This window comes from Castor canadensis, chromosome 15 (assembly GCF_047511655.1).
Source record: "Castor canadensis chromosome 15, mCasCan1.hap1v2, whole genome shotgun sequence".
Lineage (NCBI taxonomy): Eukaryota > Metazoa > Chordata > Mammalia > Rodentia > Castoridae > Castor > Castor canadensis.
The window spans coordinates 101978823-102031286 of NC_133400.1; the positions used below are offsets into that span (position 1 = coordinate 101978823).

The window sequence follows — 52464 nt, forward strand, 5'->3', positions numbered from 1 at the left end:
AAGGGTATTGCCCACTTGGGTCATGACAACCAAGCTATCCACAAGCATTTACCCACTGCTGTACTCAAGGGCCCTGCTGGTCATATATGCAATGAATTGTGTGAAACAGTAAAATGGATTTGTAGTTTTTGTTGTGGTGGTGGTGGTAGTACTGGGGTTTGAACTCAAGACCTCTCACACTTGCTAGGCAGGAGGTGCCCTACCACTCGAGCCACACCCCAGCCCTCCCAAGAGCTTGTTGGTTTTCACCCACAGCTGTTGCTGCCTTTCCCAGCTGTCCGATGCCTCTCACCACAGCCATTGCCCTGTCCTGGGCTGGTGTCCACTCTGATAGGCAGGGAACACATAAATAGCCCTGGCCTGGCTCACTTCCAAAGTGTGTGGGACATTGTGCAAAGCTATCAAGTGTCTGGCACAGAATATATGCTCAGAAAGAGACATCTGAATGGGCCTGTGATTGGGAGGCAGAAAGTGACATAAATGCGGTCATGTCACACGAGAACGAGGGCGACAGCCATGGGCGAGAACACATGGAAATCACGATGGGAATGTCATAGGTAGGTGGGAGAAGCCTCTATGAGGGGAACAGCCTTGGAAGAGTTTGCCAGGTGGGTGTGGGAGGCGTTGCGGACAGGGGTGGTGCAGGTGTGAACTAGGAGGTCATGAGTGTGGTTGAGCCTGGATATGGTGGTGGAGGTGAGTTGAGCCTGAAATCCAGCTCAGGCTTCATGTGCTGAGTCACAAGTGCTTCCAGAAGGGAAAAGTGTTGGTCTCAATCCCTGCAGACATCGTGTGCACGGAGCACCCAGCAGGGAGGGGTATGTCCTGGCTGTGTGACACAGGAATGAGTGAGTAGTGAAAGTCCAGCATTGACCAGCAGCCTCTGTGTTCCCCCTGCCCAAACCTCCTTCACTGCCAAGCCTAGACTGGGGGCCAGTGCTGTAAGGAGAGCTGAATTTTCTATGAAGATAGTGACACCCGGACTTCAGGCCTCTCATGGACTATGGGAGAGGCCCCAGAAATGTTATCATGTGTTTTCGTAATTTTTTTTTTGTAGTAGTAGGGATTGAACTCAGGGCCTTGCACATGCTAAGCAAGTGCTCTGCTTCTTGAGCCACACCCCCAGCCCTATTGCTTGTATTTCCTTTTTTATATAGGGTCTCATCATCTTTTTTGCCTGGGCTAGCATCAAATTCAAGATTCTTCTGCCTTCACCTCCCAAGTAGATAGGATTAGAGGCAAGCACCACCATGCCTGGCTTGTATTCTTTTTCTTGAAGTGGACTCACAAAATTCCCTTGGGTTCAGGTCCCCCAAACACCTGGATGTGCCTGTGGCTGTGAACAGGGGTGTTGGATCTCTATCGACCTTGGGAACCCAAGCTGTCTGGTTCTCCTAATACTCCTGGCCCCTCAGCTTTGGGACTGAGCTCCTGCTGCTCCTTCTTTGAGCCTGAGGGTGCTGACAATCACTGTTCCAGGTCTACACAAACCAGACACAGAGCTGCTCGCCTCCTCCGTGTCTGAGGAGAATGGGGTCAGGAAGAACCGGTGAGTGAGTTTACAAGAGGAGCGAGGCAGGAGGAGGGGAACGCCAGGGCTCTGGGGTTGGCAACAGCTCCCTCGGCTGGGCCGAGGGGCTACGTGAGATGGACCTCGGCCAAGCATTAGTTCTTCACATCGCAGGCTAGAAACAGGAGCCGAGCACACAGAGGGCAATGAACTCTGAATTCACAGGACAAGCAGGGCTCACCATGCAACTCACACTGAACCGTGGTGGCGATTTGTCTGCAGCTGCTCAAGTGGCAGAAATTCTGCCCTCTGGGGCTGACCGCGGAACGGGCTTGCCCTGCAGGGGAGGTCTTGGTGGTGGCGGCTCTGGCCTGCTGTGTCAAAGCCCGCATCAGCACAGCCTTTTGGATGGAGTGGGGGTGGGGGGGCTCAGGTTATCATGAAGACAGCGAGAGAGCAGACCGGGCTGGGGAGAGGTGTTGTAAAGACAGCTGGAAGGAGGCGATAGCTTGTCTAGCTTTGGAGCTGGCTTTGTGGCTTGGTATGATTAGTGCCGCAACTGATCATTCTTCTGCCTAGAAAATACACTTGTTTTTCCTCCTGTTAACCTCTTGCCCTCATTGTAAACAGAGGGAGCAACTGGTTTGCCCTTGGGGAGCCCTTCACCCAGGGCTCTCTGGCAGCCAGTCATTCCTGGGTGTTCACACTGCAGGGCCCAAGCCTCAACTTGTCCCCATCTGGTGTCTGTGCGTCTACTGCCCCCAGAACAAATGTCCTAAGCATGGCACCCAGAGTCTCTGTCCTCTAACAACTCCTACCACACAGGCCCAGTTGAACCGAGCTACTGACCATCCCTGTCCTGCCCCATGCATCCTGTTCCTCAACGATGCTCAAGTTTTCCTTGCTTGGCACTCACTATTCCCGTCATTGATACACGAATCACACAGCCCTGCAGAAGCGACTCCATTCACACATTATCCAGAACCTTCAAGAATGTTCTCCCGATTCCCCGAAGTCTTCCCTTGCCAACCAGGGTGGTGAAATGGAGATGTGGGTGCCTGGGGACCAACACATTTCTAATTAGTTTCAGGGTTCATTCTTCCCTCTCTGTTGGAACCCAAGTCACCTTGGTTGACTGGTGGCCCCAGGCTAAAGGCACACAGAGAGTGGTGGATCTCTGCGGGAACACTATGGAGGACTTATAGTCCTGGATAGACCCTCAGAGGAAGGCCAGGGACTTCTTGGGCTTAGAAGGGCCTTATGTTTTAGATGTGGCGACCGTGGCAGGCAGGGCCGCTGAATTTCCTGACCCTCTCCGGATATGGAAATGCTGGTTAAAATAATGGGATTTTGAAAGCATCCATCAGTCCCTCCACACGTGCTCACTGTGTTCCTGTGAGGTGGCATGACACAGTCCAGTCCCTTGTTCCAGGAGGGCTGTACCCAGTGTGGGGAGCCATCAGCAGGTACCTGGGGCTGTGGTTCCTTCATGGTCACCCAGACTGCAGAGGGCCAGCTTGCCCAGGTCACTCCTTCCTCAGGCAGCCCCTGTGTGGGGTACGAGGCCCAATGTAGACATGTCTGAAGGGTCATTTTGACTCCAGACACCCTAGGGGTGGGTTGAGTCCGTCCTCAAGCCTGAGTCACAGTTTGCTTGGAACCCCAAATGCTGGTGTAGGTCCAAAAAGCCCACATAAACTTTAAATGTGAAATTTTAAACATTTTCTGGAAGAAGTAGGCAAAGAGTCAGGACACTTGGATTCTGGTCCTAACTCTGCCTCCAGTCAATTATGTAACCCAGGACACACAAGGCACTCATTCAAGATCAGGCAGCTGCCTCTGCCGAGGTCCTTCCTGCTGGCGAGGGCTCTGCAGAGTGTCATGCAACAAGACAGAGCTTCCTGCTCAGGTCTCTCCTCCCCTTTTAAAGGCACATTCCACTGGATCTGGGCACCGCTGTTTATCACCTACCCAATGTCATAGTTGGACAAGTCTCTACCCTCCTAATACCTCACCAAGGGGATCCAATTTCAACATGAGTTGTGGGGATATTCAAACCATAGCAATGGCTAAAGTCATTCTAGGGTGAGGTCTCTTTTAAGGACATTTGTTTGAAATGGTCAGTCTACCTTCTCTAAATGAATAGACTATTTTTTAACACAGTTTCTAAATTTTGCCTGTATCTATGACTAGTGTCATATGGAATGGTTTCAGTCTCCCAAAAGTCCCCTGGGCTCCCCCCATCCATCCTGCCACCTCCTCTTGGTGACCCTGGTTACTGCTGATCTTTTTCTTATCTTCTCGTTCAGCTTTGCTTTCTCCAGAATATCATATAATTGAAATCAAACAGTATGTAGTTTTTTTTCAGTTAGCTTCTTTCACTTACTGAAATGCATTTAAGCTTCCTCTATGACTTTTGGGGACATGCTAGCTAAATTCTTTTGGTTGCTGAATAATTCTGTTGAATGGGCACACCACAGTTTTGTTGTTCATTCAGCCATTGAAGGACATTCTGTTGCTTCCAAGATTATGAAGCAGTTATAACCATGGCGACTATAAACATCTGTGTGGAGTCACTTGGGTAAACACGGTGATTGATGGATTCTATATTTAGTCTGAAAAGAAGTCAGCAAACTGTTTTCCAAAGTGTCTGCACCATCTTTCATCTGACCAGCAGTGGATGAGCATTCATGGTGCTCACACCCTCACTGACATTGGTCATTGATGTCTCAGACTTTAACCAGGCTAAAGGTCTGTTGTGGTGACTCATCGTTGTTTTAATTTGCAAGTTTACAACAACATATGATGGTGACCATCTTTTCATTTGCTTTTTTACCATCTGGGTATTTTCTTTGATGAGGTATCTGCTCAGATCTCCTGTGCATATTTAATTTGGGTTGTTTGTTTTCTTATTGACAAGGTTTCAAAAATTCTTTGATTAGTAGTCTTTTATTAGCTATGCATTTTCCAAAGGTTTTTCTTCCAGTCTGTGGTCTGTCTTATGAAATGATGTCTTCACAGAGTGGTAGATTTTAATTTCAATAAAATCCAACTTATCAATGCTTTTCTTTCATGGACCAAACTTTTGGTGTGGCACTTAAAATTACCACCAGAACTGAAGACACCCAGGTTCTGGTCTGTGTTGTCTCCTGGTTTGGTAGTTCTGTACTTTACATTCAGGTCTGTGGTCCATGGCGAGTTAATTTTTTGTGAAAGGTGTAAGGTCTGTGTTTAGATTCAGTTTTTTGCATGTGTGTGTCTCGCTATTCCAGTACCATTTGATGACAGAACTATCCATTCTCCGTGCTGTACTTTGTGGGTCAAGATCAGCCTTCTATTTGCTTTTCTTGTCTTACTGCATTACCTTGGATGCCCAATACGATGCTCGTTCAGGTGTCTGTGCAAATGCAGGCTCTGCAAAGGCCCTCTGCAAGGTGCCCTGGTGGCATCTTGTCCCCTTCTTGTCTGAGGACGTATCACGTACATATTGTGGTCAGATCACTCACTGCTCAGCAGAGTAGAAGCCCCAGACCTTGCTTATTCTGCTCATCCCTGCATTCTTTGGGCTCAACGAAGCTTTACTAAATGAACAGAGTGAACCATTTACATAGTGTTCTTTTTGATGCTATTTATTCTCACCAGATGCATGGATTGCTTGATTTACCTAATTTCTTCCCTGTTGTTGAACACTTACGTTGCCACTGATATTTTCCTAGTACGAAAGTACTTTAATGAGCATAGCCAATACTCTTGCAGTTCATGCTAGTTCTTAGGCACTGCACGTAAAAGCTTGGTGAGAAAATCAGCTCAGTGTGGCCCCATGGATACGTTGAAATCTAAAGGAGAAACTGTATCTCCACACATTGCAGCTTCCCTGGGCTTGTCCTTTGGCCTTGTCCAGTGAGCTCCCCTGCCTGTTCCAAGCTGCAAAGCTCTCACCTCTGGCTTTGAAAATGCTCACTCTGGGTGAAGGTGCTAGATGCCATCTGGCCAGCAGGACCGCTAGCTCCTTCACCCCAATGCTTGCTCTCTCTGGCATTCACTGGCCACTCTGGGTGTGGTGTTTCCTTTCTGCCTTCCCCACTAGAAGGCAAGTCAAGAGCTCCATCTTATGCATCCTTGTGCCAACTACTGTGCTTGGCACACCATAGGTGCTTAATAAATGTTTAAAGAAATGCTGACTGAGATCTGTCCTCAAATGGCTAGAAGAAACCTGGTTGGTGACACTAGTTCTAGGCATAGGGCTCCCAAGGGGACCAGGCATGGAGACCAGCAGTGTTGGGTGGGAGAAAAGCTTTCCACGGAGTTCTGTGTACATGATACTTTTGCACATCCATCTGGAATCAGTCATTGATTCTTGGATTTTTTTTTTTTTTTTGATCTTCTGTATTCTGCGAGATGTCTTGTAAGTTTGTTTGCCTCTTTGGGGACACGCTGTTGTAGGATATGAATAATTGAACACTGAAAATTTGGATGATAAATTGTGGCTCACAGATGCTAAGCTATTTGAAACTGTTGCTCTCCGTGCTGCAGCGGGGCCCCAGGATATTAATGAAGTGAGCTCATGTTGCATCTGGAGGAGAGGAGACAGAACACTGAGGGGAGCTGTGTTCTGAACTTGGAATGGTGACCTTCCTGAGTGGCCTCAGGGCACTAGTGGGGTGTGACCTGGTTGCTGCATGTCCCTGGGCCCTTGTGGTGAGACCTGAGGATGGAGGTGTCCTGGGGAGGAATTTGCCACTGTGCAGTCCTCCTGGGGCCTTGGGAGACAGTGTTGATAAACAGGGAGGCACACGCTCTGGGTGCTGCATGGTGCAGAATGGTGCAGAATGGGAGCACGGAGAAACAGCTGTGCCATGGTGAGCCTTCCCTTCCTTGGAGTCAACAGCAAGAAGCAGGTGCCCACCATGGACATGACAAATATACCACATAGAGTGTGGACACCAGGCAACAGTGACTCATCTATTAATTCTAGCTACTTGGGAGGCTGAGATCAGGAGGATCACCATTCAAGGCCAGCCCAGGCGGTGAGTTTTTGAGACCCAGCTGAATCAATACCGGGATGTGTTAGCGTATGCCTGTCATCCCAAGCAGTGAGGAAGGCTAAGATCCAGAGGATCATGGTTCTAGGCCAGCCTAGGCAAGAAAAGTTTTCGAGCCCTCTATCTCAATGGAAAAAACCTAGGCATGGTGGGACCTGCCATCCCAGCCATGGTGAGAAGTGTAGAGTAAGAAAATCAAGGTTCAGGCCACCCTGAGCAAAAAGGGAAACCTTATTTCCAAAGTAACTGCAGCAAAAAGGTCTAGAGATGGCTCAAGTAGTACAGCGTCTGCCTAGCCAGCTCAAAGCCCTGAGTTCAAACCCCAGTACCACAAGAAAATTTAACATAAATAAATAAAATGAAAACGAGTGTGGGCTCTGCTTTCCCACAGTGAGGGGGTGGCCACCTCAGAGGCCCAGCTGGGCCAATGTCCCAGGAGGGGCCCTGCAGGCGGTTTCTGTCATCCTCACTGGAGGGTCAGTGACAATGGTTCAAAATGGGGCCTGGTCCAGGGGAGGCTTGGGAACAGCACTTGTGCTCCTGGCCCCCTCTGCATTTCCAGAGTTAGCCACTTGTGATTTCTCAAGGGAGAGTAGAGCTTGTCACTCACTCACAGGAAAAAAGTCATAATGTCCCACCAGAAGCACGATGGTAATCCAGGGTGTGGGGAGCCACCTGGCTGGCAGGATCTTGGGGTGAGAATTCTGCCCTCACATTCTGAGCAAGTGCACCCAGCACAGCAGTGTGCCTGGGAGAACCCACGCCATGGCCCCTGTCAGGACTGGGCCAGGCCTTGGTTGGCTTCTCTTATGTCTACGTTGCTTGGGTTTCTAGCCCCTCATGGATCTGTGGGTTTACAGCTTTTATTGGACTTCGGGGAAAGTCCCATCTCTGAATGGGACTCCAGTTACCTGTATATTTTACCAATTTTCCAATGGGTCCCTGATGCCTCTTGTTTTTAGTCTTTTCTCTCCTGTGTTTTATTGGGTGGTCTTTGTTATGACTTTAAGTTCATCAATGGGTTTTTGAGACAGGGTCTTGTTATATAGCCCAGGCTGGTCTTGAACTCCTGATCATCCTGCCTGATTTGTAGGTCACACTTTTACCCCATGCAATGGAGTTTGGAGGTGATTAGCTTTAGATGAGGGATGAGGGTGGCACCTCATCTTGGGCAAGTGTACTTTTCAGAAGAGAGCAGAGTGCTTTCTTCCCTCATCTCTTCCTACCTCACCCCATCCATGGGATGTCATAGCAAGAAGCGGCCATCTATAGACCAGGAAGGGGCCCTCACCATACATGGAATCTGCTGGTACCTTGATCTTGGACTTCCAAACTCCAGAACTGTGATTATGTATATTGTATAAGCTGTCCAGTCCTTGGCCTTTGATATGGCCTCCTAGCTGATGGAGACAATCTTGTTAGGGACCCTAAACTAACACCAGGCTCTAAGCACAAGTCAGTGAGCCAGCCTCCCTTTTGATTTTAATCTTACCCCATTTATATTTAAACTGTGTCAGTATGATGAAGATATTATCCAAATTCTATCGTAGAACTGCACTGTCTAACACAGTAGCCACTAGCTACCATATAAAGAACTGGAAATATACCCAGTCCAAGTAGAGATGAGTCGTGAGTATAAAATACACACTAGATTTCAAGGACACCATGAGTAAATTAATGTAAAATATCTCAGTGATTCTTACATTGGTTATAGGTTGAAATGATAATATTTTGGATACACTGAGTTAAAATATAGATTAAAATAGATTTAGTTGGTTTCCTTTTTCTTTTACAGCTTGAATTCGTGCTGCATTATTTGTCTGTAGACAGTGCTGTTCTAGGAGATTTATACTTTAGTCTTTTGCATCTCCACTTAAACCTGCCTGGAGCTGATTTTTGTATCTCAGGGTCAACTTCATCTGTTTCCAAATGAGTAGCCAGTTGATCTAGTGCCGTTTATTGGAAAAAACATTCTTTCTCTGCTGCTTGGTAGTGTTGTCACCTTTGGCACAGATCAGATGTCCATATGTATGTGAGTTTCTTCCTGGACTCTTATGTTCCATTGATTCATTGATCTGTTTGTTCACTGTTGTCTTTATTACTATAGTTTTATAAAAAGTCTTCATTTCTGGTGGCTAAGTTCTCTTGCCTTCCATTAGCCGCTTGCATCTTTCTACATACATTTTATCATCAACTTACCAAATCTGTCAAAAATGTCCACTAGGATTTGAACTGGATTGTGTCAAGTGTATAGACCTATTTGTGAGAAATTGATCCTGACCTTCTAACCATTGTATATGTTCTGTAGATGGATGTCTTCATTAAATTCTTTCAATAATATTTTGTAATTCACTATCTATAGAGTGTCTAGGGAGGTCTTACATATCTTTTGTTTGATTTTTCTTGGGTATTTGGTTTTTAAATGCTACTGTAAATGATGTTAATTTTAATTTTTTGACTTATTTAAGTCACTCTGTATCACTGTGACAAAACGCTGTTTGACATAAACAACTTAGAAGGAAGAAGGATTTATTTTGGCTCATGGTTTCAGTCCATGGTTCGCTGATCCATTGCTTGTAGGCCTGTGGCAAGGCAGAATCAACATGGAAGGGTGTGGAAGAGGAAGACTGAAGTGTCATGGTAGTCAGGAAACAGAGGGACAGCAGAAGGGTCTGGTGACAAGATAGTCTCTTCAAAGACAACACCCACAATCCACTCCCTCCGATCAGACCCTCCCTTCCTTCTCTCCATTATGAATCCATCAGTGGATCAAACCATTGATAAAGTCAGAGCCCTCATGTAAATCACCTTCCAGAGGCCCCACCTCAACATGGCACGGGAGCCCAAGCCTTCAGAGGACATTTCATATCAAAACCACAAAAACATTTTATCCAGAAAACTTGCTAAATACTCATTCTAGTAGCTATTTGTAGATTCCTTTGGATTTTCTACGAGCATAGTCACGTCATCTGAAAATAGTCCAGTCCTCGTTCTTTCATTTCCTTTTCTTCGCAGGGTACACAGATACATTGCAGGAATAACAGCAATGTCTCGTTTCTGATGTCAGAGGGACGTGTTTTAACATTTTACCAGTAACTGTGACTTTTAGGGTTTTTTCATTGTTGTTGTGAGTGGTCTTTCATAGAGAAGGACATTGTCTTCTTCCCCCAGTGGACTGAGAGGTTTCCTTAAATTATAAGTGTGTGCTCACTATTATCACACACCTTTTCTGCCTCTAACAAGATAATTGTGTGATTTTAGTTATTTATTGCTGTGTAACAAATGACCCCCGACACTTAGCACCTCAAAACAACTAGCATGGATTATCTCTAAGGGCCAAGATCTGAGCCTGGCCTTGCTGAGCAATGTTGGTTCAGTTTTTTGAGGGGATCACAGTAGAGCTGTGAGCTGCAGTAATTCAGCACTCACCTGGGTGGAGGGTCTGTGTCCCACCTCACCCACATTGCTCGCTGAGGCCTCCGTTCCTCGGCATGTGGACCTCACCAACAGGTAGCTCTCCGGCTTCCCCAGACAGAACTAAGAGTGGGGTTGGGGAGCCAAGATGGCAGCCACAGATAAGACCCCATGTCAGAAGTGAACATTGGTCACATGACCCAGGAATTGTTTATCTTTATAATGCAAACCAAAAGAATAATAACAAGTAGAGAATGAAGAGGAACTGTGTAGGAGATGACTGCTGCCCTACCCTTCTCTCTCTGTTTCTTGACCGACCCATACCAGTGTTCTGGTTTGTTTGATGGTGAGTCCAGGCCCTTCTGGAGGAGCAGAGAGAGTTGTATCCCAGACCCTTCAGGTTGTTATTAAAACATCCACAGCTCTCTGTGCATGTGCACATTTAATTCTGATTTGAAAAAATATATGGCAAAGCACCCTCTAAAATGCAGTGCGAATCTGAATTTTGCATTCTAAATAACCAGAGAACCCCATTGGAGCCTCCTGTGAGCGCTTACTTACATTCAGAAGTGACATGTGAGCCGTCACCAGCACCTTTCCATCTCGTTCCCTTTGATCATCTCTGTTAGAGGCTGTAATGCCACAGGGTTCTTGCCAGTGAAATACATGAAGGACTGTGCCGGGGAAATTCTGGGAAAGCCACTGAATTCCTTCAGAAAGCAGCATTCATAGCTCCTTTCATCCATCCTTTCTTCCCTAGCACAGAGTCAATGCCTGCAGCTTCTTATCTCTCCAGGCTCTCACCAGCTAGGGGACAGGGTTAAGACAACCCCGAGGAGTCTGGATCTGGCCCCACTGAATGAGAGAACATGGTGTGAGCACCAGAAACTGGATCTGGGATATCCATCTCAGCATCAAAGGTGCCCCAATACTCATAGCCTGGTGTTGGGGAAGGGGACACTCAGTCTTTCAAGAAAGCAAAAAGCTGAGTGCTCCTGCTCACACCTGTAATCCCAGCTACTTGGGAGACTGAGATCAGGAGGATTATGCTTCCAGGCCAACCTAAGCAAAAAAGATTGTGAGACCTCATCTCAATAAAAAAAAAAGCTGGATGCAGTGGCATGCATCTGTCATCCTAGTGAGGGCAGGAAGTATAAAATAGAAGGATTGTGGTCTGAGTGGGCCTGGGCAAAAAGTGGGTCCTAGCTCCAAAATAACCAGAGCAAAAAGGGCTGCAGGTGTAGCTCAAGCAGTAGAGTGCCTGCCTAGGTAAGTGCAAAACCCTGAGTTCAAGTCTCAGTACTTCCAAAAAGAAAGAGAGAGAGAGGGAGAGAGAGAGAAGGAGGAGGAGGAGAGGGAGGGAGGCTGAAAAAAAGAAAGAAAGAAGGAAGGAAGGAAGGAAGGAAGGAAGGAAAGAAAAAATCTGAGGAGTTACAGTTGTCTCTGGAAATCATGACCCCTTGGAGGAGGAGCAGCAAGCTGGCCACAGAGCAGTCAGACTAGGAACTGGCCACATACGCAATGCAGAGTTTAAAGCCGGAGCTTGGTGCAATGTGGCTCAATGGTCTGCTCTTTGAGGGCAGCCTTTGGGGCAGCCAGGAAGGAACAAGACTAGCCTCATGCAGCCCAATGAGGCCTCTTGTGGGACAGAAGCCTGAGAACCCAGGCAGGTCCTTTGTGGCCACGACAGTTGGGTGGGATGGTGCTTGGGCCCACCACGGACACCATGAGCAGAGCCTGGCCTTTGGCATTAATTGGCCACTCACTGGGGTGCACATTTGGCAGGGAGCACAGGCATTCAGGAGGTGCCCCTGCATCCATCCTCTGGGGAAGCCAAGAGCAGGTCACAGAGAGCAACATGGAACCCTGAAACCAGAGAGTGGGTGTGTGGCACTGATCCACTCGCCCACCTTCCATGTCCACTACCCCACATCCTGGACACCACTGTCCTGATCCATGCACCCTGCCCCGCCGGGCCCCAGCTCCTCTTTTCCAAATTGTGTACCTCTCCCCCCAGGAAGTCCACCCAGGAGCCCCTGCAGGCGCTCAGCCTCCGCAGTGCATCCGTGTGCAGATTGGTTTGCCGAGGCTCTGGGAACACAGTTTCACCACACCACACAGTCATTTCTCTCTTATCCAGGCATCCTAGACCCTCCGCCACCTAACCCACTGGTGTCCATGCAGGAACGCAGGGCCTGGTTCTGCCCCTCTCCCTCAGGTCCCCTCTTACTCTTGCAGCGACCAGCAAACCACAGTGTCTAGTGGGCCTTTCCTGGACACTGAGGGTAACCGTGGGTTACTAACACCTGGGAACAGGAAGCGCCAGGAAGCCAGCCTCTAGGCTTGGACACAGTACTCCTGAGTCCCCCACCTGTGCTGTGTCCACAGTCTTACTATGGCCATCAATCTGACTGGCAACCATGCCTCCTGATCTGCTCCAGCCCAGGTAGGAGTCTGCCATGTAGGCTTTGGTACCCCCACATCTCCTGACCCAGTAGCTCTTCCACAGGACGGGGCCCCCACCACCGCCATGATCGCTACCCCCATTCCTTTACACAAACAAATGTGCACTTAATGGACGTTCCAAATATGTATTCCAGAGCTGCACTGACACCGCTGGGACTGCCTGCAGCTTAGGGTGAGCACTCGCCTGTCCTTTTGTTTTCCTTTTCCCTTTCATTCAACATGAAGCCCTTAACAAGGCTGTCTGGGGCACCTAAGTGCACAGTAACCCCCACTCATTGAATCCATGTCCTCAAGACCAGCGAGTCTGTGGGTCCAATTCAAGGCATCCAAACAGATGGGAATCGGGAGTTGGGGTGCCGTCCTATAGACGGGTTTTGGGACACTTTTCATACCTGTCATATCCTTAGAGTTAGAAACTAAACCCATAGGCAAAGGTTTTTTTCTCTGATCAGTCCCCAGCCCAGCAGAGGTGGATCCAGAGACATGGTGGAGGTGAGCAATGGAGCGAGAGCAGTTAATCCCGGATTTGTGGACTGAGTGCACCTGTGAGCCCTGCAGCAACAGCCGGGGTCACTTGAACTATCCGTTTTGCAGTGCCCCTCACTGGTGCTCATTTGTTAAGAGAACCCTGGAATGAAACATATTTTAGTGAGCCGGGAAAGCCAGATGACTTTTGCTGTGGGAGGGAAAGTTATTTAAAGTTGCCCCAAATGAACGTGCCGAGTAGATACTGGAGGCCTGGAAGGTGGGTGTTTGTGTCACGGGGCTGTCCAGGCCTTGTTCCAGCCTCACACGGTGCCTTCCACGAGGGGCTGGTGATGGGGAGGGGCTGTGGAAGTGAGGGTTTACTTTGATGTTTTTTCCCCTTGATGTGATAAACAGACTAGACATCATTGGAATGAAACCAAGAATCCTGCTCCCTTCGTCACTCCATCACCGCTGCAAGACATTATTTGGAGTGAGGAAGATGTTCAGGGGCCTGAAAAAGAAAGCCCTAATATGTTTAGAGCAATTTCCAGCATGACTGGAATAGGCTTGGGCTGTTCTGGGGAAGTGACTCAGAGCTCTGTGCAGCCTGGTTGGAAGAAAATGCTCTCGGAAAAGCAATATTCAGCCCTAAAAATGTGTGCTGCTTCTATGAAAATACAGAGCTTCTAGCATTCCTGCTTCACACAACTGTGCTCCTCATGTACATACAAATGTGCCATAAGACACCCCCACACACCTGTGTACACACAATCCATGCATGCACACTACACTTTGCCTACGTGGATGAGAAGACAGAGGTCAAAAGAAGGGACGAGTGTATAAGAAGAGACTTTCATGAAAACCATGTCTTCAGCAGATTTCCTGGATGGCAGATCCAAGTTCTACGTGTCTCAAAGCAAGAGTACAGAGCTAAAGGAGCGAGACTGCATGCGGAGTTGTGAAGAGGTCCTGAGCTGTCCTGCTTGAGCCCGAACAGGAACTGATTTCCAGCCTTGCAATGGTGAGTTCCTCTGCAGTTCTGACTTCCCTACCAGCTCAGGTCACAACACTCCCCCAAGATCACCTATTTGTGTTCCAGAGACGCAAGGGCTCAGCTCCTCCCTCTCTCTGAGTCTCCCTCTCAGTTCTTAACTCTCTGCTGCCACAGTGTCTCAAAGCTGAGGAGCTGGGATTTCATTTGTTAGTTGAAAAAGAACAACTTGGGGCTGGGGGCTTGGCTCGAGTGGTAAAGCACCTGGCTAGCAAGCCTGAAGGCCAGAGTTCAAAAACCCCAGTACCCTCACCAAAAAAGAATTTACCAAGAATGGCTTGTGTAAAAAGAGGAAGGCTGGTTTTTTAAAAGCATATCAATTCTGAAATGGGAAATCTGGGACACCCCAAACAAGCACTTGGGGCAAAAGTCTGTCCTGAATTCCTCAGAGCCCAGTAACGAGCTTCCCTGCATTGCCACGGGTGAGGTGATCAGGCTCCTGTGTCTTTAGGTGGAAAACCTGGAGAGTAACATGGGAAAGGTTTCCACCATCAGAGGAACCTCAGCAGTTCCCAGACACACGGGCTCCACAGAAGCCTGAAAACGAGTCTCAGAGAGGCTGGGGTGAAACAGGGCTTGTGACCGTGGGACTTCTCAGAATCCCAATGCACTCGTGTGGGGTGTGCACCTCCAGGTGGGGGCATAGGCCTCAGTCTCCCCAAACTTACTAGGCCTTGAAGTCCTTCATTTTTCAGGGCTCCTAATGCTTTTAAAGTCTATTGAGCTGAGCCTGTGGCTTTTCATGTTTGTTGGTATGGTGAACCGTATCAACAGTGTGTCAAATGCTAAACCAGCCTTGCATGCCTGAGGCAGCCCCCACTTGGTAATGATGGGTGATCCTAAGTCTTTTAGATTCAATTAACTATCGTTTCATTTAAAATTGCTTCTATAACCAGGAGAGATATTGTCTGTAGTGTTCTTTCTTCCTCTCCTCTCCCCTCCCCTCCCTTTCCCTCCCTCCTTCCCTTTTCTACCTCCCTCCCTCTCTCTCTCTCTCTTTCCTTTTCCCCCTGGGTTTGGCATTAGAGCTTAGCATCAGGACTGGCTTCACAGAATGAGTGCAGTGGCTACTTGGCCCCTTCACTTTGCAAGATTTGCACGATTGGTATTATGGAAGCGTTTGTAAGTAAAAGTGTTGTTATTTCTTCCTTCACAGGAATTCACCCGTAAAGCCATTTGTTTGCAAGTGCTTTGTTTTGTTTTGTTTTTCCTTGTAGGAAAGTTTTTTTTTAATGCACCTTTAATTTCTTTTTGGTAGTACTGGGGTTTGAATCCAGGGTTTTGTATTTTTTAGGCAGGTACTCTATTGCTTGAGCTATACCTCCAGGGCAACTTTAATTTATTTAATAGATAAAGGGTTTTTTGGATTACCTGTTCCTTGTTGAGCGAGATTTAGTAGTTTGTAACTCTTAAGGAGCTTGATCATTTCATGTAAACTGTTGATTTTATTAGCATAAACTTGTTCGTAATTGTAGTAGATGGAATAGTGTCTCCCCAAAATTCATGCCTACAAGGACCTCAGAATGTGACCTTATTTAGAAATAGGATCTTTGTGTTACCAGAGTCTGAGGCCAGAGGGGAATAACTGACCTCAGGGAGTCCCAATACACCAAGCCCAGCCATTTACCACCAAAGTCAAACAGGAAAAGCAATGGGAACAGCAGGAAAGGAACTTCTTCAGTGTAGCCACACTGGGAAGACAAGGGTCGAGGCACCTCAGCCCTGTCGTTGGGGTCCAGATAAGAGCTCCACGTTAAACGGGAAGGAACAGAAGTAAGGGGAAGCAATATGTAGAGGTAAGCAGTCTGTTGATCAACACCTCAGATCTGGTTCTTTGAGGTCCTGCTGGCCCCGGGGAAGTCATTACTGCTGGAGGGGACAATTCTGTTCCCAACATAAGGTAATTACCCCTGTCCAAGGGGGTGGGCAGCCTGAGTTCCCATGATGGAGCAATTGCTGCACTTAAAGAGCAGGCCCATTACGGGGTGATCTGCCTGCAAGGCTCACTGTTCTTGGAATCTTGAAAATACCATAGTTACTCTATGGTTGGTGCCTTTGGCCTTGAAAGGGGAGGATTTCCAGATTTAGACAAACACTCCTTAAATGACTGGCATGCCTACGTGCAGAGTTGCACAAAAATCTGACCAACGCTTAAGGTAGGAAGGAGACAGTTGAAGGCAGAGACAGTTGAAGGCAGAGATGTCAAGACTTTACCCTGTGTTAAGTTACCCACCTGATGTCTTCAGGCCCACGTGGGGAGTCAGTGTCGTTTAGCAAAAGCACCCCCGAGTCCCTATTATGTTCACAGATACAATTAGCTATGATGTGACAGTACTGGAGTAGGGTGGGCCCTAGATCTGTGCAAGAGAGAAATGTGGACACTCAGAATGAGACCTTTGTGTTACCAGAGTCCTGGACCAGAAGGGGAGATGACTTCAGGGAGTCTTGAAGGCACAGAGGGATACCCCATTTTGGGACAGAGGCAGAGGGTGGAGTGATAAAACTGTAAACCAAGAAACACCAAGGACTGCAGCCCACCACCAGAGGTGGGGGAAGACACACAGGATGCTACTCAGAGTCTCAGAAGGATGATGGCTGACACCTTGGTCTTGGCCCTCCAGCCTCCAGAACCATAAGAGTACATTTTTGTTGTCTAAAGCCATTCAGTGGAGGCTGGGTACAGTGGCTCACCCCTTTAATCCTAGCAACTTGTGAGGCAGAGATTGGGAGGCCGGCCCAGGCAGAATGTTCACAAGACAGCATCTCAAACACTGGCTGGGAGTGGTGGCACACACCTTTCATCCCACTATGCAGGGGAGCACAAATAGGAGGATTGTGATCCAGGGTATAAAGGGAGATCCTATCTCAATAATAACCAACGCAAAAATGGCTGGTGGAGTGACCCAAGTGATAGAGTGCCTGCTTGGCAAGTGTGAGGTCCTGAGTTCAAACCCCAATACTGCCAAGAAAATAAAAATAGAATAAAAAAGCTTTAAATTGTATTTTTTTTTTTGGTAGCCCTAGAAAACTAATACAATCATATCCTCTGATCATCTCAATATCCTTGGAGTCTGTTGGCATGCCACCTCTCTCGTCTCTGATATCAGGAGTTTGTGTCTTCTGTTTATTTCTTCCTGGTCAGTCTTGCTTGAGGTTGATCAAATTTATTGATCTTCTCCAAGAACTAGTTTTTGGCTTCATTGATTTTCCTCTATTTTTGGTTTCATTGACTTCAACTCTAATGTGTACATCTCTTCTGTTTCTGTGTTTAATTTGATTTTTCATTTCTTGAAAACAAAGGTCATTTGGTTTGACTTTTTTCTCACGTTTTAGTTTAGGGCATTAAGATTGCCTCTAAGTACTGTTTAACGTGTCCCACACACTTTAGTATGTTTTCACTTTTAATCAGTTTAAATTATTTTATAATCTCACTTGTGATTCCTTTTTTTATCCTTTTATCCTGCTGTGTATTAAAGTGCGTTTCCTGCAGGCAGCATATCGTGGGCCTGCCTGCCGTCTGTCCGTTAACTGGGTGTTTAGACCGTGGCAGGGTGTGCAGTGTAACTAGTTTAGGATTAGCTTTAGAGCTTGCTGTTTTCTGTGTGTCCTGTTCCTTTTCCTCCTTTTCTCTTGTCTTGTCTTCCTTTGAATTAATTGAATCATTTCATTATTTCAGTTTAGTTCCTTTTTGCTTAATAACAATTACTCTTGGTTTTGTTATTTTGGTGGTGAATTTGTTTCTCTTTACTTATTTTTGTTTGTTTTCAGATGGGGCTCACTTGCTGTGTTGCCCAGGTTGGTCTCAAAAATCTTGGCTCAAGCAATACTCAGCCTCCAGAGTGGCTGGGACTATAGGTGTACACTGCCATGCTTGGGTTTGGCAGTGCTTTTAGAGTTCGTGGCATACATCTCTAGCTTACTGTAACCTGTCTTAAGTGATGCTGGTCACCTTGCCTACAGTAAAGAATCCTATGTCCACACACTTCCACTCACCCCTCCAAACTTTATGCCCTCATTGTCTTACTTGGTCATATGCTTTAAAGCACAGGCTACATTGTCATTGTTTAAATGATCATCTTTTGAAAAATATTTTTAAAAATTTAAGAATCCTTGCCTAACTACGTACTTACCACTTCCACAGCTCTCCCTCTATGCAGAGCCATGTTTCAGGCTGGCATTACTTCTTTCTGCCTGACTCTTAATATTTTTTTTGCAGTGCCTTTCTGCTGACGATGAATTCTTTCAGCTTTTATATTTCAGAAAACATCTTCATTTTTGAAAGAAACTCTCAGTGGGTTTAGAATTCTAGTTTGACTGTTTTTCTCTCAACACTTGGCAACTGTCACCTTGTGTCTTCTTGTTTGCATTTTCTGATGAAAAGAGCAGAAGTCAGGGCTGGATGTGTGGCTCAAGTGGTAGAGCACCTGTCTTGCAAGTGTGAGGCCCTGAGTTCAAATCCCAGTGCTGCCAATTAAAAAAAACAGAAGTTGATCAGGAGAGGGGCAAGAAGTGAGAGTGTGTGTGCATATGTGAGTAGGTGTATACGTCTGTGCACGTGTGTGTCTGTGTGTGTGTGCATGTGTGCATATGTATGCGTGTACACGTGCCTGTGGGTGTGTATGTTTGTGTGTGCACATGTATATAAACCCATGTGTACCAAAAGGGCTGGCAAAGGAGCACAGGGAAAACTTCGGTGAAAAGGAAACATGAAAGACCCATGGTGGGAGCAGTGGCAAAATAGATTTGTCCTCGTGGATGTTCTGGGTGTCCAGGGGCCCACAGGTGGTGAGAGCAGCAGCAGGCCCTCGGGCTCCCTGGAGAGTTAATGAAGCCACCACCTCTGCTTCATCTTCAGGGCTGAGGATGGACAGCGACACCAGCGTTTGCAGACAGTCAGGGGGCATCACAGCTGTGAGCTCACTGGTTCTTAAGTCCAATCCTGAAGGGACTCGGAAGTTGTGTGGGGTTGGAAACCACTCCCAGAGCAAAGGAAACGGTTTAGCTCGGTTGCATCTCTTTCTCATAAACACCAAAATGGAATCTTCTTTTTCCTCCAGGCTTTTCCCTTCCCTTTCCTCCACCCCATATTCTGCTACAACTGGCCCTCTCAGCTCTTTCCTGAACACTTCCAGAACTGACTCCAGGCCTGTGTCTCGATGGGGTGGGCTGTGGTTTGGATGTGGCTGGTCCCCAAGGGCTTGTGTGATGGAGGCTTGGTCCTCAGTTGCAGTTTGAGGTGGAGGACCCTTCAGATGTGAGCATAGTGGGAAGGGTGGCATATCCGGCAGAAAGAGAATGACACGCCATTAATGAGTTGTGACAGAATTACTGTATCATCCCTACAAAACCACACGCAAAAGTTATTTTTTCTGTAATGGAAGTGGATTTACTGGGCTTTACCAGAGACAGCCTCATCAGCACCTGGACATATCCATGCTTAAACACACGTGGGAATGGACTGATGGCGTCTGCACACTGTGGCAGCTTTCGACTCCAACGATGAGGCTGCGTGTTTGACACTGCATCTCAAGGCACTGCAATTATTCAATCCTTTAGTGCACCTCTGGATTATTTGTGATGCCTTGCTGTTATCCCACATGCTACAGGGACATCCTTGGGCTGTTTCCTGATTGTGACAGAGCTTTCCCATTTGTCCTGCCGATTCAGAAACAGACACAGGGGCTGAGAAAAGTGCGGTGGCATATGTGGAATTCTACCAACACAGACAATTGCCGAGTTCATTGCAGGCTGCGTCAGTAACACATGATTGGATTGTCTGCGCCTGTAATCAACTTCATTGTGCAGCCGAAAGGCCAATTCAGTTCTGCCTGATAATCAGGAATGGCCATATGAATCCACGGCCCAGCCAGCTTTTTCCATAATGTCACGAGGATTCCACTATGAATCTGAATTTAAGGGGGTGAAGTGCAAGCTGAGAGTCCCATGCAGGCATCAGACTGGCTCCCTGATGTCACAGTGGAACTGGGGAGTCCTGTCCGTGACATTAGAGCACCCCAGTGGGTCCCCAGGTCCTGGTTCCAGGCTTTGTGTTCTCAGCCCTGGGCTCCAGTTTCCACTCACCTGCACCCTGTCCTGGTAACAAGATCCCCATGCTCCCCTCCCTTCCCAGAAAATCCAAGGTCCTGCTCTCACGCTGCGCAGATCAGAATTAAGGCCGTATGCCTCGGTCTCCTTGGTCTGGAGCCTCAGCAGCCCTCGCAGGTCCGGCAAGCCAGTCCGGCACCTGTGCACTGACTTGGAAAGGCTTGATCTCAGAGCCAAATGATCTTACCCCTTGGGGCACAGATGACAGGTAATTTTGTGGTGGGAGATGTGGCTCCTAACAGCCCAGATTCACATTTCTATAATGTGTGACCCCAAGAGCAGGAGACGCCCCTCCCCTGAAATCTCAGAAAGGACAGATGGGCACTGCCCAGAGCCCACTGCTTTCCCTCGTGAGAGGGACAGGGACAGACACAGCACGCAGGCACAATGAGGCAAACACTCATATTGCTCAGTGTTCCCAGACCTCCAACAGGGCCTGGCACATACTTGGGCCCAGTGTGGTGCTTTGCTATGTACTAAACTGAAGAATTAATGAGCTCCGGTGCGCTTGCTTCCCGAGCACTACTGTAACCCACCTCTCAGTCAAGCGTTCCTCCAGGGAAGCTGCAGCTCTTCTCACAGGCTCTTCTTTTTCCTGGATTTCTGGGTTGTGATGACATCAGTGGTGAGAGGTTGGGTGACGGTGGTGATGACCATTCTGTGATGATGGAAGAGAGGCTGCTGTGACCTCTGTGTTGCTGCACAGGGTACTTGCTTTCCAAGTCCAGCATGACAAACACTTTGGGCTTGCTCCCAGGGTCACTCTTGAAGGCTAAGCCCACCCCAAGAGTCATGGCCATCGTCTGAGGGAGGCTGGTGTCCCCACCTCTGGTTTCGCCCGTGCTTTTCTTTGACTCTTCTCCTAGGGGATTGTGAGGGAGCAGCAGTGACCTCCTAACCAAGGAATAGGATGTCAGGATTTCCCCACCAATCCAAGAGGCCGACCATTCCACCCACCTGCCCAGGGCACCTGGGATTCAAGGGTCAGAGTTATCTGTTGCCTATTCTAAGAATTTGCTTTTTCTTCCAGACAAAGGAAAATAAATAAATTACTGGTTTCTAAGAACTACAAAGGGTGTGGGAGGCATTTAGATAAACCTGCTTTTCTGTGCACTCAACATCAATTTAATTAATCTGTCATACAAGATCATTAATTTATCAAAAGCTGTGAATTCCACTGAGACAAGTTATTGAGCACCATGGATGTTATTCTTTATGGTCAAACGTGTGAGCCTCACCAGGCTCCAGTAATAAATCACATTTTGTTTTCTTGCCAAAAGTAAAGTCTATTTTTTTATATTGTTTAGAGCAGAAAACCACATATTGATTTAAATATATATATATATATGAATACACTAAGTCCCCAAACTCAGCTATAACATGACAAAAGGAATAAATGGAAGTTGGCAGGTACCAAGAAAGAAAGACTCCAGGAAAAAACCTGCCAACACGAAGCGTGGGGCTTCAGGAGGAGGCATGGCGACAGCAGTGCAAATGCCTCATCTGGCCTTGTGACATGATCCAGAACCTCCTTGAATGAGTGATTATTACTTTAATTTCCTTCGGGAAGAAATGAATGGTTCATGTGCTATGGTGACTCCAAACTTTGGGATGGATCATGGCCACAAGAGATGCATGGTGGGAGCAGTGGCAAAATAGATTTGTCCTTGTGGATGTTCTGGGTGTTCAGGGGCCCACAGGTGGTGAGAGCAGCAGCAGGCCCCCATGCTCTCTGGAGAGTTAATGAAGCCACCACCTCTGCTTCATCTTCAGGGCGGAGGACGGACAGCAACACCAGCGTTTGCAGACAGTCAGAGGGGCAGGGCTGGAAACCACTTCCAGAGCAAAGGAAACGGTTAAGCTTGGTTGCATCTCTTTCTCATAAACACCAAAATGGAATCTTCACACAACTGTCTCCAGGCCCATGTCTTGATGGGGTGGGCTGTGGTTTGGATGTGGCTGGTCCCCCGAGGGCTCGTGTAATGTAGGTTTGGTCCTCAGTGGCAGTGTTGAGGTGGAGGACCTTTCAGATGTGGGCATACTGGGGAGCCCGTAGGTCATGGGGCTGAACACAGTCCTCTTGGGGTCTCAGTTAGTAGCTCTTTGCTTCCTTCTTGAATGAGATCTTTTGCTCCAGCACTCGCTTCTGCCATTGTGGGCCCAACAGTCTTGGGGTCTCTCCAGTCTGAACTGATGCCTGCCCTGCCCTGGAACCTCCAGAACCATGAGCTAATAAGACTCTTTTTCTGCATGAGGTCATAGGAGCAGAAAATGAAACAGCAGAGGGACCTTTTGTTCTCCTCTCTTGGGAAATCGTCTTTTGCCCTGCCATGTTCTCTACTCCTAGTCATTTCTGCCAGCTTGTGCCAAAGCTTTTCTATCTTGGTGCCCAAGAACCCGTGGGCTTCTGGGTCTTCTGAACACCCCACTTGCAGGCACATGAGTGCTATCAACCTTTACAGAGCATCCTGTGATACAATGCACCACAGGCTCTAATCTGCTCACTTATTACAATATCTTGGCAATCTTTTAGTCCATTAACCCCTTATCCAGGGGTATCTGCTTCTTTACACACAGCAGCAGACATGGAGTTTAGAAGCATAGGCTGGAAAGTCCTGACTCCATAATGTGCTAGGTGCGTGAACTTGGGCAAATCACTTACCTCCCTGGGCCTCATTGTCCTCTAAAAGTGAGGGCAAAAAATACAGGCTACTTACTGGAACTACCATGAAGATGGATTTAATGTGTGATGTGTGGCTGTTACAAAAGGGCCAGGCATAGATTCAATGATATTTAGGGAAACTATAAATAAAATCAAAAGATGGTTCTCCTTTTTAAATAACTTTAAAAAAAATCACAGCTAAACTCTGCATTGTACATAAGTCAGAAAGCAAGTACAAGCATAATAAAAGGAGTAAAATCAAGATGCAGTTCCCGGGGCTCTGTGGAGCCCTCGGCTGACTTAAACTTGCACCCTTGTAAGGTTGTCTGTGAATTGCATCAGAATGGTGGCTCCTGCCTTGGGCTGAAGCTTTTCAGGTTCCCTGGGAGTTACACAAAGGAGCCTGAGCGGGTCCTGTGCACACTGAGTTGTATCTGGGGATGGTAACATGTGACTCAAACCTGTTCTCATCCCTGGCTTCTTTTGTGAAGGCAGAGACTGTCAGAGAGGCCACGGAACCCCACCCAGGGAAACGACCCCATTCCTGCCAGCCTTGCCCTTACTGCATCCCTTTGTGTGGGGTTTTCTGTCAGTGTTAGGTCTCTTTGGCTTTTATTCTGAACCCACCTGCTTCCTTTTTCTCTTCTTTTAAAATTCCTAACACAGATTTTATGAATTTCATTTGCATCTTTTAGAAGCTAGTACTGTGGGGGTTTTGCATACTTTCCTGTGTGAAGTTGACTAGCGTTAAACAGGGCAAAACCTAGCCTTTAAAGAGGGGACAACGTGAGTTCGTGAAACAACACAGACCTTTGGCAAAAGGAAGAGAATGAGGGTTCAGCTTCCATCCCAGGAAGGAATCGGAAGAGTGCAGAGAGCTCCAGCCTCCAGGCTGGCTGGGTCAGGGACAAAGCTGTCTGCTTACGTAAGGAAGGGTGGTGGGGTGTCTACCATGTTGCTGTACCACCCTGGGCCATTTGTGGGACATAAGGGGCCAGGGTAAATGTGGACAGAATGACCTAGTGACCATCACCAGCTTCTCAGCATCCACAGATGACACCATGCTCTCTCCTGCAAGTGGAGCCCAGAGTTGAGGCAGTGAGGAAAGAACCTTGCTGGCTGCAGCCCCAGCTCAGGGAGGAGGCAGCAGCTGGCAGGAGCAAGGTTCGTAGAGAAGGAAGGTGCCATCCACAAGCCCACCTTGCCTGTGGGCGCTGGGATGGGGGAGTTGCTAATTCCACTTGGAGCCCATAGTATAGGTGAGGGCTGCCTGTTGTTGCTTCTTTCTTTGGCCTCTCAGAGGTGAGTGATCTGGTGGGTGACAGACTCACAGAGCTTGCCTCCTCTTACAGCTGCAGGGCTAACTCACCAGTAGACAGAGACGTGTGCAGGTGACAGCCCACTGCATGAGTTTCCCAGGAATGGCGCCAGGTTTCGCTTTCAGCAGGGCCCTCAGCTCTTGAACGTGGGAAAGTGAATGATGAATGAATGAATGAGGAAGGTGCTGAATTCCCACGCTCAGAAAGCTAAAAAGAAGAAAAGTCATAAAGCTGTTTGTCCTATCCTACAAGACTGAACGAGTTTGCCTTGGTCTATCTCTATGCACAAAGGGAAAGCAGCTCAGGGGATGGTGCAGGCAAGGATGGCGATGCCGAAGAGGGCAGAGTTCACATGTTCACATGTAACCACACAACTCATCTGCCAAACCAATGTGATTGCAAGAATAAATTGTAATTTTAAAATTACTGACTACTGACTGAAAACTGGTTTCTTATATTGATGGATCACAACAGTTCTTTTTTTAAAATTTCTACAAGAAAAGTTCTTCCTAAAAACAGCATATATTCAGGCACATTGAAGTGAGGTTTTGAAACGGCTCCTTTATACTGATTTGAAATTAAATATAATATATTCGAATCAGTTCATTACCATATCTGTCTGTGATATGGTGTCACTGTTACTTTTCTGAACAATGTTTTCTTCTTTGTGGTCTTCCTATTTTTAGTGTTTTCACAGAATCTTGATCTTCAAACTCGCAGTTGGAATGAATTAATTTGAAATCATTTGGTGCAGGGAATCAAACCCAGGGTTCACATGCTAAGAACACTTTTACTACAACACCCAGCCCCCAAAATGTTTAGTTAAGAAAATATCAGCCAGAGTGGTGATACACATCTGTAATCCCAGCACTCAGGATGCTGAGATAGGAGGGGAGAGAGAGAAGAAGAAGGAGGAAGAGGAGGAGGAAGCAAGGAAGGAAGGAAGGGAGGAAGAAAGGAGGGAGGGAGGAAGGGAGGGAGGAAGAGGAGCTCTCTGAGCAGGTGCTAAGGTGCCTAGTAAGCTCAGGTCATTTCCTGCGACAGGGGAAACTCAAAAGTGCATCATTTTTGCATTGAACATGTAAATGTTTCAGCTCAAATTTCCACACAGGAGCTGGCTCTATTTGGCACACCTTTCTTCAACAAAACTTTTAAAGACAAACTTAGTCAAGTAGGTTACCTCTGCTATGTTTTTAAATGCTTCGCCAGAGTTAGATGCTACAAAAATCATAGTCTTTTTCACTTCATTCCATTGCAGTGAAATAAAATTTATCTGTTAAAAAACGGGAGCTCAAGGTTTTTCAAAGATGGCAGCTAGAGTGAGGAAGCAGAAAGTGTGCCTACGAAACTGAAATCTTGGAGAGATGCTGGAGACACACCTTGCAGGCAAGGCTACCGAGAAGAGGCAAAACTTTGACCCCTCCACACCTCCAGCCAGTGCAGAGCATCTCCACTTCATGTTAAATGGAGAAACCAGGAGGGCCCCCGGGCCGCCAGACACCCACACCCAGACAGCTTGGGAAGACACGGAGAAGGTGAGCTTAGTGGTACGTGGTACTTCCACAGACAAGCCTGGGCCAGAACAGCATAGCCCCCTGGACAGACCGACCCCACCTGGGGAAAAAAGAGAAACTGAGTAATAAGCAATAAGAACAATAAAGACACATTGCAAAGAGGGTGGGGCGCACTGAGCACGGAAGAGGGGGGGAGAGGAATCCTTTCTGGAACTGTAAATAAACAAGCTGGGCCTGGCCAGAGAGGCTCCAGCGGGAGCGGCGACTTGCGCCCAGCAACCAGGAGTGGGAAAGCTGGTGAGAGTGGTGGTGGGAGAAAAACTGCACAGGAGGGGGGGAAGACCCACCTCCCATGTGAACTGTAAATAAACACGCAGGCCTGACAACGCGGGTGCAGTGTCACCTCCCCCAGTGCTTGGAAAGGGGAAAGCCTGTAGCAGAGGCTCCCGCACAGGAGAACTCTGAGTAAGCAAAGCCTGCAGGGCCAGGTGAGTGCTAAGCTCACCCCTGAGATCTGCATAAATAACGCCGCCAGCTACAGCAGGCTGACAGCAGCGGGCAGGTGAGCCACAGCTGCAGATACCATTCTCAGAACTGTCACCAGACTCTTTTTATTCTCTCTCCCTACCTTTGATGAGAAAACAACCGAACTACACCTGAATGCTGAAAAACTTACTGAAATGGTATTGCATTTGAACTTGGGATACTTTGTGTTTTTTTTTTCTTGTTTTGTGTGGTTTTACTCTATTTTATGTTACCCTTTTGATAAGACAACTACAGAACAACAGCTGAGGCACCATCTCCAGAATTGGAGGCTGAGGGATGAACACCAAAATTATTAAGACTGAAACTTCATTGAATTTGAACTTGGAGGTTTTTTTTTTAATTTATTTATTTTTATTTTTTATTTTATTTTATTTTTAGATAAACATTTTTTCATTTACTTATTTTTTATTTTTATTCTTATCTTTCTTCTTTTTATTTTTCATTTTCAATCCTCTCTCTGTCTCTCTAATGCCTTTTCAGCTTACGGTTGATTAGTACACTGTCTCTCCCTGTTTATATCTTTGAAACTTTTTTTGTTTCTTTGTTTTGTTTTTTTTCTACTTGATTATTTGTTTTTCCCTTTTCCTCTAACTTCTTTGCTTTCCATCCCCTCTCACCCTTCCATTCTAAATATCACTAGTGCTATTATTACAGCAAGAAAATACTTAAGTGCACACAATACACGGAAAATAACAACACCAAGGGCAATGACAGGAAGACAGAAAAAACAGGGAAACCAGTTTTCCCACAGCAAAAAATTAGTACAGGAACCAGAGGGAAATGAAGAAAACAGATACTCAGATCCAGACTCCAACAAAATGAAGAAAAACTATGCCAAAGAACCCAATGAAGCCCACAAGAACAATCTAAAAGAAGACATACTACAGGTAATCAATGAGAATTTTATAGAGATGATACTGGATAGGGTCAACCAAAACGTACAGGAGACACTCAAGAAATTCCAAGACAACAAAAATAGAGAATTTGAAAAAGCAAAAGAAGAAATAAAGGAAACCATAGAAGCACTGTATAAACACCAAAGTGAAAGAGAGAACACGATTAATAAAGAGATAAATGAACTCAGGACAAAAATAGACAACATTAAAGAGGAAACCACCCAGGATATGGAAAACCTCAGAAAAAAGAACGAAACAGAACTGCAAAACAAAACGGAAGGCCAATCCAGCAGAATAGAACAAACAGAAGACAGAATCTCAGAACTTGAAGATGAAATGGTAATTAAAGGAAAAACCAAAGAACTATTAATTAAACAACTCAAGACCTGTGAAAAGAAAATGCAAGAACTCACTGACTCCATCAAAAGACCAAACTTGAGAATCATGGGCATCGAAGAAGGAGAAGAGGTGCAAGTGAAGGGAATGCGTAATATATTGAACAAAATAATAACAGAAAATTTCCCAAATCTAGACAAAGATATTCCCATGCAGATGCAAGAGGCCTCCAGAACACCAAACAGACCAGATCAAAATAGAACTACCCCACGGCATATGATCATTAAAACAACAAGTTCAGAAACTAAGGAAAGAATATTGAAGGCTGCAAGAGAGAAAAAACAAGTAACATACAAAGGTAAACCCATCAAAATCACAGCAGACTTCTCAACAGAAACATTAAAAGCAAGAAGAGGGCTGGGATGTAGCTCGGTGGTACAGCGCTTGCCTAGCATGCGTGAGGCCCTGGGTTCGATTCCAGCACCAAAAAAGAAAAGACAAAAAAAAAACCTCTCCCCTAAAAGCAAGAAGAACGTGGGGTGAGATCTTCTGGGCACTGAATGAAAATAACTTCAACCCCAGGATACTCTACCCAGCAAAACTATCATTCAAAATAGATGGAGCAATAAAAGTCATCCATGATAAGCAGAAACTAAAACAATATGTGACCACAAAGCCACCACTACAAAAGATTCTTCAAGGGATTCTGCACACAAAAAGTGAAACCCAACTTAACGATGAAAGGACAGGCAGCACCAAACCACAGGAAAAGAAAAAGCAAGACAGTAGAGAGTAACATCAAGTTAGGTACACACAATCAAACCTTCAAACAACTAAGACAACTAAATGACAGGAATCCCCACATACCTGTCAGTACTAACACTTAATGTTAATGGACTTAATTCACCCATCAAAAGGCACCGCTTGACGAAATGGATTAAAAAGGAAGATTCAACAATTTGTTGCTTACAGGAGACCCATCTCACCGACAGAAATAAGCATATGCTTAGGATGAAAGGCTGGAAGAAGATTTACCAAGCCGATGGCCCCCGAAAACAGGCAGGAGTAGCAATACTTATCTCTGACAAAGTAGACTTCAAACCTACATTGATCAAACGAGATAAAGAAGGACATTCCACACTAATAAAAGGGGAAATAGACCAAAAGGAAATAATAATCATCAATCTGTACGCACCCAATGTCAACACACCCAATTTCATCAAACATACCCTGAAAGACCTAAAAGCATATATAAATGCCAACACAGTGGCTGTGGGAGACTTTAACACTCCATTATCATCAATAGCTAGGTCATTCAAACAAAAAATCAATAAGGAAATCTAAGATCTAAAATATGCAATAGATCAGATGGACCTACTTGATGTCTACAGAACATTTCATCCAACTTCTACACAATATACATTCTTCTCAGCAGCCCATGGAACCTTCTCCAAAATAGATCATATCCTAGGGCACAAAGCAAGCCTCAGCAAATATAAGAAAATAGAAATAATACCATGCATACTATCTGATCACAATGCAGTAAAACTAGAACTCAACAACAAAAGTAAAGACAAAAAACATGCAAACAGCTGGAAACTGAATAACTCATTACTTAATGAACAATGGGTCATTGATGAAATAAAAGAAGAAGTTAAAAAGTTCCTGGAAGTCAATGAAAATGAAAACACAACCTACCAGAACCTATGGGACACAGCAAAGGCAGTCCTGAGAGGAAAGTTTATAGCCATGAGTGCATATATTAAAAAGACTGAAAGATCCCAAATCAATGACCTAATGATACATCTCAAACTCCTAGAAAAACAAGAACAAGCAAATCCCAAAACAAATAGAAGGAGAGAAATAATAAAAATAAGAGCTGAAATCAATGAAATAGAAACCAAAAAAACCATACAAAGAATTAATGAAAAAAAAAGTTGGTTCTTTGAAAAAATAAACAAGATCGACAGACTCCTGGCAAACCTGACTAAAATGAGGAGAGAAAAAACCCAAATTAGTAAAATCAGGAATGCAAAAGGGGAGATAACAACAAACATCATGGAAGTCCAGGAAATCATCAGAGACTACTTTGAGAACCTATATTCAAATAAATTTGAAAATCTAAAAGAAATGGACAGATTTCTAGATACATATGATCATCCAAAACTGAACCAAGAGGAAATTAATCACCTGAATAGACCTATAACACAAAATGAAATTGAAGCAGCAATCAAGATCTCCCCAAAAAGAAAAGTCCAGGACCTGATGGATTCTCTGCTGAATTCTATCAGAACCTTTAAAGAAGAACTGATACCAACCCTCCTTAAACTGTTCCACGAAATAGAAAGGGAAGGAAAACTGCCTAACACATTTTATGAAGCCAGTATTACACTTATCCCAAAACCAGGCAAAGACACCTCCAAAAAGGAGAACTATAGGCCAATCTCCTTAATGAACATTGATGCAAAAATCCTCAACAAAATAATGGCAAACCAAATTCAGCAACACATCAAAGAGATTATCCACCACGACCAGGTAGGCTTCATCCCAGGGATGCAGGGGTGGTTCAACATACGAAAATCAATAAACGTAATAAACCACATTAACAGAAGCAAAGACAAAAACCACTTGATCATCTCAATAGATGCAGAAAAAGCCTTTGATAAGATCCAACATCATTTCATGATAAAAGCTCTAAGGAAACTAGGAATAGAAGGAAAGTTCCTCAACATTATAAAAGCTATATATGACAAACCTACAGCCAGCATTATACTTAACGGAGAAAAACTGAAACCATTCCCTCTAAAATCAGGAACCAGACAAGGATGCCCACTATCTCCACTCCTATTCAACATAGTAGTGGAATTCCTAGCCAGAGCAATTAGGCAAGAAGAAGGAATAAAAGGAATACAAATAGGTAAAGAAACTGTCAAAATATCCCTATTTGCAGACAAAATGATCCTATACCTTAAAGACCCAAAAAACTCTACTCAGAAGCTTCTAGACATCATCAATAGCTATAGCAAGGTAGCAGGATATAAAATCAACATAGAAAAATCATTAGCATTTCTATACACTAACAATGAGCAAACGGAAAAAGAATGTATGAAAACAATTCCATTTACAATAGCCTCAAAAAAAATCAAATACCTAGGTGTAAACCTAACAAAAGATGTGAAAGACCTCTACAAGGAAAACCATAAACTTCTGAAGAAAGAGACTGAGGAAGACTATAGAAAGTGGAGAGATTTCCCATGCTCATGGATTGGTAGAATCAACATAGTAAAAATGTCGATACTCCCCAAAGTAATCTACATGTTTAATGCAATTCCCACCAAAATTCCAATGACATTCATTAAAGAGATTGAAAAATCTACTGTTAATTTATATGGAAACACAAGAGGCCACGAATAGCCAAGGCAATACTCAGTCAAAAGAACAATGCAGGAGGTATCACAATACCTGACTTCAAACTATATTACAAAGCAATAACAATAAAAACAGCATGGTACTGGCACAAAAACAGACATGAAGACCAGTGGAACAGAATAGAGGATCCAGATATGAAGCCACACAACTATAAGCAACTTATCTTTGACAAAGGAGCTAAAAATATACGATGGAGAAATAGCAGCCTCTTCAACAAAAACTGCTGGGAAAACTGGTTAGCAGTCTGCAAAAAACTGAAACTAGATCCATGTATATCACCCTATACCAAGATTAACTCAAAATGGATCAAGGATCTTAATATCAGACCCCAAACTCTTAAGTTGATACAGGAAAGAGTAGGAAATACTCTGGAGTTAGTAGGTATAGGTAAGAACTTTCTCAACGAAACCCCAGCAGCACAGCAACTAAGAGACAGCATAGATAAATGGGATCTCATAAAACTAAAAAGCTTCTGTTCATCAAAAGAAATGGTCTCTAAACTGAAGAGAACACACACAGAGTGGGAGAAAATATTTGCCAACTACACATCAGACAAAGGACTGATAACCAGAATATACAGGGAACTTAAAAAACTAAATTCTCCCAAAACTAATGAACCAATAAAGAAATGGGCAAGTGAACTAAACAGAACTTTCTCAAAAGAAGAAATTCAAATGGCCAGAAAACACATGAAAAAATGCTCACCATCTCTAGCAATAAAGGAAATGCAAATTAAAACCACGCTAAGATTTCACACCTCACCCCTGTTAGAATAGCCATCATCAGCAACACCACCAACAACAGGTGTTGGCGAGGATGCGGGGGAAAAAGGAACCCTCTTACACTGCTGGTGGGAATGTAAACTAGTACAACCACTCTGGAAAAAAATTTGGAGGCTCCTTAAAAAGCTGGACATCGATCTACCATTTGATCCAGCAATACCACTCTTGGGGATATACCCAAAAGACTGTTACTCCAGAGGCACCTGCACACCCATGTTTATTGCGGCACTTTTCACAATAGCCAAGTTATGGAAACAGCCAAGATGCCCCAGCACTGACGAATGGATTAAGAAAATGTGGTATCTATACACAATGGAATTTTATGCAGCCATGAAGAAGAATGAAATGTTATCATTCGCTGATAAATGGATGGAATTGGAGAACATCATTCTGAGTGAGGTTAGCCTGGCCCAAAAGACCAAAAATCGTATGTTCTCCCTCATATGTGGACATTAGATCAAGGGCAAACACAACAATGGGATTGGACTTTGAGCACATGATAAAAGCTTTAGCACACAAGGGAGGGGTGAGGATAGGTAAGACACCTAAAAAACTAGCTAGCATTTGTTGTCCTTAATGCAGAGAAACTAAAGCAGATACCTTAAAAGCAACTGAGGCCAATAGGAAAAGGGGACCAGGAAGTAGAGAAAAGGTGAGATCAAAAAGAATTAACCTAGAAGGTAACACACACGCACAGGAAATCAATGTGAGTCAATGCCCTGCATAGCTATCCTTATCTCAACCAGCAAAACCCCTTGTTCCTTCCTATTATAGCTTATGCTCTCTCTTCAACAAAATTAGAAATAAGGGCAAAATAGTTTCTGCTGGGTATTGAGGGGGTGGGGGGGAAAGGGAGGGGGCGGAGTGGGTGGTAAGGGAGGGGGTGGGGGCAGGGGGGAGAAATGACCCAAGCATTGTATGCATATATGAATAATAAAAAAATAAAAATTAAAAAAAATAGGAGCTCCATCAAAAGACTCAAAGTTCTCCTGAGCTCACTTGCAGAGTTTCAATCTATAAATCGTGCACTGTCTTAATCCTGTGCACTGTTCTTTTAATTTGCTTAGAACTTCTTTCATTCCCATAGAGATAAATTTGTCATTTCCCTATTTGCAAGTCTTGCTTTAAATGAATTCAATTTCTAGAAAGTGTCAAGAGTTCAAAGAGGAGGTTTTAGGACTCCATGCATTGATTCCTGGGATTAAAGATTTCTAAGTGATTTTGAAAAAAATTATCACCAAATTTACAGAGCTGGTTTACAAAAGGCTTCAATATAATAATTGAACACATCACTTGATTTACAAGTTAATACTTTAAAGGTCTATGTATTTTTAATTTAGGATTGGTGTTGGCCAGTAAAAAAAGAAAGTTCATACTGCCCTGCTGCAGGAAATCTTTTATCTAGATCAACTTGTACCATTAAATTTTATAGTTTAGTTATCCTTATAAATTTTTTTTGTTGCTGATCACTTCTATTTGATTGGTACAGTATCAGGGATTTTTTTCGTATAATTATGAAATGTATATGAGCCACAACCAGGGCTAAACATGGTTTCTGTGTTGCATAGCGTGTAAGACAGCGCCATGCTTCTGTCAGACTTACACCCATTTCACCTCCTTAGAAGCAGAACCCCATGACTGGGGTGTGGCTCAGTGGGAGAGTGCTTGTCTAGCATGTGTAAGGCCCTGAGTTCGAACCCCAGCACCATGAAAAGAACAAAGCAATCTATTTTTAATATTGAGCTTTTAACTGAATTTACACTAATGTCAGGTGTTTCATCATAGGCAGAGTGAACTTTCAAGAGCTTTACTTGAAAATATATGAAGTACATGAAAAATCACACTGCTATGATTTGATTACTTTGTATTTGAAGAATCTGGTGACACTGTTCAGCTCTGGCATCATTTATCTGATTGCTAATTTCTCTCCTGTCAAAACAACACAAACCACTACTATTTGGTTTTTCAGGGAAACTTAGAATTGTAAATAATAAAATTAAGTTAGAGGACCAATCATTTGATCTTCATGAAAGTCTTGCTTCGGCAGGGTTTGTAACACAACACAGCTGCCGCCCATGTTAAATTCAGTCCGCAGAGCATTTCCTGAAGTGGCTGTGAACTTTGGATCTTCTGGGTGGTCAGTGATTACGGCCCTTATGTCCTGGCAAACATTTTGGGTTAGTTACGTGTTGATCATCAGCTTTCTTGAGAAAGGGAAATTTGTTACTTAATTTTTTTAGCAAACATATATCTGTTTGTTGTTTTCCTCATTCCTGGTAAAAGGATTTATTGCAAAATTTAAAAAGCACTATAAATGAATAAAATAAGCAGTTCTGCTCTTACACACACTAATGACAGATCCACAGTGACTGGAGCATTCGGCCTGTGCTCTCCTGCCCTGCTCCAGGCCCACTCAGCCTCTGTCACATGCACCTCACACATGGTTTCCCACCTCCCTTTGACTCTTGTGGCCAGGGCTGGCCACCGTGCACCCTGTACAGGCCACAGCAGGGCAAGAGGCTCAATGGTCAATGCTCCAAAGAATCTGCTAAGACAGTAACATTGCAGACTTCTGCCACCCCTGCCAGAGTCTGGAAGAAGGGTGCTGTCCTGACCCCTCCATCCTGAGCTCACTGCTCTTTCTCATCAAAAGCCCCCTGTGTGGTGTCCTTAAAAGGAAGCAATTTGGAAATGGTCAAAAAAAAATTCATATTTCAGATTTGATCACCTAGTAATGGGAGAATTCTCATTTAATTTACGTTGCTGAATTTCAGTCTTTCTTCTTTTTAACATATGCATTTCCTTCATTTATGCTAAATACTTTTAAAAATAAATAGAGGCACATTTTCAAAAATGTAGTGTATTAAATAAGAAAATCTTAAATTCCATAATTTTTACATTTCAGAACTTGTGGTGGGATGCTGGCAAAGACATGCTCATAGGGAAATTTAATTCTAATATATGAGAGACCAACACTCAAAAATCTGTGTCAGGAATCCAGAAAAGAGCTTCAAGTTAAACCTCAAAAAGGTGGGAAAAGGATGACTGTAGAAATTAATGGAGTTCAAAATAAAAGATATAATAAAGTGCAACAAAGACAGATGCTGACTCTTACAAACGTAAGTGAATCAACTTTGTTAGAAATAAAGTCAGTGGTGGTCCATTTTCAAGGCAAGTCATTTGGCCCTGGCCGCTTGCTGGGGTATCAGCGTGCGGGTGTTGGAGGAGGGCCACCTGGTAAGGGAACTTAAACTGGGAGGGGGAAATCACACAGAGTGAGGAAATGGGTAAAAACTGTGTACTGCCAGAAAGCACCGTCACAGGGAGACCTTCCTGCCACAAGGACAGGTGGACACCGGTTCTAGATTTTGACCAATCCCAAGAGAGGCATAGTTTAAAAACCCAATAGGAATTAGGTGACATCAGGGAAGAATGTACACCCTATAGTGCTCAGCCACTGAGGACCCGGGGCAGGACTTGCACACTAGCAAGAAAATGTTTACTGTAACTGCTCCAAGTGTGCCTGCCTTACTAGACACCAGATCTTGCAAGATCACCATCAAAGTCTTGCTTCTGCTATACTTCACGTGTCTCTGAGTCCATTCTTTGAGTTTGGACAGGTGAGTGTATTTCTCACACTCCTGGAACAGTTATCATTGGAAAAAAAGACGGAAAGCAAGCACAAGTGATCAACATCAGGAAAGAAAAAGAGCCATCACTACAGATACCTGAGAGATTAGCAGTGTTAGAGAACTTGCAGGTAACTTTATAGCCATGAATTCCAAATTTTAACTAAAGGTGCTAGATATAAGCACATAAAATGACACACACAAAAAGAAAAATCTAGTCTTATAAGATAAATCTTTTAAAATATTTTTTGGTGGGACTGAGATTTAATTTTTTAACATTTTTGTTAGCATATATTAGTTGTACAGGGGTTTCAGTGTGTTATTTCCATATGTGCTTACAAGGTACCTTGGTTAGGTTCACCCCCTCCGTCATTCTCCCTCATCCCCTCCTCCTCCTTATTAAAACAATTTCATCAGGTTTCATTGTCCATTTTCATGCAAGTATATAAAGTACATCAACCACATTCACCCTCCTCCACCCTCTTTGTTCACCCACCCTCCCCACAGGTATACGTCCTTGAACAGGACCTATTAACATTCCTGTCCTTCATTTCAAAGTGTATATTAATTGTTCAAAGGGGTTTCACCATAGTTTGATACAAAATCTTTCTTCAAAGAAAATTTCAAGCCCAGACAGACGTCCGAGTCAGTGAATTTTACTCAACTTTAAGGGAGAGCTCATTTTCTCCTACATGAATTTCCCAGTTAACACAAAATAAAAGATTGCTTTCCCACACATTTCAGGATACTGCAGGGTCTCGATGTGAAACCCTTAAGGAAGATAATAGCAAACAGGTCATGTACAGGAAATGGACAGGACATTCGACCATACTTGGTTTATTCCAAGTATTCATGGATCGGCTTGCCCTTTGAAAATCCATCGTTATAATTTGGAAAATGAAAACAACAAAAGGCCTGATCCATATTATCGTCTCAGTAAGGACAAAGGAATTTCGTACAAAATTCAACAGTCATTCACTTGTTCACTCAGCCAACTACTGTTGAAAAAAAAAACAACCTTTCTTTGTTGAATAAAGGGTATAAATAAAACCTGTGTAAAAATCATACTGCAACATGGAAAACTTCCCTCTGACTTGGACAGAAGCCATTCACCCCAGGACCACAAGTGTGGGAAAAAAACCTAAGGAAAGTTGTATAACTCTCCGATGCAGAAACATAAAAGTCTACTCAGAGACCCTAAAGAAGGCACACTAAGAAGATCCCAAAGCTCACGGACTAGAAGGTTCAGTATCATAAAGATATAAGTCCTCCCCCGAAGGAGTCACAGACTCAGTGCGTGGATACTTTGATACCGGAGGCTCTGTCAGTCAAAACCTCAAGGGATTTTCCCCTCAGACGTCTTATCATTAATACAAAGTCAGAGACCCCGAGCAAGGCAGAACATTTAAGAACTTCTGTTTATTAAAAGATGCCCTGAAAAGGCGAAAAGTGCAGGCTGCAGAGTGTGAAAAGTTATTTCAACATTTGTATCACCAAAACCAGCTCATGTCTAAAGGGATGAGGGATTTCCATGCATGAGTTTTAAGAGAATATACAACCCAGTGGCAAACACGGAAAAGATGCTCCAAAAGACAAGGTTCACAGGCTCTCAGAATAGCCCATAGGCGCACCTTCAACCCCTGGAAACCAAGGGAACACAGTGCAACACACGAATGGCCACTAGTGACCACCCTGAGTGACTGCAGCTGAAAAGGACAGCACCAAATGCAGAACACCAGGCGCCCCTACCTACAGCTATGGTGGTGTGAATTGGTACCACTTGGGGAAACAGCTGTCATTATCGATGAAAGTTGAATATATGTACAACCTTTGGCCTGGAATTTGCACTGCCAGTTATGCATCCATGGGAAGGTGTGCACAGGAACAGCTGGAGAAATGTCCACTGTGACACTACTGGCCCCATCACCAGTCGATAGACATGGTGAGCAGACCCTAGCCTGACCGTAGTGTGACATCATCGTTCAGCCGTGAAACTGGCAAAGCACAGTGATGGGCAGAGATGAAGAAACCTCACAAGCATGGTGCAGAACGAAAGCATAAAGCTTTCTACACAACATGCCATTCAATGGTGGGGAACCGTGACAGGCATGCAGTTTACGTCCTGCAGTGAGCAGGGAGGCACATGAGGCTTTCCTGACCCGGCCCCGGTGGTCCTGCTGCTTGCTTTGTCATCACTAATGGAGCTCCATGATTTCTGCCATGTGGACCTTCCAGGCGTTGGGTACAAAGGCTAAGACAGAAAGTCTGTGTGGCACAAGACCAGAGGGGCTTTCCTGGGAACAAGCTGCTGGGGAGCACTACCCCGCTTTGATTTTACTGTTTCGGATTGTAAAACACACACTGCCATTGTAGAAAAGTAGAAGCAGCTAGTAAAATCTGAAAAAGCAGGAAAGAGACCCTCATATCTTATCAACCAGGGAACCCTGGTTGATGACATTTTTGTTCTTTTTAGATTTTCTTGTTTGTTTTTTTTTTTTGCTGTACTTCTCATCCTAGAATAACGAATTATCAAAACACCTTCTGGTTGAGCGCAGATGGCTTACACGTGTAATCCTAGCTTCTTGGGAGACCGAGATAGGGAGGATCTCAGTTCGAGGCCAGACAAGGCAAATAGTTCACAAGACCTCCTCTCCAGAGTAACCAGAGTAAAGTGGACTGGAAGTATGTACAGTGTCTGTTTTGCGAGCATCAAGCTCTGAGTTCAAACCTCAGTACCTCAAAAAAAAAAATCACCCTCTGAAATCAAATTATCTCCTAAGAATTTCACAGTTTTAAAAACACTTTGTAAATACCATTTTGGGGACCTATAGCATTTCATATTGTAGTTAACTATTTCTCTCCTTTACAAAATCAGGTTGCTGGTAGTTTTTCCATTGCAAAAGGGATTTGGGGGTGAGAATCTGTACAGAAATATCAGTTTGTGTTTTGGATTGTTTTCCTAGGTTAGATTACCTGAGAGGGAAATGACTTATATAGCACAAGTATCTTTAAGAATCTTGGTAAATATTCCCGCATTTCTGAAAGTTGAAAGAACAGTTTGTGCTTCTGCTGTTCTACACTCTCCTGTGCACCACAGTGTTGGAAAGATGACAGCTTTATTTATTTATTTCTTTATATTATTCATATGTGCATACAAGGCTTTGGTCATTTCTCCCCCTGCCCCCACCCCCTCCCTTACCACCCACTCCGCCCCCGCCCTCTCCCCCCCTCAATACACAGCAGAAACTATTTTGCCCTTATTTCTAATTTTGTTGTAGAGAGAGTATAAGCAATAACAGGAAGGAACAAGGGTTTTTGCTGGTTGAGATAAGGATAGCTATACAGGGAGTTGACTCACATTGATTTCCTGTGCATGTGTGTTACCTTCTAGGTTAATTCTTTTTGGTCTAACCTTTTCTCTAGTTCCTGGTCCCCTTTTCCTATTGGCCTCAGTTGCTTTGAGGTATCTGCTTTAGTTTCTCTGCGTTAAGGGCAACAAATGCTAGCTAATTTTTTAGGTGTCTTACCTATCCTCACCCCTCCCTTGTGTGCTCTCGCTTTTATCATGTGCTCAAAGTCCAATCCCCTTGTTGTGTTTGCCCTTGATCTAATGTCCACATATGAGGGAGAACATACGATTTCTGGTCTTTTGGGCCAGGCTAACCTCACTCAGAATGATGTTCTCCAATTCCATCCATTTACCAGCGAATGATAACATTTCGTTCTTCTTCATGGCTGCATAGAATTCCATTGTGTATAGATACCACATTTTCTTAATCCATTCATTGGTGGTGGGGCATCTTGGCTGTTTCCATAACTTGGCTATTGTGAATAGTGCTGCAATAAACATGGATGTGCAGGTGCCTCTGGAGTAACAGTCTTTTGGGTATATCCCCAAGAGTGGTATTGCTGGATCAAATGGTAGATCGATGTCCAGCTTTTTAAGGAGCCTCCAAATTTTTTTCCAGAGTGGTTGTACTAGTTTACATTCCCACCAACAGTGTAAGAGGGTTCCTTTTTCCCCCGCATCCTCGCCAACACCTGTTGTTAGTGGTGTTGCTGATGATGGCTATTCTAACAGGGGTGAGGTGGAATCTTAGTGTGGTTTTAATTTGCATTTCCTTTATTGCTAGAGATGGTGAGCATTTTTTCATGTGTTTTTTGGCCATTTGAATTTCTTCTTTTGAGAAAGTTCTGTTTAGTTCACTTGCCCATTTCTTTATTGGTTCATTAGTTTTGGGAGAATTTAGTTTTTTAAGTTCCCTGTATATTCTGGTTATCAGTCCTTTGTCTGATGTGTAGTTGGCAAATATTTTCTCCCACTCTGTGGGTGTTCTCTTCAGTTTAGAGACCATTTCTTTTGATGAACAGAAGCTTTTTAGTTTTATGAGGTCCCATTTATCTATGCCGTCTCTTAGTTACTGTGCTGCTGGGGTTTCATTGAGAAAGTTCTTACCTATACCTACTAACTCCAGAGTATTTCCTACTCTTTCCTGTATTGACTGTAGAGTTTGTGGTCTGATATTAAGATCCTTGATCCACTTTGAGTTAATCTTGGTATAGGGTGATATACATGGATCTAGTTTCAGTTTTTTGCAGACTGCTAACCAGTTTTCCCAGCAGTTTTTGTTGAAGAGGCTGCTATTTCTCCATCGTTTATTTTTAGCTCCTTTGTCAAAGATAAGTTGGTTATAGTTGTGTGGCTTCATATCTGGGTCCTCTATTCTGTTCCACTGGTCTTCATGTCTGTTTTTGTGCCAGTACCATGCTGTTTTTATTGTTATTGCTTTGTAATATAGTTTGAAGTCAGGTATTGTGATACCTCCTGCATTGTTCTTTTGACTGAGTATTGCCTTGGCTATTCGTGGCCTCTTGTGTTTCCATATAAATTTCACAGTAGATTTTTCAATCTCTTTAATGAATGTCATTGGAATTTTGATGGGAATTGCATTAAACATGTAGATTACTTTGGGGAGTATCGACATTTTTACTATGTTGATTCTACCAATCCATGAGCATGGGAAATCTCTCCACTTTCTATAGTCTTCCTCAATCTCTTTCTTCAGAAGTGTATAGTTTTCCTTGTAGAGGTCTTTCACATCTTTTGTTAGGTTTACACCTAGGTATTTGATTTTTTTTGAGGCTATTGTAAATGGAATTGTTTTCATACATTCTTTTTCCGTTTGCTCATTGTTAGTGTATAGAAATGTTAATGATTTTTCTATGTTGATTTTATATCCTGCTACCTTGCTATAGCTATTGATGATGTCTAGAAGCTTCTGAGTAGAGTTTTTTGGGTCTTTAAGGTATAGGATCATGTCGTCTGCAAATAGGGATATTTTGACAGTTTCTTTACCTATTTGTATTCCTTTTATTCCTTCTTCTTGCCTAATTGCTCTGGCTAGGAATTCCAGTACTATGTTGAATAGGAGTGGAGATAGTGGGCATCCTTGTCTGGTTCCTGGTTTTAGAGGGAATGGTTTCAGTTTTTCTCCGTTAAGTATAATGCTGGCTGTAGGTTTAAGATGACAGCTTTGACCAGAGAGGCAGAAGGAGTTGCAGAATGGTCGGGAGGAGAGGAAGAACCTTTCAAATTCCAGTCTCCACCACAGACCATGGGGCCGGACAACATCGGGGTGAGGTGTCTGCTCTGCACGTTCCTGCAGTCCTTGACCACCAGCTTGGGAGACCTGGGACTCTGAGCGCTCCCCAGCCTCTCCCTGATCTCTTCCACTGTGCACAACTCACTGCTCACACACGCACACTGTGTACAGCCCACACGCACATAGGGAAGAACCTGTTTGTTCTAGCATTTGTTCATGTGTATAAATAACCCTGTTCCCTCTGCAGCATCCATCTCTTGCAGTTTTACTAGGGTGGCCTTATTAAGCTGCTATTTTGGAATTCATAGCACTTATTTTATTAGTCTGCAGCCGTCACACATTGGGGGACATGGCTCTATAAATAAAATATTCATTTATCACAGCAGCTGAGAAGGTGCTCCCTCTGCTACTTCTCCCCAAGCTTTTCTTTTTACTAGAAACAAGGCATGCAGGGAGCAAAGTCTGATCTCTGTGAAATTCCCACACACCCCCTTAGCAAAGGAGCCGGGAACCCACTGAATAAAGCATAGAACAAGGGGTCCTCAGAACCTCAGGCTACACCCCTTGCCTTCTTTCCATTTGCCAGGGGAAACGCCTTCCAGTCTCCCCCTTACACCTTTACCTTGAAAGGGCTTCAGGACACTTCTCCTATCTGAGCAGCTCTACCCTTGTCTTACAGTGCTGCAGGGCTTAAGGATGGGATGAGTGCTGGTGATCTCTCTGCTCAGTGACTTTGTCATTGTGTGAACAGCACAGAGTGCGCTTAGTGAGCTGGAAGGTGCAGCTGGGCCACTCAGCATGGCCTCTGCATGCAACCAGGAGACTTGGTAAACATGGTGTGCACCAAGCCGCTGCTGGGTAACTCGGAACACATAGTAACCTTTAAAAATATATGCTGGAGACTGCTAAAATAATGATTAAAACCATAGTGTGGCAAATACATAAACCAGTAATGCAGCTGTTTATTGTCACTGTCAAGTATTAAGTACTGTGCCTAATTGTGTGTGCTACACCTCTGTACACCTGCAGGCACAGTATTTACTTACAACAGCATCACCACAAACTCTAGATCTCACTAGGAGGTAGGGATTTTTTGACTGTTACAATCTTTTGGGACTACAGTGTACATGTGGTCTGCTGTGAGATGTCTTTAGGTACACACGACTGTATTTCAACTCAGCAGTCAATGAATGAACTCTCTGGTGTGCGGAGTACCGAGCAGGCAGGAGGAGCTAGGAAGTATTAAGCATGGCTCCTGCCTTGAGGAGTCTCAGAGCCATGGGGACACAGTGGGACACAGGCAGCCATGACCACAGTGATCCACAGACAGGGTTTGTTGTTGTGCCAGCAGGGAAAAAGGAGAGAAAAATGAACTCCCATGAACCAAGTTGGGCTGGAACTTCACATCCCCTGCCTGTTGCCTGCCCACTTATTGCCCCATAAGTGCTGATGCCGTGGCAGATACCCCAGGAGCTCAGAAAGAAGGACACCTCACCCTAGAGCTGAATTTGGCAAACCAATCTCTGCCACCACTTACGTGATCACAGAACACGGATAAAACATCACTTCTGATATCCTTATGGACTCCTCCTATGTTTTCCTTCAGAGAAGGAGAAATGCACAAGGACAAGAGAATTGCATGGGCCTTTCTCTTCTTAATCTTCATCCTGGACGGATGTGATCCATCCATCTTCAGCACACGAGGAAGGCAGCTCTGGGCTCCACGCAGGGAGATGGTGTGGGAATGAACTGGGCTTGCACGGGTCACCCTTAGGAAGAGACAGACAAATGGAAGGAGTGTGTCTGGAGAGAAAATGTGCTTTGTAGTGGTGGACTTGCCACAAAATACAGAGAGAGAAGGGAAGTTCACATCCAAGAAGACTCAGGACTGGAAGCCATGTACCCAAGGTTGGGGGGAGGTCACATTTTATATTTATGTTTCTCTCAATACCGTGGAGAGTTAATTACTTAACTTGTCCGTCTGCTGGGGAAATGCTCACTACAGTGTAGCTCAGACACCAGCAGGTCCTCCTTCACCGGCCCTATGTTCTGCAGAGAAGAGGGTTGACAGGAGGACATAGGGAAGCTGCTTCGGGCATGACCCTGGGTTCTGGAAAGGCAGAGAGACCCAGGGTTGCACAGTGCAGTTTATTGAGGACTTACTCCCGGAATGGTGGTCCTGGGGCACAGCAAGACCAGGAGATCCCCAGGATTTGGTCAGAAGGAGGGATGTACAATATGATCAGGACAAAAACTGGCTTCACCCAAACTGGAATGCACCTGTTTACCTCGAGCTGACTGCAGAGTCAGACCCTTTCTTGGCCCCAGGTGCAGTGGTAAAGCGGCACCTGCCTCTCTCAAGGTTTCACCTGTTTATAGTTTGCTGGCAGATTCTGCCCTGGGGTCATTCAGGGGGCTTCATGGTGGTCAGCGTTGGTGAGGACTGAAAAGATACCAGGGAAATGGGGTGACTTCAATTCTGTTCTGCTAGTTGTGGGAGTTTGTATGCTACAATAGAGTAGTACTGACGAGATGGCTAAAGAACAAAAAAATGGTATTTGTCACAGTCCAGGTGTCACAGGGCTAGCTGCCCCTGAGGTCTCACTCCATGACTTGTAGATGAATCTTCTCTGTTCTCATATGATCACCCTCTGTGTGTGTCTGTGTCCTAATCCCATCTTCTTGTAAGGACCCCAGGCAGATTAGACTAGGGCCCCATTTTTGTCCCTCTTGAATGCTATAGAAAAAATAGCAACAACAGAAATTTGTTTCTTACAGTTCTAGAGGCTGGAAGTTCAAGACTAGGGTGTCAGCAGATTTGGGATCCAGTCAACACTTGCTCTCAGCTTCATAGACAGTTTCTCTCCCTTTGTCCCCACATGGTAGGAGAGGCAATGAATCCCACTCATGTCCACATTGTTCATGACCTACAAGTCCCTACTCCTAACACTGTCATACTGGGGGTTAGATCTCAATGTTTGAATTTGGAAGGGAAGGAAACACTTAGGCTGTAACAGGCCACTCTAACAAACTCACCTTACCTTAATTACACCTTTGAAGATTTAACTCCAAACAGCCACATTCCAAGGTCCTGGGGTTAGGGCTCCAACACATGAATTTTGGGGAAACAGAATTCAGCCCATCACACTAGTTACAAAAAAGTGAACCCTTAGCTGAGAGCTTGGGCAAGCTGGACACGGTACCTGCCCTACCTCTGAACTCCCACCAGCTGCAGGCTCCCCTCTGGAGAAGAGAGGTGCTCAGGGAGGTGAGTGCCAGAGACAGAAAATTCTAAAAACAGAATTTAAACTCAGCCTTATCTGCACTGAAACTTCCCACTGCTATTGTCTCTGGGAAGCCAATGCTGGAAGCATGGTTTTGAGCAGTGATTTGGGGCTGCACACCTGGGCTGCCATAAGACACAGAACACGCCCGGCACCAGGCATCTGCTCTCCTAGCCCCTGGAACATGAGACTCATCATCGGGAGAATGGGATACCTACAGTATTCAGTGTCCTTCAGGACTTTTGAGATCTGTGGCCAGGACCTCAAAGTGGAAAGTGCCTGGTGTCCTGTGTCCATGGACATGGCAGCCATTGGGGCTGGTTTTCCTTCTTCCCTCCCCAGCTGGCTCTTCTCCATTCCGCTATTTCTTCTTTGTGCTCCCAGCCTGTCTGCTCCAAGCCCTGTCCTACCCTAGATGCCACCTTCCTGACCTTAGCTTGCTCTGCTCTGTTGCCAGTGGACTCTGAGCCCACTTCTAGGAGCAGCGTATTGCAATGGCAGGGTGGGTTTCTGACCAAGACGATGTATCACATCTGAATATCATTGCAAACCCTGGCAAATTCACTCAAAGCAGCAAACACCCAAGCTGGGACTGGCAGCGGGAACAGTTAACTCCTAATTGATTAATTTAATCTAGGCTTCGCCAAGTCATAAATTGTTTAGGCACCCTGTTAACTCAAAAGATCTCTTGTTGGCTAATTGCTTAAGTGATTTTAAAATTTGTTCTAATGAACCATACTGCAATTGGATTCTGTGCTACTTTTTTCTATCGGCAAGAGAAAGGAGTATATTTTTGCAGAAAAAGAAAATAGCTGGAATGCTGTGGAATTTGCGAGGTGGAAAAAAAAGATGCACTGAACAGCAAACTGCTTTGTATCCTTCACTCTTTCCCTCTGCCGCATCTCACACATTCTGCTTGTCACGAGGACGCAGTGGGTCAGCAGGACCACAACCCTGTGTGAGCTCGTGGCTCTTATGTTGCACAAACTGTAACAGCCATGTTACATGTACATATAACATGTAACTGTAGGTCCACAGCCCACAGCATCTCCTCTCTGCTGCACGAAGCTCGTTCACCAGGGTGGTGCCATGATGTCACCTCACCCACCTGTCCCCAAACCCTCCCTTTATGCTCCCTGCCACTTGTCTGTCAAAAAGGATCCAGGGGACATCAGGGGCAGATTTACGGGCTACTGTGTCTGCAGAGGTGAAGAATATGAGAACAAGGCTGATGCAGCTCTGTTGTCACCTCCTAGGAGCCCTCCTGGGATCTAATCAAACTGGAGGTGGGAAAGGGAGGGTGGAAGAGGTAAAGAGGAGCTCCACTGAACGTGCCAGTGAGAGAGAGGGAATAAGGAAAGACAGAGGGGAAAGAAACCTAGACAAAGAGAAAGGCAGAGGAAGACTGTAACAAGATACCAAAAGTGAGAAACCAAGTGTATAAAGAGGAAAAGACACAAATGCAGAGGTAGAAAGAATTAGGAACCCAAAGATAGAACACGATGTGATGATCCTGATGTGTGATCTTGATTCAATTGAGAGACTCTTGGGAGATTAGTAAAGCACACCTCTGGAAGCATCTGTGAGGGCTTTGACTAATGAATGGCTTAATATATTGATGGATTCAAAATTGGAATACACTATTGGGAGGCAGTGAAAGTATGGAGGATGGGACCAGGTTGGAGGAAGTAGGTCACAAGGGCCTGTCCTTAGGGACTGTGTCCTGGCCCCTTCCTGTCATGGCTCCTCTCTGCTTCCTGTCTGCCATGATGTAAACAGCCTCCTCCTCCACCACCATGATGTTGGGCCAATCACACAACCACACCCTAAACCCTCTAAATTGCGAGCCAAACTAAATCTTTCCTCCTTTTAAGTTGTTCTGTCTGGTATTTTGGTTACCAAAGAAGTAACATAGAAGGCACAGAAAGGAGGGAGAAAATGAGAATGTCAGGCAGAGAGAAAGAAGTTAGCGGCAGAAGGAGAATAAAGTTGCCTGGAATTTTTGCTCAGGAGGCAGCATCAATATTCCATCTGCGCTCTCCGCCTTCGCCCCTAGAGAAATCCCAGGACCTCACGGCTATGCGTGCACCAGCTCTCTCGCGTTCAAAACACAGCTTAGATGAGGGCTTTGCAGATCTAAACCCGGCTCAATTCCACAAGCCATTTGTGCTACGTGACTTCAATGCCTGGCCCTCGAGCTTTGTGGCGTGTCACTGGAGTGCCACACCAGCACTTGTCACAGCTTCTTCAGTGAAAGTGATGAACTCCACCTTCCTATCTGACTTTCTCCTGCTGCTTATAGCATGCTTACTCCTCGGGAGACCCACGCCTCCTCCACGGGGCAGAACTGGATGAGTGTGCTGGGGAGGGGTCTGTGGCAGGAGTGTCCCCAAAGACCAGACGAGAGTAGCTCATTGAAATCCTTACCTCTCGTCACTGCTCTGGTAGTTCTTGGGGTCTGGGAAGTCATCTTACTTTGATTGCACACACCACAAACAAAGGTGGTCTACTGTCTTCACGCTTCTACTGGGACACGCAGGTCCTATAAATGATCCTTCGTCTTAAGTGATGACAGTGCACTCTTCGTTTTTGTTTTTTTTTTGTCTTACCTATCCTTATATCTCCCTTGTTGCACTCTTTGTTTTAATGCAGTGTTCTTCATCAGCCTTTTCCTTTATGACCAGTGGCTTCTGTGTCCTGCTATAAAAGTCCTTTGCTGCATTATTGAGGTCACAAAGGCTCCTTTGTGTGTAGGAGCTTTACGTTGTACGTGCCACACTTCAATCTGTAATCATTTGGAATCTACCTTTGTATTTGGTGTAAGGTGAGAAGGAGGGCTGAGTTTCATTTTTCCTCCTTTGAATATTAAATATGCACAGTGCCATTTATTGAAGATGGCATCGCCCTGTCGTTCTTGCAGTGACCAATGAACCCTCCATCCTCTTCCCTGAGTTTGTCTACCCACCACATTCGAGCTTTGTAAAAAGGCCAGTCCTCACGGTGTGCTTCCTCAGACACCTTGGCAACTGAGCTTTCCTGAGAACTATAGAATCTTTGAGAATTGACTTGTTGATTTCCACACAAACACTCACCCATGGAGGTCTGCAGAGATTTCATTGAATCTTTCAATCAATTCCAATTATTATCAAGGGATTATCAAATATTATCAAGGGATAATATTGTTACCAGGTTTCCCCCATCGCCTCTGTCTCTTTCTCTTGGCATCTTCAGTCCATGATTTTGTACACTCCCCATTTATTGAGCTCTGCTTCAATTTCTCTCAACGTTATTTCATTGCCTTGAACACCTGTCATTAGATTTAACCCTATTTGATTTTATACACTCTTGTATTCGGTTCTGACTTACAAAGTTTGTTTACTGTTGCTATGGGAATGTAACCATTTTTTATATTTATCATATCTGGCAATTTTTTGCAATAATCTATAGATTTAAATAACTTGTATGCATACACAATCAAATCATTCGAAAAAAGACAGGTGTAATTTTTGCCTTCCGATCCTAAAGTCTTATATTTATTTCATTGTCTTATTGTAGTGGTTTGGGCCACCAGGAAAATATGAATATAAGTGGTGAGAGCAGACATTCTTATTCCAATCTCAGAGAAAGGATTTAATGTTTCACCATAAAGATACTGTCTGCTGTCGGTTTTTTAAAGGTAACCTTATCCTATTAAGGAATTTGCCTTCACCTGTTGGTTTTGTTCAGAGTTTTTTAAAATTATAGATTGATATAGAATTTTATTGAGTGCTTTTTCTCTATCCAGCAGATAATTGTGTGGTTTTTCTTCCTTACTCTGTCACTGTGGTACATTGCACTGATTGATTTTCAAGTGTAAAGCTAGTCTTGCATTCCTGGGACAAACCCAACGCAATCGTGCTGTATAATCCATTTTTAGATTGCTAGGCTTGGTCTGCTAATGTTTTATTTAGGATTGTTGTTCAATATGTGCACGAGGCTGGCCAATACATTCTTTTTTAATTCTGTACTTATTGTTTGGGGATCAAGTGTACAGTGGTCTGGGGAAATGAGAGGGAAATGAGAGGTCCCATTTTTTTCTTTTCTTGGGAAGAGATTTTATTCTCTGCAGATAAGCATTACTCTCTTTTAAACATTTGGTACAGTTTGGCAATGAAGTGATACAGGATTGTAGCTTTCTTTGTGGAAAGGGTATTTTAAAGTGTTTTTTTTAAAAATAACACTTTATGAGTAAAGTCAGTCCCTGATCGAATCAGCAGATTCAACCAACCACAGCTCGAAAATACTTTTTTTAAAAAATAGAATAAAAAATAATGCAGCATAACAACTATTAACCTGTCCTTCACATTCTCTTAGGTATTTAAAAGTAACGTATAGATGATTTAAAGTACATAGGAAGATGTGTGGAGGTTATATGCAGATGCTACACCATTTTATAGGAGGAACTTGAGCATGGGTGTATTTTGGTGTCTGCGGGGGGGGGGGGGGGGGTCTTCACTCAATCCCCTGGGGATACAGAGGGATGAAATTCATGAAGAGTAAATGTCCTAAGTTCAACTCTGCTCTCTGACAGTGGGTTTTGACAAATGCATACAGTTGTGTGTCAGGCTCTAGAACACTTGTCTTTTCAGCAGGTTCTTCATCCTTTTGCCGTGCATCCCCTCCTTCCCCTGCAGTCCCTGGCAACTACTGCCCAAGGTCCTGTCCCTGTCATTTGCCTTTCTAGGATGCTCTGTCAGTGGACTTGTTCCACACATAGCATTTGAGCCTGGCTTCTTTCACTCTTCTGCTTGTTGCAGGTGCCAGTGGTTTGCTGGATTTTATTGCTCAGTGTTAGTCAAGTGAATGCATGCCCACAAGTTACCTATCTGCTCAGCAGTACCTGGACATCAGGACTGTTCCTAGTAGGGACTATGACAGAACACACATGTGCGGGTCTTTATGTAGTTATACCAATGCCTCGGAAAGCATGGTGGGCCATTTGGGCAGTGTGGGTCTAACTTCATTAGAAGGACCAACCTGTTTTCTGAGTGGCTGTGCCCCATCAATCTCACCACTGAGGCTTGAAAGATCGTGAAGTGCTGCATCCTCACCAGCTCTTGGCATTGTAAGATTCTTTCCTAAACAGGCATTTTAGCTTTGGGAGTTTTCATAACCATTTTTCTAATGGAAAATAACAGTGAGCATCTTTCTGTGTGCCTCCCGGCCTCACATATATCTTCCTTAGGGAAGTGTCTTTTCAAATCTTTGCCCCATTTGTATAGTTTTTGCCTTTGTGCAATTGAACTGGGAGAGTCGTTGATATATTCTGGCTACAAGTTCTTTATTAGATATGTGTTATACAAATGCTTTCTCCATGCCTGTGACTTTTCATTTCATTTTTTTAAACACTGACTTCTGAAGAGCAGAAATTTAAAATTTTGATTAAATCACTCCACCAACATTTTTTCTCTTGTGGTTTATGCTTTTAATATCTTACCTAATATTTTACCTCACCACGGCCATAATGGGTTTGCTATATTTTTTTATAGAAATGTTCCATTTAGTTCTGTAATTCTGAGTTAATTGTCGTGTATTTCATAAGGTAAGTGTTCAGAATCTCTAAAAAGTATGTCAAAAAAGACTCAATTGAATTACTGTATTGGCACTTTGTAAAAGTGAATTACTGTATTGGCACTTTGTAAAAGCACTTTGGTGCTTTTGTCAAAATTTAAAAACTATTTATAGTTTATGGACTTACGTCTAATTCACCAATCCTTTTTTAAACTCTAGTATGTTGTAAAACACATCCTTTGAGCACTTGGGTTCAGTTGCTACCTTCTTCAATACCTGGCTTTCATGTAGCTACATTTTTTAAAATAACATCTAGCTCTGTACCAAAACGCCCCATCGTTTATTTTCTTGAATAAGTTAAACATAGTTGGTTTAAAATTCATGCTAGATCATTTCATTAACTGGATCACTTCTAGATCTGCTTTCATCTGTAGTTTCCTTTGTCTGTTTGTTTTTGAAATTGTATTGGCCTCTTCTTGAATGACACCATTTTTATCGTTATATGCCTGATATAGTATGACAGTCTTACAGATACCTCGAGGTTCTGGATGATGTCTTCCTCTGGGGTGGGGGAAGAGAGGGAAGAGGAGGGGACTCATATTTGCTTAAGGCAGGTAGGGATACTGTCAGCCTGAGGTCAACTTAATTCCGGTGCAGGTTGGAATGATGCAAAATTGGCTTGAGAACATGTAAGGATGGATCCTTTGCTAGTTCACCCTGCCTTGCCGGGAGCAACACCACAGCCACAGCCACAGCCACCACTGCTATTCCCCTGGTGAGCCAAACTTCACTTTGTGCTCCTGTCTGTCTCTGGTCAATGTCTGAGTCTCCACCTCTGGAGCTGCACTGTCCCAATACCTCGCTCATGTCTCTGGACTCCCTGAGGACATGACCAGTCACCTCCTCACTGCTCTGGAGCTCTCAATGCATCAATGACATATGTATTTTTCCAGATTTGTACTTGCTCTCCAGGGCAGGTTGCTCCAAGTCTCCCCCACAGTCCCTGGAAATGCAAGTCCATCCCCTCCATCTCAGAACACTGACCAGTCCCCAGTTAGTCCTACTCTTCTAACTTGTCAGTGTGTCTGAGTTCTTTTAGACCCTGAACTCAAACTTCTTGGGCCCAAATACAAACTCTTATTAGTTGTATGTGGGGAAATTACTTAACCTCCTTTACCTTCATTTGTCACTCATAAAACAAACAGTAGACAGGCCGTGAGAGTGAAATAAGTGTTAGCCGACACAGTGATTAGATTAGTATCTTTCATATAGCAGAAGTTCAATAATGTTGACTATAAGGATGCCCTGAGACTTCGGGGCTGTCATTTCAGACCAGCCAAAAATAAATGACATTAGACTTTTTTGGTTTTGAAGATGGAGTGTTGAGACTGTGGATAGGCAAAGTAACCCTCTGTCCTCCAAGTGTAGACTTAGATTCCAGGAGAATCTCTCTAGAGTAACACGTGTGTTTTTCAGTGCTATGAAAAGGACAAATTACTTCCAGGAACCTACTCCTGCTGATATCCAAAGCAGGCTCGTTATGCTCTCCACTCGGCCTGCTTTATGGGGCTGTGACCAAGTCCCAGCTAGGAGGTGCTTCAAGGATTGCAAAGTGGGAAGGCAGAGGCAATTTCTGTGATCGTGATCCATTAATGCCATATATCAGACCCTGCACCTTCTTATTTAAAACTGTAAGAGCAGAAGTCAAATTACGAGGAGCACATGGACTTGGGCACATGTGCACACGCAGGCAGGATTTGCTTGCTGAAGCAGAGAACTATGTGCCACTGCCTTAAATCTTCCACCGAGGGCTCTGCCCAGTGTACGGCTGCCAGCAGCTCATCCTCCTGCACTGGAGCAGAGCCAGGCAAGCGGGTTACTGAGCACTGATGGCCTGAGGCAGAGAAACTCAATTGTTCTAACATTTCGGGTCATTGGGCACTGATGGCCTGAGGCAAAGAAACTCAATTGTTCTAACATTTCGCTCCTCCCGGGGAGCCGTGACTGTCAGTGGAGAAATGAGAGAAACAAAGGTGACATTTCCCCAGTTTGGGCCCTTCCTGCCCCCTCCACACCTGCTGAACAGAGGATTAAAAGAACCACATTTCCTTCCTCACAGCCAAACAGGCAGAGTCAGCGAGCCTGGTTATGTCAGTGTCTGGCGGGGAATAAAAAGCTGAGCCCACTGAAAGACCACATCTGCTAAATGAACCCAGCCTGAGAACCAAAGCAGAGCAGATGTGGTCAACCAGCAGGGACCCCTCCCATGGAGACCCCTCTGCCTCTGCTGGCCCAGTCTCCTCTCTTGTTGGGCGACATGGTCAGCTTACAGGAACTGTGCACTTCCATTGCACGCTCTGCATGACGGCTGCCAGGGCCCAGCCTCCCCCAGTACCACCTGCTCTATGTCAGGGGCTGGCGCTCTAGCCTGGCCCTCCAGAGCAGGTCTGGCCTAGGCTTAGAGTCAGCCAGACTCAGCTCCTGTCCCCAAGCTCAGTGGCCTGTGCCTGCCCAGTCCTGTGGGTTCCAGGATGCCAGCACTTGTCCTCCAGGGCCTGTCTGGCTGACTCCAGCTCCAAAGGCTCCTCCAGCTCTCAGGGCAGACACTATCCTTTCCATTGCTATCACAAAATACCAGAGGTTGGGAACTTGTGAAGGAAAGAGGTTTGGAGACTGGACATCTAAGATCTCAAGGCTCCATGGATTTGGCCCTTGGTGACAGCCTCATGGTGGATGGCATCACAATAGAAGAGGTGTGTGAGAGGAGCAGGTCACAGCGCCAGGCAGGAAACTAGAGGGTTGAAAGGGGCCAGCCTTGCTCTTTTGTAACAACCCTCTGTTGTGGGAACTAACTGGGG

The 52464-nt window shown here is 44.7% G+C and overlaps 1 long non-coding RNA gene across 1 annotated transcript; it reads left to right on the forward strand.

Annotated features, from left to right (window-relative positions):
• The first annotated feature begins 324 nt into the window (after window positions 1-324).
• LOC141417579 (uncharacterized) lies at window positions 325-21310 on the forward strand. The gene is made up of 3 exons (XR_012442241.1): window positions 325-557; window positions 13778-13921; window positions 18807-21310. It is a non-coding gene; the product is annotated as an uncharacterized lncRNA (long non-coding RNA).
• The last annotated feature ends 31154 nt before the right edge of the window (window positions 21311-52464 follow it).